Raw genomic sequence first — 72,089 nt, forward strand, 5'->3', positions numbered from 1 at the left:
CTTTTATGTCGAAAGCCAAAAACATAATCACAAACTGATCAACCATGATCCAATCAGTTTACAGTCATTTGTGAAAGGATAAGACAGAAAGTAAAGTAAAGCAGATAACAAGCAGGAATCAAAGGTAAAAAGTTTGCAGGAATTCATATAAAGTGTTAGTTTAAAAAGACAAACTGTATGGAAAGACAAGAGCACATAAGTAAATAATAAACACAAACGACCAGACAAAGTTTCAACCTATTCGGGCAAACTTTGATGCTTGTCTGGCAAGTCATTTGCAGTTACAATGTATATACTTACGAAAGGAAATTGAAAGCAAGAAAATCGATACTACAAACGAAAAGTAGCAGAGCTAAAGCTATAAAGGAAGTGTTTGAACTACAAAAAGAATGTATGAAAAGTGGTAGAGCTTTTAGAAGTCTTTTTGGTTATTTCAGTTAAGTGTTATTTCCTCTAATTATCCTGTTGCCTTTATAGAGGCTTTCTGCCATGTGAATTAAGCTTCTCTGGCTTGTTACATTCTCTTTCATCCAAGTGGTTGATGTGATTGTTGGTAGAGGATGAGTCTCTACTTAGAGCAGTTCCACCGTGGGCTATTGCCAGATGAACTGGCTCTCAAATAGGGTCAGAGAGCTCGAGTGGGGAGGTCTAGCGTGTGCTGGCAATGGAGCTCGAGCGGGCCCGAGGAAGAGGCCGGCAAGGCCATGTGACGCAAGGTTGACGTCTGGACGACGTTAGCCATCATCTCCTCTGCATTTCTGGGCCTCAACCTTACAGCTACTTGAACTCTTCCGGGTACTATTCGATTCAAAAAAAGTTAAGCAACAGGCATACGAGCAACATTTCATTTACTCATTTGAATTTGCCATGCTTATTCTATTACCTCAAATTTTCCAAATTCTAAACATTTATTTAAATGATTAATTGAAATAATGCTTCCATTTTTCTCCAAAATTCAATCGAATCCCATTTGGGGAAACAAAAACTGACCTCTGTCGTCCTTGGAAGCTGCGGAGCCAAACAGTGTGGGGCTGCTCAGCCGCAAGGCGGATCTGGGAGATTGAGAAGGAGGGAGCCAGGACTTGAACGATGACGTTTTGAAATTAATCGGGCAATCTAGCTTCATGGCACCCCTTTGCACCACACCATTTCGCGAAGTCATGGACTGCAGAATTGCAGCAAAAATTAAGAAAGGCATTCAGGTGTGCTGCTCTGCTGTGTGTCGGAAGTTCGGGCTGATGTGTTGGTGGCGGTTTGATGGTTTCAAAATCTTATCGAAATTTATCACCAATAATTGTTTTTTTGAATAATGACACGTAATGCAACGAGAACGATTAAAAATCTTATCCGAAATTACAAATTAAATTATTTTGTATTATTTTATAAATAAATAAATACTAATATTTTATTGCATATTGTCAGGGCTATTCAATGTAAGAGTGGAGATGTAAAAGACAGTTACTGTTCACTGGGTGGATTAAATAGTGAATAGCCTCGGGGAGGGGGGGACTTTGCAACGGTGGAGTTGGTCTTAGATATCCGAGCTTTGATCCTCTTGAATTTACAAGTTTTGCCACTGGAAAGTGTTTTTCCCCTCTAAATATGCTTGCAAAACATCATTTCTAGTGTGAACAAGGGTAGTCTTGCCACTCAAACCTGCCACATCAAAAAGTGTTTTTCAAATTCTAAGCCAATTACTGTTTATTTATGTTGAAATTAAATACCCATAGGAAGTGAGGCTATTTTGGTCCAAACATTAAGCCATAGTTTGGCGTCAAAGATTGGATTGAAATTAATAACTTAGTGGATTCATGCATGTTGAAGGAGAAGGTGGACGTTAAACTCGCAACCTTTATCTGGGTTGAAGGCAGATGAATTAATCATGAATAAACTAGATGAGAAGGTTTTTTCATAACTAATTCATCGTTTACTTTCAACTTAGACAAAGTCTGGGATGACATCTATTTTTTTCTTTAATGCACATTGAGCTTGGTGAATTATTTGACACCAAATTATTGAATAAGTAATGCTGAAAAGATTAAATTTGTAAACTAAATTTTGTTATCTAAATTACATAGAAGACGACGACACATCCTTTACTTTACAACATAAAGTACTTATTTTTTATTGGTGACACATCATTTATTTTGCAAGTTAGTCTACCTAGCATTGCTCTTGTTCAATCTGCATGCACTTGGTTAAACACATTTAAAATGTTGTGAAATTTATTTCAAAAATGAAATTTTAGAAACTACTTTTCTGCACATTTATACACTCACAGCTGCATGATAAAAATTTCATGATGCTGATTTTTACAATGTACTTGAGTGGAAAACTGAATGTTAAAATTGACTTAAGATACAATCGTTGTATCCGCAAATATAAATATGGCGTACTACGTTGTTCACTGGGCCACAAATTTGCCCTCCCTCGAACAGAACCCGGACCAACTAGGACTGCAAGAAACTTGGCTTAGGATCTGTTCAGAACTTCATCCTCTCCAGTGCTTATGTAAGAGCTAGGCCAGAAAGTTAGACGCCAACCTTAACTACTAAAGACTTCTCAAATTGCTTGCTCCAGCAAATCACCGGAAAGATCGAACTTTGGTCTTTATACCATGCTGATTACCATGAAAGATTTTCCTACAAACATCTAAAGCTCCTACTAAGGAGAAAATTTGTCAGATTTCGGTACAAAACATTAGGCCTTCCCGCCATCCGAGCTGCTGCAAGCTTGATTTGGAAGCACAGCGTTGCCACCAAAATCTCCATCCAAACTCATCTGCTGGACTTCTTGCGGGGAAAGGATCTTGATGCAGCGAACGCAGTTCACAAATTCCCTGGAATAGGCGAAACAACCAATTTAGAAACAAGTAAAATGACAAATCAAGATCCTATTCTTTTGGCCCACAATGTTAATGGATCTTTAATGCAAAACACCTTCAACTTTCGAGGGACAAAAAGAGGCCATGCTAATTGGTACAATTAAATGTTGAACTTTACAGTATGATGTTTTGATGTGTGTATGCGCATGATGTATTTCAAATTTCAAGCTGAAATGAGACTTAAAAGACTTACTCCCAAGGGTCATCTCCAACTAGCAGAACATCTTTCTCATGATCTACATACACAAGTTTCCAGCCTACCCTCCCCCGGTCCTCTAACTGTCCCTCTATACCAAACCGTCGAGCCAGATCTTGTTTAAGCCCATCATAATTTGAATAACGTGTCACATCTATGGACCTCCCAACAGCTCCGCGTTTGTACACCTATACATAAACACCAACCAACTTAGAGCTAAAGACATAATCCGAAATACTTCAAATAGATAGTACTACAATTCCATTGTAGTTTTCAATTTAAAATATCAAACCTTGGTGTATGTCCTCATCCGCTGAAGTGGCGGAGCCGGAGCCCATGGGCCACTGTCCAGGAAGCCGCTATCGTTTATTGCTGAGTCAATCGAATTGAATGTAATATCTGGAACTCCAAAGGACTGGGAAACCATTGAAGATGAAAGCTCCGGCTGAGCATGTTTTGAATTTTCGTAGTTGCCAAGTATGCCACCCGAAGAGAGATTATTTGAAAAATCCCTTGCTAACCCCACCACACCTTTTGCCAACATAGGGTCAGGATTCAAGGGTATCCCCAATTGGCCATCAATGTTGGAACCACACAGAACATTGTTTCTCTGATCTGCCAGAACTTCCACTTCTTGACTGGCATCCCTGAATAACATTGATTGTGGATGGAAAGGCAATGGTGCGTTATTCTGCTGTAAATGGACATTGTTCTGCGAGAGGCCAACTGAAGTTGTTGAAGATGATGTGTCCAGGTAATCTGTGTGGGCAGCTGCACCGCTCATGTATGCTTGCGGTGTAAGGATTCCTTGACTTTGATTCTGAGCAATGTTCACTGAAGGCGTAACTTCAGACTTATGTTGGAAATCTTTCATTAAGTTACCATGAGATGGCATTGTGTTTATGGCACCAGAACTCAATATTGTGGTGGCAGACAGAGCCATGTCCTCCCCTATTGATGAGTTCCGATGGGCTCTGTTGTTCATCAATGGTTGAATTACGCTAGGACCGTTGTTTGTGGATGGTGAAGTTGAACAAGATGGAACCTCGTCTGTAATCCCTGACTGCCCTGCTCCGGCAACTCCAGTCATCATATTGCTGGCAGCTGTAGAGAACTGATTGGTTGTTGGTTTTGGAAGATGTCCCATATGCCCGGACATTTCAGGCAGCACACCAGGTTGCTGCTGTTGAAGCTTTGGCTGCTGAGGTGAATGAGAAAACTGACTATTAGCTTGGCTGTTATTATTCTTTGTCATCTGCTGTGGCATTGTTCTTGACTGAGGATGCGAGGTTTTTGCCATTTGAGGCATATCTGGCATTTGGGTGGGAGAAGGCCTCGTGAAGCTCTGGGACACATCAAACGTTTGCCTCTGCTGGTCCTGGAGTTGGACAATTTGACCGGGCTGTTGCAGTGCCTGCTGCGCTAAAAGTGACTGCTGTTGCTGTTGAAGCTTTTGAAACAGTTGAAACTGAAGCTGATTATCGGAAAGATTTTGCAACTGTTGGTTCATTTGATCAGGTGGTTGATACTGAATAAAACTCTGCTGTTGATTTTGAGCCGCAAATTGTTGTTGATGCTGCTTTAAGTTCTGAGGGAGGTTTCTTTGAAGATGGTTTTGACTATTATGGACAAGTGTTGGAGGTTGCAAAAGCTGGGACTGAACTTGGCTCGAGGGCAGAGTTTGATTAACCGAATTTTGTCGGGGTTGTTGAGAATTATCACCCAACTGTTGTTGACGTTGCATCATGGATGCTAACGGGCTCGTTGAGGATGACAGCTTTGGGAGTTGATCAAGCTGTTGCACTTGCTCAGGTAGCCTCTGGCCATTAAATTGTAAATTGTTCATCTGAGGTATTTGAGGAACCAACAAGCCCAACTGCTGAGAAAGATCTGCTCCAGCAAGGTTTTGCATAGCCGAACCAGAATAAGAATGCATATAATTTGGCTGCATGGTGTTGCCCGGGAACGAATTTTGCTGCATGTTCATCCACTGGACTAAGCTAAGGCCAGGTAGAACCTGGGGGTCCTTCATGGACATTTCATCACCAAGCCAAGGCATTGTTCTCTTGAAAAGACTCTCCATATCAGAGTCCTCATCTGTGAAAGAAAAATCAAAGTTGTTGATGTCTTTTCTCCAAAATTTCAAATCCAAAATGTGGTGATGTTTCTAATGGTTTGTTGACCGACTCTAAAATGGAGCATAAAACATGCAAGTAAAAGAACAATGAAGCCTCCAAAGGATTCAAATCATCAGTTAGCATATTTGCATTAACATACAAAAGATCACAGCAATGATACATTTGAAATCCAAAGGTCAAACGTTGATCATTTTACGACAAAGAACTAGTATAATTTATCGTTTGCTATATTATATCTTTTACCTGGGATTCCTGGTTGCCTGGGATGCTTCGATCTGAAGAAGGGTGGGGGACAAATGAAAAATGGAGCAGTAACAGGCTCAATTTCCCAAACTGAGACCCGATTACGCCTTTCCCCAGCAGTTGACTCATCCCAACCAACCTATTCAAAGAAATGTGAGGCATTAGGGGTTATTTTACATGATCGACAAGATGACCGGAAGTAACAAGGGAAGAGATGCAATGAGAAGTTGCCATAACATTTACCTGCAAATTACGCCATTGCGAGTTCTTCCATCTAACAGGATCAAGATCACTAATTCCTGTAATAGTACCCATGTACCTGCACAACAAAACTTCTTATGTTCAATTCCTAAACTACCATAAGGTTTTTATCTGTCAAAATCCAGCAAACTTGACGACTCCATTACTTTAAATAATGTGCTATACGGAATTGCATTCCCTAGACCAAATCATCAGCATTTCTAATTTGTAACATCTAATTGTTCATTATTTTCTAGATCACTGATGCTGGGATTCCTGGATTTCGCCACGGTAGATATACTGAAATACAAGTATACAACTACCTTCTTGTCCCTGACTCTTCAGTTTCTAACATCATACGAAAGCGCATGCCTAGTGATAGTTGGTTGCCACATGCTGCCTTGTAGTACTTGGCTAAAGGGATAACAAACTCCGATGGACTAGCCCTGCATATAGAAAAGTAAAATTCAGTACAATTTCAGATAAATATATTGAATTCATTTAAAGAGTAATAGCAGGGCGATTCACTCCCACAATTACGATTCTATAGTTGAACTAAGACATCTTAGAATAAATAAATAAATGAAAGATAAACCTAGGATTGTAGAACACCGTGAAGGGGCTATTATTAGCGGCAGCATGAGCTGCAGCTGCTAGAATTCCAATATGCATACTGTCACTTGATAATACCGAAGATGATAGGTTGGTGGGTTGCCTGTTAGCTCGTCTAATTCCCAAAAGAAGCTGCTGCTTTTCATCCCTGATCATGAAAATTGTGGATCATCATATGAAGTTGTTTGTGCACTATATATTTTCGTGTCCAAAAGAGGGAAGAAAAAAAAAAACTCTAAACCAGAAACTCCTCAAATTTTCAATTCATAGTAATCACCTAATGAATAAAACAGAATCACCAGCAAAAAGCCTCTTCCCGCTAATAAATAGGCTCCATCCTGTTGTAAGTAAGTGACGTTTTGGTTGCCCTGAATCAAACAAGAAATCACATAAGATGTTTAGAAATAGATGGCACCTTATTGATCCATACATGTGACATTCAAATGACTAGAAAGATGTCATACCTCTATAGATATGGCGGAAGGTCCAAACAGCATCATGCAAATCCCTGGCAACAAGCTCTTGAGCAGGTGGTTGCATGGAGAAATCCTATGTAGAAGCAGAAACACTATTAAACGTTGCATGTGGTCCAATATCCTAGCGGACAGGTTTTGCGTTTCTGCTGATGCGTCCTGGGTTTGAAACTCAGCCCTCACCTAAATTATTGTAATAGTTTCGAAGCCGCCCCCTTCCCCTCCCCCTAATAATAAAAATAAAAGTGTGGCAAACCTTGGAAATGATGTAAGACTGCTTACGAGAGGAGGGAAAATCTTTTCCGCTGCACGGCGGGGCACTGAAAAACCTCCATGAGTGCTTGTATCACTTGCTGTCAATGTTTTGCAGAAAAACTCTGGTTGGGGCTTATTTGTCTTGAGCGTGAGATCTGATCTCAATAAGGCATCCTTGTCAAACTGCACGAGAAGAAGTCGATGAGTTAAGGTTTCAGAAATTTTTACCTTTTAAAGGACAATGGAATATCACTTAAAAGTGACACAAGGGGATGTCCATAGTGCTATCACAACGTAATGATCTTCCAGTCATTTTGAAGATAGTACTTACTGACGACACAGGCTGAAGTGTCATCTGAGCATAAACTTCGTCTGTTTCGGGGTCCGCCTAGTGAATCAAACATAAGTGAGAAAATCAATTAGAAATGATCAAGACTATAAATCTGTTTACAAAGTAATACTTAGAGCAGATGAAATCAGCCATACATGCAAGGTGACATTGTGAAGGAGACATAGTAGCTTGGATGGAAGGTTCGGGTAGTTTGGTATTTGACCATCCACATCCTTTTTTATAGATGCCGCAACCTGAAATCGGAAATTTCGTACACAAATCAGCACAGACCACCTCCAAATCGAACAAGTAACAGAAAAGACCGAGGAAATTCTCCAAAAAGAAACAAAAATAATAAATGTAACTCTTAAATATAAATAAATTCTTGAGCTATGAGTGTAATTGTTTACAGACACCCAAAATTTCTTTCTGTAAATCCTAAATTCTTGAAAACCATCAACACCAATTGCTTTATTCGGAAAACAAATTAGTAGTAGGCACAATATCTCTATGCTTTTCAAATATATATACATATATATATATGTATGTATGTATGTATGTCTGTATGTATATTGCTATTAACAGAAAGAGGTGCTTAATAAATGAACTCAAAAACCATGATGAGCATTCATAAAAAAGGCAAAGCAGAATGTGAAGGATAAATGCTGATGCGGCGCATGATAGCAACATCCGCAACCAAAAACACCCACCTGTTCGCTGTGGCCTTGAGGGAAGTACACCACGTGCGTCCCGGCCGGCGGCAAGTTCACCAGCGGCCCGGCGCACGCTTGCCATAGCTCCGGGTTTATGCTCTTTACATTCTCTCCCCCTGCACACGTGCCAGCCACCCATTCGTCAGAAACCCCACACAGCACAAAACCCCCGTTTTTTTTCCGTTTGTTTCCCGACAAAAAGCAAACGAGGGGAAAGAAAATTAAAGACCAACTGAACGAGAAAGAATCCGGATTCCTGAGAATCTCAGAACTAACCGCCGAGCAGCGGCAGTTAGTTACCGAGTCCGTACAAAAAAAAAAAAAAAAACTTGTAACGAACAAAACGATGTCGGAAACAGACAAAAAAAAAACCGAACAATTGTATGGATCGACCGATCCATCGACTGCTTTTGAACATCATCTTTAGAGGGAGAGAGTAAATTGATTTGAGTGTTTCTAGAGAGAAAAAGTACCGACCTTGGCATGAATTGGATGCGCAACTGGCGGCAGAAGCTCCGGCGCTGTTCGCCGGCGGCTTCATTGTTTGGTCCGGGGACTTGAGTTCTTACGAAATTGTATAAATCGCAGAAAATATCACTTGCTCATCTCCCCGGCGAGAAATTGGAGCTGCTTTCTGAACTCGCCTCAGCCCCCGGAGGACGCACTCGGATCATCAGCGGAGCTCAGATCAGCTCGGCAGAATCTGCAGGTCCCAAACAAATTGAAAAAATGGAAAAATAAAAACTTTCCCGGAAAAAGTCTTTCCCGGGAAAGGTTAGGGGCTTTTCCGGCGAAGTAAAAGGAGGGAACAGAGAGGCAGAGAAAAAGGAGGGTTTGCTGAGATTAAGAGGGACCAAATGCTGAAGCTTTGCCCCCTATCTTCCCCTACACCACCCAGACCAGACACTTCCTCTCTTCTCTCTCTTCCCCCTCTCTCTCTCTCTCTCTCTTCTTCCCAATGCTCCTCTCTCTCTCTCTCTCTCTCCTCCTTGAAAATGGCACTGACTAAAAGGTAACATGGGGCTTTGTCATTTAGTTGACCTTATGGATTTGGGGTTAATTCTGGTTTTCTCTTGTTAACCATGATTAGTTTTGGAAAAGGATTCTCTCATATCCATTCCTCCTGATCCACCACGTACGTAGATTCGGACTATTGAAATTTGATCCAACAGCTAAATTTATTATAACTTTTAAAATATGCCCCTATTTGTAACTGTTTGATCAAATTTTAACGGTCTTGATCCCCAAACTTAATGGATTAGGAGGAAAAGATTCGAAGATGATCCATTTCCGTTAGTTTTTAGCTTAGTCTTACAATTTACAACAATTATCACTTCTTAAATCTTAACTCAAGTTTTATACTGAACAAATTTAAACACAAGGGATAATGCTAGAGAGATCAAATTTCTAAATCAAATTTTATTGATTAATGTCGGCCAGTAGATTAATTCGACTTAAGTAAATTCAAACTAAATTAAAAAAAAAAAAAAAAAAAAAAAAAAAAAAAAAAAAAAGCCAATGACATAAAAGGCTATTTGGCTTTTTTTACTTTAGCGAGACATTCATTCACATTTTGGCAACATACATCAACAAGAAGAAGAACGACTTGGAGTCTTTACTGAATGTAGTCCTTCTTTTAGCCTTTTTTTGGGACCCCAGCTCCTCACTTGTAATATATGATTAAAATTTAACCGTTAATTTGAAAATATCAAACGGTAGTTTAATTAAGTTAACAAATAAATTTAAAATATAAACTTAAAAACTAGTATTATTGAGGAGGTTGTGTTTAGTCCCTTCGATTTGATATGGTACTATATTAAAACCTTTCGGCTAAAAATTGCCAACTGAAGTCATACTTGTCTAAACCAGTTCATAAAAGCTTTTGGTTTGTCAAGGGTTTTGTTCTGTTTTCATGCTTCTAGAATCACTTCACATCTTAAATTGTTCTTACAATTATTTTTTTGTTCCCAAATTGACCCTTTTGACCCTTTCGCAATATCAACTAGCCCACTACAAGGAAACAAACCAATTAAAGCTTGACTATTTGTTATTGGCTACAAAAACCAAACATGATTAAGTAATTGACTATTTTGTTGACCGTCCCCGTCACTTTCTTGTGCACCACATGATGAAAGTTATTGTATATTGCTTCTTTGTGTTTCCCTTGTTCTTGTCATTAACAACATCATGTTTACTGGTTGGCTGTGTTAAATTTCTGGTTTTAATTATAAATTTTTTGTTTATTGTCTTAAAAACCTAGAAAAATAAATTAAACTTATTTACACAACCAAAACAAAATAAAATTTGTAACACACACAAGTGAAAAGTGGACGATTTCACCATATATTGATGTAAGATCCATCATATAAATAGGGTTATAAATCAGTTCGATTTCGAGGCTTGGATTTGGCTCGTCCTATCAAGTTATGATAGAAACAAGTCAGGCTTGAGATATACTATATTCAACTCGTAAAGTTTTCCAGCAACTCATTCATAAAGGGTGTTTTTGGGCTCATTGTCTTTCACTGGAATGGACTAGACTAATTATTATTGTAGTATTGTGTTTGTTCTGTGCTAGGACTACGTTTAATGAGATTAGATGAGACTAGCTTGGACTAACTCCTTCACTAGTGAGTGTGATCGATGGAAACTAAAGACACCATTCGAGTGAAGGTCCCTGATCTCTGCTCTCTCCACCATCTCAAACAACCGTCTCCCAACTAATCTCCTCCGCCCCTTCCCTTTGTCCGCCTTTACTTCAACCGTCACAACGAGCTCCACGTGCCATCCCCTTACGACTCCCTCAGCATCACCTTTGGCAACCTTATCTTATACACCCTCAACCCTCCCTCCTAACCCCTAGCTTCGCCTCTCCATCCACTTTTCTATTCGTCCGCAGATTTGCAAATCGAATTGAGCCCCAATGTTCGAATTTCCTGAGCTCCAAAACCCTAATTGACGAAGGGGTAGTTATGGGCGACTCAATTTTTGAAGAACAGAGGTCTAGAGGTTCGAATTCAGAGACCCAAGTCATTTCTGATGTGGAAAGTATGGATATTAATGACCTGTTTGATGAGTATCTTAGTTATGTGGGTATTAGACCATTTGCAAACCTTGGGTTAAAACCTATAATTTTTAACCTAGAAAATTTAGGTTTTAACTCAGGAACAACTTTTCTACTCCAACCTTTCTGGGTTAAATTTTTAGCCTCATATTATTAAAGAATGAATTCTTAGGCTAATTTTTTTAAAGTAACTTTTTATTAAAAAAAAAAAAAAAAAAAAAAGTGTGTAGACTACACTAATTTAATTTTAGGAACATTTTAACCTGAAAATATTTAAATTCCGATAAATATTGAAAAATCACTAAACTAACACCATGAAACACTATGAAAGAATATAAAACGCATGATAGAGATTTATAAAACACAAAACACATGAATCATATTAGATTTTAGCCGTTAGATTGAATAAACTTAAAACAAAACATTAAAACACTTAAATGTGGACCGTTGGATCCAACGACCCATTTGAATGTTTGCCCTTGGATTGAACAAAAGAGCCATTAGGCTCATTAATTGAATGGACAAGTGGGCGACAAGCCTACATGGGTGGGGTTTCCACTTGCAGTGCATGTGCGCTAGTGAAAATTTGACATTTGGCCTTCAACTCCCATCCTTTATTTGCAGAAGTGGGTCACACCACTAACCCAAACTCAAAAGCTGGTCGGAATTTGCCCTAACTTTGAGTTTTAACTTTTAACCCAAAACCAAATTTTGGGCCAAATGTTTAAGAGAAATAGGGTGGGTTTCGAAGCCAAATTTTGAGACTTACTCCAAGGGTTGGAGTGAGTCTTAGAGTTTTGAAGTTTGGTTCTGATTTGGTTTCTAGGTTGCTAACTGCAAATCTTGGAAGTTTTGAATTTGCAAGAAAGGAAAGGAAATAAGCGATAGAAATGAGAGAGAATCAGACAAAAATATGTAAGATTTTATAATTAAAAATAAGTAATAAAAATTTAATCCAAGCTAGTCCAACATAGCACCAAATAGTTCACAATTCTAGTTTTGCTTAGTCCATGCCAAGTCAATCCAACTTAATCCCTGAAGCTAGTCTAGTCCGAGATAGTTTGGTGCAACAAACGCACCCTAAAAGTCTTAAACGGAAAGATTTTTGTGTTTTAAATTTGAAGTTTAAAATATTTTTTAAATGTTGAATACCAAATTTTTTGGGCAGTGATGCCCACACACCCATTTTTATCTTTGACATACTCTTCTCAATTTCTTGTTGTCGGATCAAATGAAATGAAAAAGATCAATGAACAAAAATTATTAAGGGTTTGTGAGAAGTAAAAATGGGTATGTAGATATCATTACTTTTTTTCTTCTTTTTTTTTTTCCTATTAATTTTTTAGTTATTGATTTTTACACTTATATAGCCTGAATTTAATGTAAGTTTTGAATACCAACTTTAAACTGGTTAATACAGCTAAAGCTTGGCTAGTATAAGAAACGAGACAACAGCAATTGGTAAATTGCCTTGTTGATTAGGATATTTCTCTCGACCTACTACATTATGGATTCAAATTTGCTCCTCGCCTCAGTATAAATTAAAGTAGTAATGTTGTTGGAACCAAATTCGCGCACTGTCGTTGGTGGTGGTCACAAATTTGAGTAACCTATAAAAAAAAATGTAATGAGCCTATCCTCTCTTCTATATTCATATTAAAAAAATATATAAATTGACTGAAACGATGCAAAAAATCCTGACCCTGAAAGGAGAAAGGCCAGTGATGGGCATTTAGGGGAGTAAACAATCATGAGCAAGCCTTAGATTGGGGGGGCGGGTGGGGAGGTGTGCCAACCAAAAGCACTCCGATGATCAAGTTAGTAAGTAAGTTTAAGACTTAAGTAGTGGGCAAGAGAATTATAGTGCAGAGATTACATTACCAGAGACGAACTATGGACGGATGTTTTACATTACCAGAGACGAACTATGAACGGATGTATTTATACCTGTCGGGAGAGATACTCTTTTAGGATAGAATCTTGTTCTAAATCGGAAGAATCTTAGAGGATATATAGAAGTAGATATTGCATTCTCTTAGGAGTTGTGATTACTTACGGCGCACGCCAATTCCTAGATTGTAGGAACTCCAAGACATATTGAGATCTGGCTGATTCCATACCGGATTAGATCCCTTGTCTTACGGAACAAGCATGGTCATTCTAGCAAAGTTGTTTGGATTTCACCCATTGCCCTGGAACAAGATGATTGTAGCACCGCTGCTTTGTTTGATCCAACTCCACTCAGAGCTAGTGAGTCCATGATTAGACTTCTGAGGTAGCGATATTCCTATCACCTTAATTGGAAAATCATGATCCCACAAATATCATTTTGTATTTGAAAATTAAAAAAATAGAATGGAAAGAAACAAGGCAAGCCAAACCAAAGGTTCAAACAAACAAAAAATTACACAAAAAAATCGATAAAATTGTAACCCAAACGAAAATGGTATATATTCGGCTTGGTTCAACTCACTTACACCTCTACATACAACCCAACACTATACACAACTACAAACGTACAAACGCCACCAATACAAATTTGAAAAAAGCAAAAAAAAAAAAACATATTTTATTAAATTTGCAAACCTTTTACTCTACTTGTCCTAACAACTACTTGAAGTAACAAGTATTTTACTTGTCCTGATGACTACTTAATGAAGTCGCAAAGCTAGTCTAAATTATTTTCTCATCCCACTTTTTTCAGTCAGGTAAGATTTTTTTATTAGAGCATCAATTGTAAAATTAAATTTCCTCTCATTCGACTGCTCAAGAAATTAGCATGCAGTGCATTGCCCTCATGCTTTTCCTCTAACAAAAAGAAATTTAGCCTATTTTCAGATATTAATTTCGGTTCAAACAGTACACACAATATTTCTTAATTGATATATTTTATTCGATTGATTTTCTTCATGAAAAGTAAAAACGAATTGCATAATTGGGGAGAAGATTGAATGAGATCTGCCACGTGAAGATGGATAAAGCCGTGTCCGTTCTAAACTGGGAGGGGATGGGAAAAAACCTTGCTCTAATCAACTATACTAAGTAACTAGACGTCTGACCACTTAGTAGTACGATCTAGTGGTATTCTTCTTCGTTTGTAAGTGAGAGATCTTAGATTCGATTTTGGCCAATAGTGAATTTGAACCACATTATTGCTAATCCATTGTGAGGCTAAGCATACTCTCTCATTCTTAGTGTAGATAATATCATTTGTTAATAAAAAAAAAAAGGTAACAGTACGTATGGAGCATCTTGTTGTGATTTGCTTCCTATTTTGCAAATAAAAATTTGTAGCACCTCACCTTTATGGTTTTCTTTTTCTCCACTACATAAATTAGAAAGGTCGCTTGCATTGAAACTTTTTTGGTGATGCTATAGTGTTTTGGAAATTGAATTTGATGGTGGCCGTTTTAGTGTGTTCTGGAAGTCACTGTAATCGTCTGTTTTTTTTTTTTTTGGTCTCAATTAAATGCATTAATAGTTTTTAATTTATCTAATTTTTGAAAGGATGATCTACGAAAGAAAACTTAAACAATAGCTGGTTTGACTTGTTGAAACAAATGTAAATGTGTCTTATAAGGACGAGAGAAAGCCCTTATGGAAGATAGATTTACTAGTCGTAGCCTATTCAAGCCAATTTTACAATAAAAAAAAAATACCGAAAAATGTTGTCTAAGTGTCTTTATCCTTCGCGATGGAAATACCCTCTTCTCCCAACCCAAAGTCAACAAAGGGCAAGCATCTACTCCTAGCAAAAGACGTGTCGAAGTGAAGGACCTTGAAATTATTGAACGTAAATATGTGCATGAGCCTATGCAAACAGGGTCAAAAACTGTAGATAGCTAGGTTTTTGTAAGCCGTGATCAACGAAAACTCCAAGATTGTCATATATGACAACTGATGTTGCTCGTGACTGTCTACGCAGATCAGAGGTCCAGCTAGCGCGTGAAACACTCTTTCAAATAAAGTTATTCGAGAGATCCCTTCATAGAAGAGAACTCAATATATATAACAGATACAAACATATACATATAAGTGACATGTCGTCGATGCTCCTACAGATATAATGGAGACGTGAAATTAAAGTCTTAATCAGAGAATTTAAAAAAACCTTAAATAAGCTTATATAAAGAGTGGAGACACTACACTACAAATTTAAATGTTCACTTGACGAATTTAACCTACTCAACTATATAGCTATAATATCGCTCAAAGAAATAGTTATATTGCAATCACTTTTTTTTATTTTCCCCAAAGAAATATTACAATAAATGAATTCAAGTAATAGTTATTTGTTGCCACTCAATATTACGATCTAGTAGTATTTCTCTTCACTTAGAAGTGAGATGTCTTAAGTTCGAATCTTATGGACGGAAAATTGAATACCAAATTAGGCTATTAATTGTATGACTTAGCCGAATTTCTCCTCTCTAGTATAAAAATACTAATGTACTAAAAAAAAAAGTAATAGTTATTTGTTAATTTGTTAATTTTTATTTATTTTCTTAATTCCAACGGGCAAATGCGATTTGGGTCATGGTGTGGGTCCACATACCATGCATGCATGTTTCCTGGAGAGATGGGTGGTAGGGTCTGCTGGTTTGGCTTTAGCCTAATCCATATAAGCTTCATCAGAAAACCTTGGCCGGAGTCGGAGTGGCATCTTGACGACCTATAATTTCCTACAAGTGATTGTGGTGGTGATTAGTTGTGATGATTTTTATCTCGTTATTTAAGAGACGAAAAAAACTTTAAAATTAAAGATTCTATATAATATAATTCCTTATAAATGTAATGGTGGTTCCATGATCATCCTAAGACTGTAGATGTGTTGTCATCATATCAATCATGGCCACAGAATGAATAGGGTTATATGGAATGACAAACAAGTGACCAACGCAACACCATTGCACAAATGATTGATGGATGTTAGTCTATTTTCGCTTATATATATATATTCCCTTCTCACCCAAAAGAAACTTTTAAATGTTCAAGTTTGTTTAATCAACATTGAAGAAATTCACCCTAAAAAAACTAAAAAAATAAAAAAAACAAAAGCAAATTTAACGATGAAAAAAATCATCTTTAGAAGGATCATCAAACTATACTAGTGCCAAATGTATAAGTACAAAAAAAAAAAAAAAAAAAAAAAAAAAATTCAGCATCATACAACTAGTTTGAACTAAGAGGAAGACCCTATCCATTAGGACAATTCATCACTTACACTTACAATTTCATTACAACCATTTGAATGTGATTGTTTGTATTAAACTGATATTAAAATGAAGCCATTTGATGCATGCAGAGTGATTTTCCATCATATCCACCGAAGTTAATGTAAGAGGGAAGTTACAATTAAAGAAAGTTTTTTTCTTTCAATATATATATTTTTTTTAACAAACGATATTATTTACACTAAAGTGGTGGGGGAGTCGGCTAAACACAAGGTTCTAAAAGATGCTAGGCGCTAGTCGGGTTAGGCGGATTTAAGTAAATATATTGTATTTCGTGTAAATAAGTGTCTGTTTATACTTAAAATATATATAATTTCATCATAAATTAGAAAATAGAAAGACATATATATTATGAAGTATTGGAACATAATGAAAACATGGGGAGCAAACATATAATGTGTGTTTATTTAAGTGTTCAATAAGTCTCTTACAATTGATTGGAAACAATTAAAATGCAAAAGGAAACTTATCTATTTTCTATCCAAGTGAGTTGCAACTTAGGCAGGTATCTAGGCAGGTCTAGGAGGGCTAGGCGGTCTAGGTGGGCGCCTCAACAGGTCTAGGCGTTCTTTCTTAATTTTCAAACACCTAAGCATTAATTGGGGCGGTGACCAGCCGCCTAACCCCTAGATGGGGCTTAGGCGACGCTAGGCGGAGATTTTTAGAACAATAGCTAAACATCATAATGGATTAGTTATTATGTGGTTCAAATAAATCTGCTAAAGTTTCACTATGAGAGATTGAATCTTTCAAAGGTGGTATGACTAATTTATTAGAATTACAACACATGTATTATCATAAATATTAAACTCTAAAGTTCAAATCTAAAACCCAGCACACTATAAATTGAGCGAGTTAACTTGTAAAGTGAGTTGGTTGGGTTGCACCTCAATTCGTTGGCCAATCCAATAGATTCGGATTGATATTGTTGAAACTCATTTCACCCAAGAAAATGAGCAAACCAACTCACCCAAACCATTTTTAGGCAGGTTGGGTTGAGCGGGTTCCATGGGTTGGAATTCATTTTCATTTTTTTATTCCTAATGTGAGTATGAGTGACAAATACAATCCAAACCCAACCCAAGTTAACCAATTTCAGATGAATTAGTCGGTAAACCACTAATATGCCCACCCTACCACACATCGACAACCACATCGTATATACATCAAATTAGTGATAGTTTTTCTATCCTAAACTTTTCTATCCTAAACCCTAGTATAGGAATATGATTAGCATAATGTGCTTAGTTCCCTTGCTAGTTTCTGAAAACCATTGCAAAAAGTTTAGAATACGTGACATACGTAATATTGTTCTCTTGTCAAATATTTTGGACGTGTAATTTATTTAGAATATTAATATGAATTATACGTTGAATTAAGTATTGTGTTTATTAATGCACAGCTACTCACAATTCGACGTGCCAAGATCCAGATTGTTTGCATTTTACGTTTTGCATCATACACTAAAACAAATTGTTGAATACTAAATATCAATGAATCTAATTGGATTTCTCTTCTTATAAATATTAGAAGAGGTGTAACTAGAACATTTGATATCTGTGAGTTTTGCTTGTTTTACACACCTCATGCTTAAATTTGCAAACCCTACTGGGAAATGAGAACATTATTTTTGAGGAATATAATGTCCTTATCCCGTTATCTTTTATTGACAGTGATTACTGAGCCGCGAGCGTGCATGCAGTAGCCAAAAACCCGGCAGGTTTAAGGGACTCACAATGTCCGACGTAATGGCGCGCATGTGTCACAGCCATAGAGAGAATGATACGTGGCTTATAGAAAATTATATAAGTCAGAAATTAGGGTTAACGTAGAAGGAGAGAAAAAGGAATTTGAGGGCACTGGGCAATTGATTTCGGAATAAGATTCTTTTCTCTTTTTTTTTTCTTTTTTATTTCTTCTCATTCCATTTGAATGGTTACGGTTAAATCACGTTAATATTTTATATTAATTTTTTATAATAAGAAAAAGACAAAATAAAAAAAATGTAAGAAGAGGAGATGGAAATTGATAGAAATAGAAGAGAGAGAACCGTCTATTGATTTCTCCTCCCAATGGCCAGTAGGGCCCACACTAACATCACATAGTATGGGATTGGGGAAAAGTAGAGCACGCCGGCCTGCGTTTTGGTGTTTCAGATTTGCTTTGGGAGCCTCTTGGGTTTGGCGTCCCTAAACTTTCTATCGTATTCTCATTTTTCACTCAATTTTGAACAGTGTTCTAAAAAACGGCATAAGCGTTGGTGACCTGAGTCATTTTCTTGTAAATCAGTTGGAAAAATTGCCTGGGCTCTAGGCGGCCGCCTAGGCAAGCTAGGCAGTTTTTTTTTTTGAATGAAATTAAAAAAAAAAAAAAAAAATTCCTATCTAAGTCTAAATGGTTTAAAATTGTGAACTTGTTGTACATGTGTCATCCTACAATACTCCTCATTATGGTTATATGACATATATGCTTAATGTGTTTTAAAATTTTGGATTTGTTGGATACTCTTTTTGCATTTTATCATTATTTTATTATTTCATTTATAGATTTCATACAAGTATAATTTTTTGTAAGTGTCAATATGCACCTATTTACAAGATATACAAGAAATTTATCTAAATCCGTCTAGACCGCCTAGCCACCTAGGCGTTAGGTGCCAGCCCACCGCTCGACTAGCGCCTAGCGTTTTTTAGAATCTTGCTTTTGAAATATGCCAAAGGTCAAAACCCTTGCTGGGTTTGGGTGAAGGATTAGGTTTGGGTGTATGATTTACAAGTCCTAAAATATTAAATGTTAAGATTGTAAGGGATTGATCACACACAATTAGGTAGAACGGATTAAAAGTGTTCTTAACGCGCATTGCGATGACATTAGGGGCTGATTCACTATTGGACGCGAGTGGTCTTGGAACCACTTGGACATCCAAAGAAGCACATTTGAAAACTTTTGAAGACCACCCAACAGTCTGGACATGTGGTGGAAGAGAGAATATCACTATGACTTTATTCTTGAACCTTGGTTATAACGGACAAGAAAAACTTTATCTCTCCAATTCCCACGTGACCAAGTCTCATTTTTTTTAATTGTTGTCCAATTAGGTTGTGTTACCTTAGCATTTTAGTTAGCAAAGAGATGGTGTATTACTCAACCAATATTTTAAAACCATATGTTTGACACCGTTATTTTTTACAAAATTCCTTCTAAATTCATACAATCCCAAAAAAGTATTTCGTAGAATACTATGAACTCATAGCTACTTGCACTTGGATCTCATACCATCAAATTCACTAATATACTCAAGCAAAAATTCTGATATTTTTGTATGTTTTATGTTGAATAATAAGCCTCAAATTTTAGTACAAGTATAGTTTGTAAGTGTAAATAAACATTTACTTGAGTAAATTTACTTAAATTTGCATAGTCCACCTAATCTTTGTCTAGACACCATCTAGGCGCATAAGCATCCGAGCCTGCCGATGGATTGGCTCATAACTCCCTTGATTAAGACTACCTAAAATTAAAATATTGAATCCACCACTAAATTAACATATATGAAAAATATGTAAATAACTCATTCTAATTAGAAATTTGCACCCCTCCTCCTACACGCCTTCATCATTCTCTTGCAAAACATTTATAATTTCTCTTCTTATTATTATTAATCTCTTCGAATTTTGAAATTCATCATTTCAAACTTAACCTGAAATGCCAAAATCCTCAATCCATATCTCCCTGTGACACGTGTTTCTCCTAGTTCACCAGGAATAAAAAGAAACAGGCATATTTCACCTACTTTTTGGCGTTGGAAACATGGAATCTCATTCTCATCGTACTTACCATCATATGACATGTTTTTTGTTTTTTTTGGGATAAATTAAATTACTACATTAAGTTTGGAGTTGATTACAATTCCTTATAACATCTTTAAAATATTTCAGTTTCATACCTTAACTACTATTTTATTTCAATATAATACATATGTTACATTTTCCATCAATTAATCAATTAAGTGATGACGTGGCGGTCAAATTTATACCACGTGGCGGCCAAATTTGTGCCACGTGGCAAACAAATAATTTTTTATTCATTTAAAATATTATAATAATTTACCCTAAAAAAAAAAAAAAAACTGAAATCCACCGTCCCGCAACCCCCATCCTCGCAAACAAACCCAAAAACCTCTCACCCCCCGACCCACCTCCCTCTCCTCCACCCTCTTCACCTCCCCTCCCATCTAAAAACCCATCCCATTCCACCACACCCCCACTTCCCCTACTAACATTACATTACAAAAATACAATCCCAAATCAAATGTAAGAAAACCCTAATTCAAAATTTCTAGGCAAATTCTAATGTCTACTACCCAGTTCACAGAACCCTCGAAAGAACAAATTTAACAACCAGAACCCCAAAATTTGAGCACAAATCAGATTAAAAAAAAAACCCACATCTACAAGCTTCAAGCTTTAAAACCCAGCAACCAGAGGATCATGATTTTAGGTGGAGGTCAAGGAGGGTGATGTGGCCTTGGCAGTCGCCGACGAGAAGGAGGAGGTGGGAGCTGGAGGGATCGGTAGAGAGGATATTATGGCAGAGAAGGAGGGCTCGGTAGAGAGGAGATTGTGGCAGAGAGGGACCCACTGCCGCTGCCGTTGATGCATCTTCTCCGAAGAGGTGGGGTGGGTTTTTGGATGGAAGGGGAGGTGAAGAGAGTGGAGGAGAGGGAGGTGGGTCGGGGGGGGGGGGGGGGAAGGTTTCTGGGTTTGTTTGTGAGGAGGTGGGTTTCAGTTTGTGTTTTTTTTATTTTTATTTTTTTAGGGTAAATTCTTATAATATTTTAAATGAATAAAAAAAATATTTTTTTGCCACATGACACAAATGTGGCCGCCACGTCAGCACTTAATGGATCAATGGATGAAAAATGTAACGGATGTATTATATTGAAATAAAATAGTACTTGAGGTATAAAAGTGAAATATTTTAAAAATGCTGTAAGAAATGGAAATTGACTCTAAACCTGAAATGGTAGAGTGTAATTTATCCTTTTTCTTTTCATGTTTTGGTGTCGATATGACATGTTTCATTTCTTTCTTTAATTCCAAGAAAAACTATTATTTGCTGACAAAATTGAACATCTCTTTAACGATAATGGAGCGTGCTCATCAACAAGAGAAAATTAAGAAGAAGAAGAAGACATATTGAAGATAAATATTTCGTCATAATGTTAGTTATCATTTGAACGTAAAGTTACCTCATTGTACGTAGTCACTAAATAACTTGAGGTTTTATCATAAATGGAAGGAAATTGTTATTAGCATTTTACTAATCTTATTCTACACTCTTCACAAGTGTTTTTTTCCTTTCTAATTATAGAAAGTTTAAAGTGCAAAATGAAATTTTTGGAGTGCCAATAACAATTCCTAAATGGAATGATAATATAAAAAGTAAAAGTGGGAATCCTCACAACGTTAGAACTTATGAAGAATTTTGAATAAGACAACGTGATACATTTATGATATGCCTCAATGAGAATGAATATGAGTATTCCAATTACAACATGAACCACACGGCTCAAGAAGATTCCTTACTGAGTCATAGATTTGTAAATTGACCATTCCTCTCTAAATTCAAACTCTGATTAAAATTTTTTAGGACATCTCCAATGGAGAGGGCTAAAGATCCAAAAGCCAAAAAATGACCTGATTTGCCCAAAAACTCATCTCCAACCGAAGGTGGGGCTATAATACTATGGAGCTCATCAGGCTATTATTTGGTCAAAGAGGCATCAGGCTGCCCAATTGTAGCTTTTGAGCGAAATGCGGCTAAAGGAAGAAAAATCTATTGACCAACCCCATCATCTCCACCCCGTCCCATCTTAGCTCCTTTTTAAGGCCCAGCTCTTCAGTTGCAATAATTGATTCAAATTCAACGACTAGTGTGGAGCCAAAAATAATTAAGAAAAATATGGAGGCGGCACGTGAATTTTTGGGTAAAAAAGACAAGATTACTCTTGAGGCACATCGGAACTCCTACGCACAAGCAGCGAACAATCATCGCTCAATCAAGGTCAAAATGATCAAAATAGGTATTTATTCAAAACCTATTTCATCCATCCTCATCAAATCCTCCCCACGAGGCAACCTCCAAATATTCATTCAAAATAAGATTAATTACCTATATTAATTAATTTTCTAATTAATTTCCTAATTGGTTGCAAGATATTATGGTGACATAATATCTTGCAATTATACCCTAAACCCACCAAATGAGGCCCGTTCCCACCTCTCCAAAGGGGGCCGGCCACACCCCTATTAATAATACCTCATTTTCTCCAAAAACCTAAGTTGAATCCTCTTGCAAAATTTTCTAAATTCTTCAAACACTTTTCCCTCAAAATTCTAACTTTGACATCAGAGGTTCTTCGGCTAAAGCCCCTCTCCACATATCGTGGGCGCATGAGGCTCTTGACCTTGACTTAAGGTGTTAATTGTTTTTGCAGGTGCATTTTCATCCAAGAAGAAGAAGGAAGAAATTTACATCCACAAATTGGTGCTCTCGTTGAGATTCTTGATCAAACGCTCGTAGAAGACTCTCGCATTCAAGGTTTTTCGTTTTCTTGTTCCTTTGTAGATTTTTTGTATGTTCTTATTCTTGGATTTTTTTTTTAAATTCTTCGATAAAATGTAAAAGAAAAGTACAATGGTAAGAGATTAGGAAACCTCAACGAACGGAAATTCCAACATTCAAGGATTAGGACTGCGGCAATCTACAAGGCTTAACACAACAATGAGTGGAGCGGCACCACCTCCACAGGGCACCATTGTGGCAACCACCACGGTGGTCACCATGACAGCCACCCTCGACAAGGTCCACGACACCACAACCATGGCCTAAGATGTGCCATTCAAGCCCACACGGACCCAAGCCTAAGCCGAGATGCCTAAATCCAACGTGAGCCCAATGCGTTGCCAAGCCGAGCCCTAGTCTAACACCTCGACCCGAAAATTTTTATTCCGAAAAATAATTTTGGTGATAGGCCAAAATAAACTCTTGTTTATTTACCACCATCAATCACAATTTCTTTAATAACTTCTTAATTCCTCACATATTTTATAGCTAAATTTATTTAACATAAGGTCCATCTTTAAACTAAACACCCAATCTCCTTTCTTCTTTCTAATTTTCGATAAAGATTAATCTTGGTTATTTATGACTGCATCTAACATTCTCGTTAGACTGCCTACGTACCTTACGAAGGAATCAAGCCAATCGTAGTTCACATTTCATTTTCAATCCATTTCTGATTATATTAAAATAACCAACATTAGCTTTAATAAACGAAACACATCAAAGGGACACAAAATCATATTTAGAATATCAAAATTTGCACAAAATGGTAGCATTGGCCCACTAGCCACGCGCCGCCGTGGGTAGCAGTTTCCGATGAACAGAAACCCAGTCTTCCAATGAACTCCAAAAATTACCAAATTTTGTGACAAGTAGAGTTCAATGAGAGGAACAACTTTCATACATGGGCTGAAGTCCAATTCGACTGAGAAACACCTCAAATCGCCATCGAACCGCCGGAAACCCTTGAATTAGGTGTTTTTGATTCGACTCCAAAACAACTCTGACGCCTCAATCAATGCATGGGCTTTGTTCCAGGCCTCAAGGGGAGTCTAAAGATGGTGGTAATTGAAAGGTTTAGCTTTAGGATTTGGAGGAATCGCCACCCCAAACCCGTTATACCCACTGTCGGTTTTCATAATTTGAAACCCAAATTTCATCGAATTTGGGGTGGAATGAGTAGAAGGAAGCTCTTAAAGTGTTTCCCAAGTGTTTGTTTGGCCTGAAAAACTACCTGAAAGGTGTCGAAAAATATGAAACCCCGTTGGGTCGGGTCATGGGTTAGAGAAAGGTCTGGGTTTTTCCCCCTCTTTATCTCTTCCCTCATTTCCCTCATTTCTTCCCTCTCCTATTGGTTTACTCCTCCTCTTTCTTCTCTAATTCGTCCGCCCCCATCCTTTTCTCTCCTTTCCTTTTCATCTCAGCTACACACGTGGCATCACAGATAATTGCTCCAGCATCTGAGGCTTTCTAGATTAACAATTAAATGACCATTTTGTCCCTATCTTTGTTCGTTTATATCTCTTTCGTTATAACTCCGTTTTGCGAACGGTTTTAGTCTACGCGCTCGTAGGGTCGTCCTTTATTCAAATATGTCAAGAAATACGCTAAAATATATGAGGGTAAAATACGTCCTCATATAATTACGTTAAACCAACTATGGCATTTTCATCTTTTCCACTTATCAATAAATTTTATGACGTAGATTATAATAATTTTCGGAAACAAAATGTTAAAATTTCTCAATTAAATTTTCATAACCATAAATAGATGTATTTTTTATTTTCTCCACATATTCGTGTAATTAAATTTTCAGGGTATTACATTTGACCACCATTAAAATAAATCTCGTCCCCAAGATTTCTACCATCGAGTAACGAAAAGGAATTTAAAGCTAATCCCACCATTCCATTTATAGTGAATAAAATCATAACCTCAGTCTACAACTTTATTCAAGGTCCAAAAATAAATACTAGCATAAGAACCACAATCATGGGTAAAACTACTTACCAACATTGGCTATACATAGTGACACACCCCGACCGAGATCGGAGCGTGCTGGCCGTCACACAAAGGTGACGTAGCCATGTGCACGTGCGGAAGCTAATAAAGTAGTAATATAAAAGTACGAATAATTCAAAACTAGCATACAAGGTACTAATATAAGTGCTAGTAAGTGATATACAAAATCAGAGCAGGTCTAAAGCAGTCCAAACAAAAACGATAACAGTAGTACGCCCGAAGGCGACCCTACAAAGTGGAGTGTCTGTCAGAACGCCGAAAAGCTCTCAAGGGAAACCACCGCAACGGCTAAGCAACTAGAACCTGGAGGGGCGCAAAACAAAAGCGTGAGTGGGCAAAAACAAAGCTCTTTGAAAACCATTTAGCAAAATACAATCTAACCCCTCGCCGTAAAATCTGTACACTTCCCAGAAAATAAACATATGTACGTATGTATAAACATGCACAACATGCTCAAGGATATGCCAATCATGCTAAAGATATGCCATGCCAAAGCCTCAATATGAATGTAAGTGCCCAGGTATAAATCATATCAACATCATAACATCTGGCAGCCGGAGTCACCTAACGTGACCTGTACGGCTGCATCTAGAGCTCAAATCTCAACTCTAAAACTGAACCTGCCCACGAGTCGGAACCACTCAAGGTGGTCTGTACGACAGGCCTGGGTGTAACATATATATATACGCTCTAGTGCTACGATCACGTGAAGACTGTGCGACTAATCGCGGTCACCTACGAGTCGGAACCACTTAATGTGGTCTGTACGACAGGCCTATGCACCTAGCTTGGATCCGTGTGGTGCGGGAGGTGAACATCACGTGAAGGACTGTGCCCTACTCTGGGCGGGAGCACTAACACCGGGGGTGCAGGTTATGAGCTCTCTAGGCATCTCAAACCACTACTGAAACATAAACGTGAATGTCACTTACCTGGCACTTACCTGCGCGTCCACAGCACCCAATATGCATATGTATATGTATGCCACTAATAATGCATGCAATGATGCGTAAACGATAATAATAAAGTGCATGGCATAATGTAAATAATCCTTTTTAAACAATTTATGGGAATATAAATGTATATAGGTATATACGGAAAACAAAAGCCCACTCACTGGTATGTAGAAGGGTCGTAGCCCCCCTGTCTCACGTGTGCACGCTCGTCCTCGGGGTACGTGTCACCTAAATGCGAAACAACTATAAAAACGTTAACTTTAAAGCACATAACCCGTTTCTCGTAATAACTTCTCATACATTGCTCAAAATGGACAAATGAATATACCCACGTGCTCTACACAACCTCAGGATCACAACCATATTTTTAGAATAATTTTTGGACCCCACACGCGCCCCCACGCGCCAGCACAGGCACGGACCTACGCGCCCCCCACGCGCGGCCACGTGCCGGCGCCGAAAACTGGGAAAACCTGCAACTTAGGTTTTCTCGCTCATTTTTCATCCGTTTTTCGTGATTCTTGGACCAAATGAAAGCCCTAGACTAGTAGAACATGTCCCAACAAGTTTTAAGGGCTAAAACTAAGAGATTATACCTGTGCAAAAACTCCAAGCTCGGCCAACTTCGAACAGGACGATCCTGACGTCCAATTTTGTCCAACGAAGCACTCCGAGGCTCCTTGGGACCTCACCAACACAACTACAAGCTTCAAAAGCCCAAAAACTCAATGTATAAATTTTGCATGAACAGTACTCTAAACGGACGTCGTCGAATCGACGTGAAAACGAAGTATTCCTCACCTGAAAATGGTATGGCTGAGCTCGCCTCGACCTCACGAGTTGAATGGTGTAATTGGTTCCTTCGATCTGTGATGGTTTGGGTGCTTTTGATGTTTGTCCGTACGTCGAAGGAAGAAGAAGAAGGAGGGAAGAGAGAGAGAGAGACACGGGACAGAGGCAGAGGGAGAGGGAGAGTGTGGCAGTGTGTGTGTGAGTTGTCCAACACCTGCCACCCCACACAAACAACCCACAACGTGCCAAAAACGAACTAGGGGCAACATCGTAAATTCACACGTGCGTTTCGAAAGTTCCGGGACGGGATGTCACACATAGCCGTTACCTTGATTCCTTCTCAAAATTTATGGCCATAATCACTGGCAATACCCAACATCAAAAAAATTTTGCTATATCCATTTTGGCAAAACAATTATCATATATTTCCATCATCTGCCAAATAAATATCATAATTTCGAGCCATAATCAGTAGTGGCTAAGTAAATATTACAATTTTGCCGTTTATATTCAACGAACTCAATTTCTCATTCTATTATTCATGTCCACCAATAATTCAATAAATGAAGAAATCCATGGTTTTTTCACCATTCCAATTATAATGAACAATTCATAACTTCGATTTATGATTTCTTTTCCAATTCGATAAATTTCATCTTGATTTTCGTAAATATTTAAATTTTCTGCCATAAATATCATTGGCAAAACAACGATTTCATCACCTTTTTCTTTTATCCCAATAAGTGACTAGTAATTGGAAATGATCGTAATATACCTGGCTAATACATATCACTCATTTTTTTATCACTTCAATAATCCATTCTTACAACCCACACATGGAGCTTCTCACCGGAAACATTGTGTCTTTGTGCCCACTCATCCATTTCTCATATTCCACAGGTCATTTTACCCATTCCAACATTCATCCACATTCCACGGGCCTTTTTTGCTCAAATCAACATTCACGGGCCTCTTCGTCCAATTCAATATACACGGGCCTCTTCGCCTAATTCAACATTTCTCAATTGCAGAGGTATAATACGACTTTTTCATCTACTTATCACATTTTCACAATGATCTTAACGTTCAAAATTTTCATAATACATAACATAATATCAACCCAATTCAAGATTAATCCTAGACTTTAATCAAGTGCTCGTCTTTGAAGCTATAACATAAAATATGACATTTTAAAAATTTTCTACTCCCACTCAAAATCAATTCACTTTATAGCGATTCACAATATAGGCATTTCACATAAATTCATCATTACTCAAAGAACTTATGAAATAATGCAATATCAATGCAATTCACAATTCAAATCCACAACCATCAATAATGTCTCACATTGTAAGGTAGGATCATTTGCTCTGATACCATTTGGAACACCCCAACCCGAAATTTTTAATTCCGAAAAATAATTTCGGTGATAGGCCAAAATAAACCCTTGTTTATTTACTACCATTAATCACAATTTCTTTAATAACTTCTTAATTCCTCACATATTTTATAGCTAAATTTATTTAACAAAAACATAAGGTCCATCTTTAAACTAAACACCCAATCTCTTTTCTTCTTTCTAATTTTCGATAAAGATTAATCTTGGTTATTTATGGCTGCATCTAACCTTCTCGTTAGACTGCCTACGTACACTATGAAGGGATCAAGCCGATCATGGTTCACATTTCATTTTCAATCCATGTCCGATTATATTCAAAACTGAAATAACCAACATTAGCTTTAATAAACGAAACACATCAAAGGGATACCAAATTCGTATTTAGAATATCAAAATTTGCACAATATGGCAGCATCGGCCTACTGGCCACGCCTCGCCGTGGGTGGCGGTTTTCACTAGTTTTCCGATGAACTCCAAAAATTACCAAATTTTGTGACAAGTAGAGTTCAATTAGAGGAACTACTTTCATACCTGGGCCGAAGTCCAATTCGACCGGGAAACACCTCAAATTGCCCTCTAATCGCCAGAAACCCTTGAATTGGGTGTTCTTGATTCGACTCCAAAACAACTCTGACGCCATAATCAATGCATGGGCTTTGTTCCAGGTCTCATAGGGAGTCCAAAGATGGTGGTTATTGAAGGGTTTAGCTTCAGGATTTGGAGGAGTCGCCACCCCGAACCCGTTACACCCACCGTCGGTTTTCACAATTTTAAGCCCAAATTTCATCTAATTTGGGGTGGAATGAGTAGAGGGAAGATCATGGAGTGTTTCCTAGGTGTTTATTTAGCATGATTCGCTGGAAAAACCGCCTGAAAGGCATCGGAAAGCATGAAACCCGTTGGGTCGGGTCGCGGGTTAGAAAAGGGTCCGGTTTTGCCCCTTTCTTCTCTCTTCCCTCATTTCCCTCCTTTATTCCCTTTCTTATTGGTTCACTCATCCTTCTTCTTCTCTGATTTGTTCGCCCCTATCCTTTTCTCTCATTTCCTTTTCATCTTAGCCACACACGTGGCATCACAGATAATTACTCCATCAATTTGGAGCTTTCTAGATTAACAATTAAATGACCATTTTGTCCCTATCTTTGTTCGTTTATATCTCTTTCGTTATAACTCAGCTTCGCGAACGGTTTTCGCCTGCGCGCTTGTATGGTTGTCCTCTATTCAAATATGTCAAGAAATACACTAAAATATATGAGGGTAAAATACATCCTTGTATAATTACGTTAAACCAACTATGGCATTTTCCTCTTTTCCACTTATCAATAAATTTTACGACGTAGATTATAATAATTTTTGGAAACAAAATGTTAAAATTTCTCAATTAAATTTTTGTAACCGTAAATTCATTTATTTTCGATTTTCTCCACATATTCATATATTTAAATTTTCAGGGTATTACACCTTGCATCGCATCCACGTGCTCCACATGCCGAGCAGCACACTCTCGTGGCCCAGCCTACTCCGGTGGCATTCCAAGCAACCCAAATTGGTCCAAGATTAGTTCAACCGTCCCGGCTTTAAATTTCTAGGCTTGCGATTGAACCAGGGACAATTTCTTACACAACTCGTTAACACGACAGGAAAATAACGCGTTTCGGGTCAACATGATAACTAATCGGGTCATTATCGGGTCACACAATAATAACCTGTTAATAATGGATCCTTAACAGGTTTACACGAGAGTGACATGTAAGTAACTTGTTTCGACACGGTAAGAAAAAAGTTATTTTGATGATTTTAATATTTTAAACGACTAAAAAAACTTACTATAAAATTCAATATATATAATGAATATGTATATATTGTTTATTAATTATTATTCTATATAAATTTTAAAATTTAAGTTTTATTTATTTAATTATTTTTATAGTATATTATGGGCAAAGTTTGAGATTAAAAATCATAAAACACATTAAAAATAAAAATATCAAGTAATTTAAAAATACCAAACACATTAAAAAATTATAATAATTAATTTACATGTGCAAAAAATATGAAAAAATATGCAAACTCTCGTAGTCGCATCCTCTACGCTTTGAGGATGGGTATATGATCGTTTGAATTTTTAAAACCATACAAACTCTCATGAATAGTATTTTTAAGGGACTTCAAAATAAACAAAATTCATAATCATTAATGTATTAGTCTAAAAGATGTGAAAGCATAATAAGCGTTCATAATTGCATCCTCAACGCTTAGACGATGGTCACATGGTCATTTAGATTTTAAAACCCTCCAAATCTCATGAACAATGACACACCCCGACCCAGAAAGTCCACTTAGACCCTGAATCGAGCTGTGCTGGCCGACACCTGGAAGGTAACGAAGCCATAAAATGTGATAGTGCATAAAAAGTGAATAAATTTGAATCTAAAAGTGTCTAAGTACCAGAGTGCGCTATGAGTGGGAGCGAACCCATTTCACACGCGATGTCAGAGCATAAGTAAGGTACAGTAGTGTGGGTAAGAATCATACCCTCAGAAATATCCATTAATACTAAGATTCACCACAGATTCTTGTCGATATAAACTCAGCAGCTAAAACCTGGAAGGCACCAAACAGAAGGTGTGAGTAAGCAATAAAACCAAGCTTCCCAAAGTTATTACCTCTCTAAAAGTAATGCCCTAAATGTAAAACCCGTATCGTTTTCCATAAGATAGTACAACATATATACATATATCCAAACCATACTCAGAAATGACCAAAACCACGGTTTGCCATCAAATCCACCATACATTAATAAGTAGGCCAAATGAACTAAATCAATACAAAGTAATATATCAGTCAGAGTCATCTAAAATGACATGTACAACTTATCCATATCTCATCAATCATGACTAGCATATAAGTCGGAGTCACCTATAGTGACATGTACGACTTATCCATATCTCATCAATCCTGGCTAGCATATAAGTCGGAGTCACCTCTAGTGACCTGTACGACTTATCCATATCTCATCAATCATGACTAGCATATAAGTCGGAGTCACTTATAGTGACCTGTACGACTTATCTATATCTCATCAATCCTGGCTAGCATATAACATTTAACTCAATAAGTATACCTGCACACGAGTCGGAACCACCTAAAGTGGTCTGTACGACAGGACTGGGTGTAAATAAATACGCTCGAGTGCTACGATCACGTGAAAACTGGACGAATAATCGCGGGTCACCTACGAGTCGGAACCACCTAAAGTAGTCTGTACGACAGGACTGTGCACCTACCTTGGATCCAAGGTGAACATCACGTGAAGCATAAGGTGCGGGAGGTGAACATCACGTGAAGGACTGTGCCCTGGCCACGGGCGGGAGCACTAACACCGGGGTGCAGGTTTATGAGCTCTCAATGCATCTCAATATAACATGTGCAACTTATGGCAACCAGTACGACAGTATCGAAGTTACCTAACTCATAACTGTAGTCATGCTATAACGTAATCGATTCAACTAGTACCATAAACTCACCTGAACTTACCTGGGTGTCCTGAGTTCACCTTTGCATTTGAAAGCATTCCCAATAATTATATGCAAGTAATATACATATGGATATATCATGATGCAATCTACTACTCAACCATGTCGTAGCATTTTCAATTATAAACAATATGGTGTGAAGTGTATAATCAGTAACGCCCTACTCCCAAACTACTTATTTTCAGGGATAATTATCCATGACAACCCAATTACCTCTAATTTAACTAACTAATTCACAAAACTAAAACTTGTCTTTACCAATTTCCTTCGCATTACTCAATTTCCCAAGCAAGGCTTTTGTCTCAAATATTTTATGGCTGCATCTAACGTTTCGTTAGACTGCCTACGTACCCTAAATAGAGATCAAGCCATTCGTAGTTCATATAGGTACTTCAAGCATTCACAATAATTATATGAAGGTAATATACCTAATCAATTTAAAAGTATCGATAGAACTCTCAATAATATGCACAATAAAAAGGAAAAGATCCACTCACCTGGAGTCCACGCTATACTTCTCTAGCACGCGCATCGAGGCGTCCTGAATGATCGGTCCATGTGGCCAATTATCAAATCACATCTTAGAACCTCAACAACATTCTGAAATAGTTTGATACCCATTGACCACAAGTCAACCGCCGATCAAAGATCGACGGTAGGGTTTACAACCCTGTATAACTTGACCCGGAAGATCCCCATATCAGATTTTCAATCCACAACTCCCAACGATCCACAATATGTTTCTAGAATAACATATTAAAATTTCATTACAATCCAACGGTCAGATCTCTGCCAATTGCCTAAAACAAGTGGCCGTGAACATTTATTTTACTAACTTACAAATCCAATTCAGGAAGATCCGTAAGTCGGATTCCCGATCCGTAAATTCCTATGATCTTTAAATATTACGTATTATAATGTATCCAATTTTGGTGACGATCCAACGGTCGGATCATCGATTCACATTTTTATCAAGTAACGTATCATAACGAATTTAGGTTCCAATGATCAACCTACGTCATTCAAATGACAAAACTGAATTCAAAACATTCGACATAGCCTAAAAATAGCATTGGCGGCTCACTGGCCACGCGCCGCCGCACGCGCCGCCGTGGGTGGTGGTCGGCCGCCCCGACTCGCCGGAAAATCCAACTATTTCCAAAAATTCTCAAACTTCACAGAAATTAAGATCTCAGTGAGTGGAGCAACTTTCATACCTGCCACGAAGTCCAAAAGTGGACGGAATATGGTCAATTTTTCCCACGAAGCCGGCGGGTGCCTAAGACTTCCCGACGTCGATTCGTCGTCTACGGTGGTCCAACGGGGTCAAGGTTGGTTGGGTTTTGCTCCTGGGATGATGGGCTACAAAGCCCAAGTGGTGGCATCGGCCTTTGCTTTGCCGATTTGCCGGAAAATCGAGAAGGGTGGCCGGAGCACCATTGATTTTCGTCAACTTTCGTGGCCTCAAACTTCCACATCCCATGGTTAATCAAGGTGGTTCTTGGGTGGTTTTTGTAGAGGGGAATGAGAGCTTCAAGATGGTGGTGGTGGCATCAAAAAATTCCACCGGAGTTGGCCGGAATCGGCCTTGGAAAATGGGCACCCGCGGTGGGTGCGGGTGGACGAAAACCCATTTCCCTTTTTTTTTTTTTTTTTTTTTTTTTTTTTTTTTTCTTTTTCTTTTCTCCCTCCATTTCTGATTGGCCTTCCCCCACAAAGTGGGGATTTAATTTAAATAAACACTAACCTTGAATAACCAATTTCGAACGTCTGTAACTATACCGTTATAATCCGGACTCGCAAACGGCTTTCGCCTATAAGTTTGTACCAATGAATACTACGAGGATATGCTAAAAGAATAAGTCCCACATCTTTCAAGTCGATGGTCAACGAAAGTCAAAGTCCTTGCCTCTAGGGCAATTTCGTAAATTCACGCTTTTAAAATAAAATAAAAACGTAAAATTTGGAACGGGTTGTCACAAACAATGTTTTTTATTTGAGGGCAAAATTAATAATAATTATTGTAAAAATGTGAAAAATGTAATCACTCGTAATAAAAAGCTTTACAACTTTCATGAAGGGGTCAACTCCGAAATTTAGTGTGTATATACTAATTTAGTATTATGTTTTACATTTTTTTGGGTCAAATTATGTTTTTCATTTTCATTTTTATTGATTTAAAATATATATTCATATTATCCGTTTACTTTAATGGGTATTACACGACATGATCCGTTAAGCTATCGAGTATGACACGAAAACAATATAAACACGAGAAACACGACACGAATGCCAGATCTAATATATATTAATATTAATGTTGCAACTTGAACGGAGAGAGAGAGAGAGAGAGAGAGAGAGAGAGCATGATGTATATGTGTAGGGTTTGCTGATTTATAACTTTAAGGTTAAATTATGATTGTGGTCGGAGTTTCACCTTAATCTTGTTGTTTTAGTTTTCGTGATTTTATTCATGTAAATTGAAAGTGCATTGATCAAAGTAAACTTCACTTGGACCGCAAGCAACTTGGTTCACAAAGTTCGACTCATGTAGTTTTCTCCCTAAAAAAACAAAATCAGTCTTTTACAATTACGGTATAATAATATTTCATTCAGGTTCCACTGTCATAAATGATGAGTCAAATACATAATTATGGCTGGCTCATTGTGCCTGAGTTATTTCAAAGTGGATAATACTTGCATTCTCCTATGGGGAATAAACATATCCCACCCCCTATGAATAACGTATCGTCAGTGTATAAATTTGATAATCAAAACAATTCAGTTTCCTTATCTTCATTTGTGAAGATCATCCATACAAAACATCATTTGAATCGGAAATCGCTTAGTCATCAAAATATATCAAGAAAGCAACGATTTATCATGAATATGTCATATGGTACTCACACCAAAAAATTGTTCCATACATTTGAATGTATGTATACTTCACTGGCGGAGGCGACGGTCGCCAAGGATGGCTTTGGCGACGCAAAACGGACTTCAAAACTTTATTCTAGAAAGCTATTCGTTCCAGATTGTTGCCATGCTTCATGATCCTTCTCCTAAATGTCAAAGATTGGGCATATTATCGAAGACACGAAAGCTTCGTTGGTTTCAGTCACAGGAGTTTCTTCTACCCATGTTCGTCGCCAAGCCAATGGCGTTGCTCATCGCCTAGTGCGCGCTGCCCTACTTTGTGAAATTAATTGTACCTGGGATGGGGCTTCATGGGGCCTCATCTCAAACCTTCAATTTGAAGAAGCTAATATGTAACCGTGATATCGTCCATTGGACTTTTAATGAAATCTATCGATCTTTTCTCAAAAAAATATATACTTCACTGAGATCAAGAAGACATGGAATATAGAAAGAGGACAATAATATAATTGATACTATGTTAGTATGTATAATTCACTGGCAGATCAATATTGTATTAGGTGCAAAGTACAATTATTTAGGATAATCTTCCCACTCAAACCTTTTTAAAAGAAGCTAGTATCTCTCATATATCAGAAAATTTTACCATGACAGAACCACTTTCTTGGTTGTAAAGATTCCTCTGGCTACCTATTTATTTATTTATTTTTTTTATTTTTTATTTTTGTGTCTAAGTTATTGTATGTTACAACTGCATTCTATACATTAAATGTGAATACGATTCACCAACTCTTGGAAACTTAGAGAATATACAAACAAACATAAAGGGGTCTGTCACCACGTGTGACATTATATTACCTTATATTACTATCCGACCAAATTTTTTTTATATGTATCGGTGTATCAAATTATATGTTATACATCGAGTTGGGCTGGATCAACCTGCACCCTCTTGGGTTCAAGTGTATCTTGCCTGAGCCCAATTGTTTCAGGCCTAGTCGATTTAAACCCAAAAGAAAAGCCAGAACTCCAGGCCCAATATTATCCAAATTATGCAGTAAGTTGAGGTAATTTAGGCTCATATCAGAGTGATCCACTACATTCAAAGTGATCCACTACATTCAAACTAGAATGAAAGTGATCCAATCTACAAAAGAAACTAGCGTTCAGAAAATTATGTCCTTTTTTTTTTTTTTTTTTTTTTTTTTTTTAAAATTGATATTACTAATCTAAGTTCTAAGTTAGAATAGGAGGCGGTTGAAGAAGAAGACCTTTTGCAAAAAAAAATAAAAAATAAAGGGAAAAGAAGAAGATCTTATTCTTCAACGCAATTCACCGTTTACAAAAAGATTGTCATTTGTCATGTATAGGTAAGAAAATGATAAACACATACCTTTTTCCAACCTAAATACACAGTTGTTTAATCATGTATGTTGTTCTCTTCGGTGGAAAAAAGAGCATTTTGTGCAAGACTCTGACCTCCCTAATGATTAATGGAAAATGATAAATACATTTTTTTTTACTTCTCACATACATCTATTTAATCTTGTCCTTTGTTTTCGCTTGATATATTTAATGTGGTGGCCAAAATTTTAAAAGAGTGTGAAAATCACTTCCATGAATAATTCATCAATAGAGTCTACTTCAAATAGGCCTGGCAAGCGGGTCGTGGTTTGTCATATTCGTTTTGTTTTCATGTTATACCCATTATTTTAACAAATCGTATTGTGTCAAACCTGTTATTTTAACCAATACTTAAAGAATTGATCCGATAACGGCCTAACTCATTAAGTCTCAACCTAAAACCTACTAATTTTGTATCATTTCATGTCTAGTTAACAAGACATTGTAGCTACTTAGTATTACGATCTAGTGGTATTCCTCTTTACTTGTAAGTAAGAGATCTTATGTTCGATTCTCGCGCAAAGATGAATTTGAACCACATTATTACTAAGTGTAGATAATATAATTTGTTAAAAAAAAAAAATGTAACCTCAAGGGACGGCTGAAAAAATGTTGTGTCTCTGCCCACGGGTACGCGTGAGAAATGAGGAATCTCACAAATCGAATCATTTTCCTTTGATCCCAAAAAATTAAAAAAATTAAAAAAAAAAAAAAAAAGTAGAAAAAGGGATGTTGCGAAAAACATCCTCTCTCAGGGTCTCTCCGCCACCACTGAACCATGTTTTCAACTTGCTCAGCATCGTCCTTAAACTTTGTAAGCTCTCTCTCTCTCTCTCTTTCGATCTGTTGGTTCTCATTGTTATTAATTGACTGAGTTGTTTTTGCAGAGTAGTTTTCATTTGGGTCTTGGAAATAACTGGAATTTCAGGACTTGTGCAAGGCCAACCGCTTGTCTTTCCCAGTCCCAGGTATCTATCTATACGTTCTGCTCTGTCAACGCAACTACCTCGTTCATCTTTCCTTCTTTTGGCAAGAACCCAGTTCGAAATTTCCAACTCTCGTGTACTCTTCGTTGACCTGTTTTTTCTTTTCCTCCTCGTCTGTGGATGATGTTATCCATTTTGTTTCCTAGTTTGCTATGAAAAATGAAAAGTTTTTGTTGTGTTCTGTTTCGTATGTTGAAGATTGTCGATGTTTCTGTAAGGATGATTCAGAATAGTGAATATTAGAGTGGTTAAGAATCCATGTTGTAGATTATTACTTGTATAAAATGATGGTTTTGAAGAGTGTGAAACCATTGTCTAGACTCGAGGGATAATTCTCTGAGTCTGAAAAACACTACTGTGGAGAAAAATTTATTTTAATGTTGCAAATTTAAGAATTTCCATCAAAATGTGTTGTTGCCTGTGTGTGACTTTGTACAGTTGAGCTCTTTTCTTTTGGAGGCTATTAACTTAATGGCAGTTTTCCATCGTTGGCGTCGGGCTTACTTTTATAGTTGGAGATATTAGAAATCGTGAAAGAAGTGAAAGCATTGATTTGATTTGCCATGATAAGGGTTATGGTTGACTAGTTTTTGGATAAGAATCAATAGTTTGATTATGAAAGAAAAACGTTGAAAACAATCTTTGGAAACTTCTGGTGAATTTGTTAGCAGCTCAGTCTGGATTATATGCTTTAGAGCCGGAAATGATATCTCACTATGGTTTGTTTAATGTCGGAAATTGCTCTCTATAAGCTTATGAAACAACTGTGTGCTCCGGTTCACAAGTTTGTTTATCATGAATGGAGTAAACATGAGGACGTCAATGGAGGTCACAGATGGCCTGGAGGAGATTCTAATGGGTAGTAACGTCTGCATCCGTTTATTCTTCGAATTTTCTTGCAGGAAAGTGGGAATCTAGAGCCAATCAAGAAGCAAGATAAAATTAGTGGGATTGGAAAAACCAGGTCTGCCACGAAGGATCAGGTCGTCATTTCCAACACTCAGGTTTCTCAGCAGGAGAGCTCCCCTCCACTGATTACTGCATTGAAGGCTTCAGCTGAACAAAGTGCTGCTACATTTCACTTCCCTGGGCACAACAGAGGTCGAGCCGCACCATCTTCTTTAACTAAGCTTATTGGCTTAAAGCCATTTGTTCATGATTTGCCTGAGCTTCCTCATCTTGATGACCTCTTTTCCCCGAAAGGGCCCATTTTAGAAGCACAGCAACAGGCAGCCAGTCTCTTTGGGTCAACCGAGACATGGTTCCTTGTAGGAGGAACCACTTGTGGAATTCAGGCAGCAATTATGGCTACATGTTCCCCTGGAGAAATTTTAATTCTCCCTCGCAATTCGCATATATCAGCCATATCTGCTATGATATTGTCCGGTGCAGTACCTAAGTACATCATCCCGCATTATAATTTTCACTGGGACATTGCTGGTGGGGTCACTCCATCACAGGTAAGTCTATGTTGTTACCTTTCAAAGCATTTCATCGCTTGTAGAAAGATTTGGTGTTAGTCTGTATATGACCCAATTTGCTCGTTATAACAGGTAGAGGCTGCAATCAAGGAAGTGGAGAAAGAAGGCCGAAAAGCAGCTGCAGTTTTGGTCACTTCCCCCACTTATCATGGTATATGCAGCAACGTGAGGGAGATAACCCAGTTGTGCCATTCTCATGGAATTCCTGTGATTGTTGATGAGGCTCATGGTGCACATCTAGGATTTCATCCCGAGATGCCATATTCGGCCATGCAGCAAGGTGCTGACCTAGCCGTGCAATCCACTCACAAGGTTCTCTGCTCTCTCACACAATCATCGATGTTGCATATGTCTGGGAGTATTGTAGATAGAGAAAGAATTTCAAGATGTCTTCAAACACTTCAAAGTAGTAGTCCTAGTTATCTGCTTCTGGCATCATTAGATGCTGCTAGAGCTCAAATTAGTGAAAATCCAGAAAATATTTTTGATAAAGCATTACAGTTGTCCATTGAAGTGAAGAATACGATAAGAAAGATTTCAGGTATTTCAGTTCTCGACCATCAAGGCTTCCCTAATTTCCCTTCAACCGATCCCCTGCGGCTTACCATAGGATTCCAACAGCTTGGCTTGTCTGGTTATGAAGCCGATGAAATCTTGTACAACGATCATGAAATCATTTGTGAACTTGTTGAAACCCAATCCATTACTTTTGCACTTAACCTTGGAACCTGTAGAGAGCATGTCCAGAGGTTATTGTCGGGAATAAAGCACCTGGTGGCCGCTTCTGCATCAACTCAGGCTGTTAAAAGGAAAGTGGAAGGAGTTGGTGAGTCTGCAATCTTTGCAGAAATTGAAACAAGCTTAGTTCCTAGAGATGCCTTTTTTAGTGGTAAAAGAAGAGTGAGGGTTGAAAACAGCCTTGGGGAAATTTGTGGGGAGCTTATATGTCCATATCCGCCTGGGATTCCGGTAATAATCCCCGGGGAGACTATCACAAAGAAAGCTTTGGATTATCTGCTACATGTAAGAAGCAAAGGTGCTGTAATCAGTGGAGCTTCTGATCCCGAACTCGCTTCCATAGTTGTCTGTAGCAAGTAATGCATTGTTTGGTTTGGGAGGGAGAAGGTGTAGGTACATTCCAAATTTTGTTCTGCTTCAAAAGATAGCAGCATATTACGGGGGGTTTTTTTTTTTTTTTTTTTTTTTTTTTTTTAATATTTATATTAGCAATATTGGGGGAAGAAGAATTTGCATACAGGATCTCGAATGCAAGGGTAGATGTTCTTGAATATTTGTAACTTCAATTAACTGAAAAACTCAAAAGATATCGTAAGATAGGATTCTAGAAGGAATAAGTTAAATTTATTAAGTAAAAAAGTCCAAACTCAATTTGGGTTGATTGCTTCTGAATGAGAACATTCATAAATGTTTTGCTACTTCTTTCATTGGAAACACGGTTAAAATTTTTATTAAAATTCAAGTGTTTCCTACTTGGAATTACTTTTCTTAAAAACACTTGGAAATGCTTCTTAGTATCCAACATTGTTATAAATAGGCAAAAGTTAGAGAGATAACTTTTACTAGTGATAGGAGCGAAGCAGATGTAAAATATAACACTGTAACTATAACATAAGGGGATGACAAATAAAAGAGGGAGGGATAGATAATGTTATTGATCTTTCTTGTTCTATCTGTATTTGGATAGTACATGTAGCGCTCTATTTATAGAGCAACTTTAGCACACAACTTTTGAAAAATACAATCTCCTTCATTTCCAAAATCCACATTACTATGTAGGTATTGAAAAATCTACCAATGTTTTCATTATCACTGTGGGTATTCATTAACCCACCAATATTTTCAACACTCCCCCTTGGATGCGCACGTATCAACATCAGTTGCCTCGTTAAAACCTTGCTCGGAAAAACCCAGTGGGAAAAATCCTAATCGAAGGAAAAAGAGTACAACATGCATGTATCATGGATGCTCTCCTTGATATGTATCTCCTCCTAATTCCGCATTTTTTCAAATTTATCTGATTGGTAAGTCGACGTAATCCGATACTTTGCACTAACTTTTGAAACATGCACTTTGGTAGAGATTTGGTAAACAAGTCTGCCATATTTTCATTGGAATGGATTTTTCTGACTTCAATAACTTTAGCCTTCTGAAGCTCATGTGCACTGAAAAACTTTGGAGATATGTGTTTAGTCTTATCGCCCTTGATGAATTCTTCTTTCATTTGGACAACACAAGCTGCATTGTCTTCATGGATGACAGTTGGAGTGTTTATCTTTGAAGGTAGACCATATGAATTCCAAATATGATGGATCATTGATCTTAACCAAGAACATTCACGACTTGCTTCATGTAAAGCAAGTATTTCTGAATGATTTAAAGATGTAGCAACTAATGTTTGCTTTGTTGAGCGCCATGAGATTGTTGTATCTCCATTCTTGAACACATATCCAGTTTGTAAGCGGGTTTTATGCGGATCAGAGAGAAAACCAGCATCTGTATATCCGACAATGATCTTGTCATTTGTGGATTTCTTTGAGTAGAAGATACCCATGTCTGTTGTCCCACGAAGGTATCGCAATACATCTTTGACTCCCTTCCAATGACAAATTGTTGAAGCAAAGCTATACCTTGCTAACAAGTTGACTAAAAAGGCTATATTTGGTCTAGTACATTGTGCTAAATACAGTAAAGCACCTATTGCACTTAAATATGGAACTTTGGGACTAAGGACTAGTTCATCATCTTCTTTTGGACGGAATGGATCTTTCTTAACATCCAAAGAACGAACGACCATTGGCGTGCTTAGTGGATAAGCCTTGTCCATGCCAATTTGCTTTAGGATTTTTTCAATGTAAGATGATTGGTGGACCAAAATTCCACTAGCACAATGCTCGATATGTAGGTCGAGACAAAATTTTGTTTTTCCAAGGTCTTTCATTTCAAATTTGTTTTTCAGATATTCAGCAGTTTTATTGAACTCTTCAGGGGTTCCAACTAGGTTCATATCATCGACATATATTGCCACTATAGCAAATCCAGAGTTGGATTTCTTAATGAACACACAAGGGCAAATGACATTGTTGATATACCCTTCTTTGATCAAATACTCACTGAGACGATTATACCATATTCGTCCAAATTGTTTCAACCCATACAATGATCGCCTTAATTTGATTAAGAGCATACCTCGTGGTTTGTTAATTGTTTCAAGCAACTTAAGTTCTTCTGGGACTTTCATTTATATATCAGTATCTAATTCTCCATATAGATAGCGGTGATGACATCCATAAGTTGCATGTTAAGTTTTTTTGAAACCACTAAACTTATTAAGTAACGGAACGTAATTGCGTCCATTATAGGAGAGTATGTCTCCTTATAATCAATTACAGGTCTTTGAGAAGAACCTTGTGTAACGAGTCGTGTTTTATATCTTGCAATCTCATTGTTCTCATTGCGTTTTCTTGTGCATACCCATTTGTAACCCACGGGGTTTACACCAAGCGGGGTTTGACTACTGGTCCAAAAACATTTACCTTTCCAAGGAATTTAATTCTGCCTGGATTGCATCTTTCCAATCTTGTCTCTGTTTGCATTCATCAACAAAGTGGGGCTCAAGATCATCACTTAATATGATTTCATTGGCTACTACGAATGCGAACATGTCGTCGATGATTATTTCATTCCGATCCCACAATTCATTAGTACAAGTATAATTTATGGAGATTTCTTTGCTTTCATGTACCTCTGTGTCTTCAGGTACATGTGTCTCATCAAGGACATTTTCTTTTTTTGAAAGTACAGAATCATGAATTGTGGATTTGTCATTCGTTTTCTCTTCTTGAATGATTTCATTTCGATTCAGTTGTGCCCTCGTCTTTCTCTTTTAGGGGCTGAATCTTTTGAACCTGAAGGTCTACCACGCTTTAGGCGTGCACCAGATGAATCATTCACTGCCACTTTATTTTGTCTAACAGGGACATCAATTCTTGCAGGTGCATTTTCAGCTGGTATATGTGATTTTGTCACTTTCATAACATCATTAAATGCATCTGGCATTTGATTGGCAATACTTTGAAGATGAACAATCATTTTTACTTCATTTTCACATTGAATGCTTCAAGGATCAAAATGAGATAAGGTGGGAACAACCCATATCAGCTTTTGCCGTTCTTCTGGAACGATCTTTTCTCCCCCTAATGATGGGAAGACTGTCTCATCAAAGTGACAATCAGCAAAATAAGCTGTAAACATATCATCTGTCAAGGGTTCCAAATATCTAATGATAGATGGTGAATCAAAACCCACATAAATTCTCAGTCGACGCTGAGGTCTCATTTTAGTGCATTGTGGTGGTGCAATAGGTACATAAACATCATAACCAAAAACTCGTAAACGTGAAATGTTTGGCTGATGTCCAAACACGAGTTGTACCGAGGAGTATTGGTGGTTTGTTATAGGTCTTAATCGAACTAATGATGCAGCATGTAAGATGGCATGTCCCCATGCAGAGACTGGCAATTTTGTTTTCATGAGCAGAGTGCGGACTATTAACTGAAGCCGCTTGATCAATACTTCTGCTAAACATTTTAAGTATGGACATAAGGAACAAGGTGTTCAACATCAATGCCCAATGTCATGCAATAATCATCAAAGGTTTGAGACGTAAATTCACCAGCGTTATCAAGTCGGATTGACTTAATAGGGTAATCTGGGAACTGTGCTCGCAACTTAATTATCTGAGCAAGAAGTCTCGCAAAAGCTACATTCCGAGTAGACAAGAGACAAACATGTGACCATCAGGTAGATGCATCAACCAAAACCATAAAATATCGGAATGGTCCACATGATGGTTGAATAGGACTACAAATACCCCCTTGAATTCTTTGCAGGAATGATGGGGATTCAACATCAACCTTTAGTTGTGATGGTCTAATTACCAGCTTCCTATGAGAACAAGCCTTGCAAGGGTTATAATTTGAGATAACAATGTGTCTACTCAATAATGGATGTCCATTAGAGTTGGTAATGATCATACGCATCATGGTAGATCCTGGGTGACCCAGACAGTCATGCCAAAGCATGTAAACTTTTGAATCAATGAACTTATGGTTCATGACAGTATGTGATTCAACTGTCTTCATGTATGTATAATACAATCCACTCGTCAAACCATGCAACTTCTCCAATATACGCTTCTGGGTATCATTGGAGGTAATGCATAGATACTCCACATTTTCTGCATTTTTTGTTTCAATGTGGTATCCATTTAAACGTATGTCTTTAAAACTCAACAAATTTCAAGTAGATAGAGTAGCTTACAACGCATTCTGTATTGACAATATTGTTCCATTTGGTAACATAATATGGGGTTTCCCATCTTTCAATTACATATGAAGGGCCTGATATTGTTGTTACCCTTACTTTTGTAAGCATCAATCTTAAGAAATACTTTCGATCTCGAAGTATTGTATGCGTGGTTGCATAGTCTACAAGATAAATATCTCCGCCATTTCTCATGTTTTGAGAATGACCATAGTTTTTATCCATGCTCTCTGAGTAAGGGAATCATAGTTAAAAGCAAGTTCTAACAGGAAATTTAAACACCACTTTTATTGAATTTGAAATGCTAGTTTTGAACTACAAGTTTAGTACATCAAACATAAACAATTTAGTCGGACCGGTATACTTCATTCCCCATTTCCACAATAAACTGAGACATCTAGGTGGGTTGTGTTCAACTGCCCTGATAAGTCACAAACTGGTTTAGGTATTTCCATGGGTTTAGCCTGGTCGAGAAAATTGGTCTCGACACCCTTTTCCTTAATAAAGGCTTGATATAGATCCACCAGATGTTTCGGGGTACGACAAGTCTACGCCCAGTGTCCATTGCCACCACACTTATGGTAGGCTCCTTCAGAGTTTCTGGGAGCATTGTTCATATGAGCTTTGCCTTTGTGACGATTCACATTTTTAAAGTTCGGGCCTGAATTATGCTTTGGAACCTGGTTGTGAAACTGGACACCATGATTCTTGCCTTTCTTGTTCCACCGTCCTCATCTGTAGCCACGTCGTCATTTATGATTATTGCCACCAGAGGATGTGGCGTTCACTTCGAGGGAAGCAGCATTCATTTCTAGGAATGGTGCAGATCCAGTAGGTCGGGGCTGATGATTTTTCATCAAGAGCTCATTGTTTTATTCAACTACCAGGAGCACAAATATCAGCTAGTTGTATTCAATGAAACCCCGCTCTCTATAATGTTGCTGCAAAAGCATGTTTAAGGCATGAAAGGTGTTGAAAGTCTTTTCCAGCATATCATCCTCAGTTATGGTTTCCCCATAGAGTTTCATATGGGAGCTAATTCTGAACATCGCAGAATTGTACTCAGCCACTAACTTGAAATCCTCAATCCTTAGATGAGTTCACTCATAACAAGCTCTTGGAATAATTACCATTTTCTGGTGATTGTATCTGTTTCACAATGCCTTCCAGAGTGCTAACGAATCTTCAACCGTTAGGTACTCGCTTTTTAATACTTCATCAAGGTGGCGACGGATAAAGATCATGGTCTTCGCTTGATCTTGAGAAGATGCATTGTTCCCCTCCTTGATTGTTTCTCCAAGATTCCCTACCTCCAAATGAATCTTGGTATCCACTACCCAGGTAAGGTAGTTCTTCCCAGTAATGTCCAGGGCAACAAAATCAAGTTTTGCCAAGTTCGCCATTTTCTTTTCTGAAAGAAAACTGAAATGTGTAAGAACTTGGAATAATATGTACTATGGAGGTATGTAGTGTTAGAACTTCTGATTCTTACAAATTTTTCATTTTGATCTTCAGGCCAAAATGATAAGCACTCAAAACTTCAGGCTCAAGATTTTCAAGATGAATGAGGAGTGCGATTGTACCGCACCATTCTCATTGAAATAACATAACATAGGATGGACGATTATTCTGCACCACTCAAGTAATAGGAAAATTTAAATATGCAAAGCAGGGTGGGCGATTATACCGCACCACCTAAAATTGCAATGAAATTAAACAGCAGGCAAATTTAAATATGCAGGGTAGTGTGAGCTATTATACCGTTCCACTAAAATTTGCAGTAAAATTAGATCTGCAATCCAAGATAGGTGATGACACCGCACCATCTTGGATTGCAATAAGATTAAATTTGCAGTTCAAGATGGGCGATTATACCACATCATCTTGGATTGCAGTAAAATTAACATAAATAAACACTAGGTTAGTAATCAAGATCTACACCAAACAAGAAATCAAAAATATATGTAACTGTTAGGTTGAGAACTAAAAGCAGGCATGGTGCAAATAGTTCTTCGCGATAATATATGCAGCGGTTGAGACCGAGGAAGAAGATGAACAGTAAAATCCTTACAGGAAATTTTTTTTTTTCTCTTTCGTTCGGCAAAGAGAAATGAGAAAATGGTTAGATTTTAGAGAGTCGTGCTGATAACGTGTTATAAATAGGTAAAAGTTAGAGAGATAACTTTTACTAGTGACATTAGTGAAGCAGGTGTAAAATATCACTGTAACTATAACACAAGGGGATGACAAATAAAAGAGGGAGGGATAGATACTATTATTGATTTTTCTTGTTCTATCTATATTTTGATAGTACACGGAGCGATCTATTTATAGAGCAACTCCAGCACATAACTTTTGAAAAATATGATCTCCTTCATTTCCAAAGTCCACATTACTAAGTGGGTATTGAAAAATCTACCAATATTTTCAATATCATTGTGGGCATTCATTAACCCACCAGTATTTTCAACAAACATTTGTTTTTCTAGAACGTGCTTTTGCGACCCAAACGCAATCATAAGCACACTTTTAACCATTTCAAAAGCAAATATGAAACAAGCTCTTAGCCTGGCTTACTAAGAGCATGTCCAATGAAATATACAAATTAAATAGACAAAAATGTATTATGCAAACTTAGTGCGATCCAATATAGCTATCCAGTTTGAAATATTGGGTCCAATGAAATATACAAATTAAATAGACAAAAATGTATTATGCAAACTTAGTGCGATCCAATATAGCTATCCAGTTTGAAATATTGCCTACTTGGGGAGGGTAGGAATAAGTGACTCATCAAAATCTTGTACAGAAAAATACATTCCCTCCCAAAGGACTGATTGACTGCTCACACAAGAGACGCTACTTTGCACTGGAAATATCTCTTCCTCAAAAGTTCAAAACTCACAAGCCACTTTTGGAGTGCATCAATAAATACTGCCATATCCATATACATGTAAAATTGTTCTTTGGATCTGACATGGCTTAATACAAAGTGGATTTCCTTTCTATGATGTCCCTTTTTTTTTTACATATCAAAGGAAATCAACCCTACAAAACTCCTACACACCAAAATGTTCTCATTCCTTTTTCTTCCTCATACGAGTTCAAAACCTTCCCTTTTCTTCTCCTGATATACTGTATACAACTGTGTACTAACAGGCGTACCAGGGCCGAAAACACAAAATGAACATTCATTCACCAAATAATGACGATTTGGTCACAGCTCTGTAGATGAGTACTGTTTCAAGATTGATCAGGTCTTTCTGGACTTGACTCCATGCTAATGTTCGGATCTGCCTTGTAAGTCTTTGATGATGGAGTTCTTGTTGCTCGCTTCTTTGTCGGTCGAACAGAGGGATCAAACAGAGGTTCCCTTGCTTCTGGAGGAGGGAGTGCTAGCCGACGAGGTTGCAATTCTGGACTGTCAGCTGGACCAACCCATGCTACTGGATTTACTGCAGTAGAGAGACAAAACTATTACTTTTGTGTTATTAATTCTTTTTCTGCAAGCAATGAAAGATACCATCCCTGAAGAAATAGGACGTCTAAAATCGAAGGGTCTCTATGTCAACGTCTTCATTCCCTCCCTGAATTTCATATATTACCTTATACTAATTGTCATTATATCGTTCACGTCCAAGAAGCAAGAAAGTTCTGTTAAACCAAATAGGCGTGAAGGAACAGGATGAACAGTAATGGAAATGGCATCACACTTTGCGGCATTACTATCGAGTGTAAATTTCCAAACGCATAAACTGACCAACCTTTCTATCAAGGTGCCTTAGAGACCATAGCTATTAAGTAAAATACCAGAAAGCAAAACCCAAATATTTTACAAAGTACACGGCATTCCAACAAACACTTCCCCTAATTTTCTTGACAGATACTTTAGACTTCAGCAAGCAGGAATCAGTGAAAGCGTTTTCACTCATTAGAACAATAATTTGGTTTTAGACATCAGGAATGAATGCCATTATATATAGAATCATCGGGATAGAATGCCATTATATACAGACTCATCAGGAAAGAATACCATTCTATATCTACTCAGGGGAAAAATATCTGAGGGAAAACAAAAGCCACAACTTAGAAAAAAGCATTTAAAAGCACAGAAGTACACATTGCATAAGAAATCATAAGGTCATACTTTCTTCACCAGGTGCAAGAAGTCTAGGTGTATCAGCAGAGTCTGTCAAATGAGCAGTATGCTTCTTCGAGTAATTGTCAGAACGCTTTCTCACATAATTTTCCTGCAAAGGCTTCGGAGTTACAAATGAGAACTGTGACATGTTCACTCCTGCATCCATATACTCGGGATGTTGAAGCAAATACCTGAAAATTCAAAACCAGCATAATTAACTATCAACCAAATGAGTGAAGAAATTCAAGCTGAACTAAACAAGAATCACAGAAACACACTTCTGGATCTCCACCGACGAACGAAGCTTCTTGCCTGTCGGCGATTCATAGTACCTGAACACACAAAATAGTGAAATGCGAGTGTCACAAAACTAAGTTGCATGTTGGCAATGTTGATGATAATGTTGCACGACAGATTACATACACGTCTGCGAATCGGGTGCCTCCTTCACCTCTGATCCTGAGCAATCGCTGCCATCCACGCGGGGGCTGAGCAATGTTGGGCTTATCAATGGCCCAGAGCCTGCTCCCATCCTGAGTAATGTCTTCCGGGTCATCACAAGACACCAAATCCCGCCATTCGCGTGCAGTTTCGCAGTAAAAGGGCTCTTCCAGAATATGCTCACGAATTTCCTCATACTTCTCCTTCGACGGAATGAGCCTCCATTTGAAGCAATTGGCACACTGCACAGTGAAGGCCCCAACCGACGGCAAAACCCTAGGTGGGTGATTAAACGGATATGTCCATGGAAACGACATTGGGTTGTTCGGGTGATCAAACGGAGACGAAATGAGGGTTTTGGCATTGTCATGCACTGTGTCTGCGGCATTGGCATTGGCATTGGCTGCTGCAGTTGCAGGGTCATACAGCACCAGCTCGTTCGATTGCAGATGGGTTCGAAGGGTTTCATCGTCCGAACCCGAATCCGAATCCGACGAAGTGGAAGAAGAAGATGGAGGGACGTCGATGGCGTCTTGGGGAGGCGTATTTTGTTCTTCTTCCCTCCTGAGCTTCTTGAATGTTATCTTACAGGGATTTCGAGAATCCATGGAAACGGCACAGAAATTTCTTGAATCCATGAATAACGAAACAGCAGATCTCAAACACCTCCTGCAAACAAAATACCCATGAGAAAAAATGGAAGATTTCGAAAGACCCAGATCTAGTTTAACGCTTACAAGGATGATGAGAGATCTGCGAGGATGATGATGAAGGTGGAGGGGTAGAATCGATCAGGGACGTTGGTTACAAGGAAATGCGCAGATCAGAGGTGAGAGCAGGTACTCTGCATCATCATCCAGTGACTGGAGCCTGGAGGTTCAACCCTGTTCCTGGGTGAGATGATGGAATAATGAAGAGGGAGTCCAGAAGGAAGGACATTATGGCTGGTGGGTGGATCATTTGTCACAAATATGATTTGTGCACAATTTTCTACTTTCCTTTGTTTTTCTTTTGTTTTTTTATTTTTTTTATTTTTGGTTTTGGGTTACTTTAATTACCGCAGTTTTTAGTTTATTAAACTTTGTTTCATTCATGGTAATTTGGATTTATTTGGAAGGTGAATTTTTATGGAGAAACACATTTATGTGCTTGTATATAAAGTCTTAAAGTGATTTTATCGAGCCGTTTAGTGTTACAGTTTAGTGGTATTTCTCTTCACTTGTAAATGAAATGTTCGATTCTCGCCAAAGACAAATTTGAACCACATCATAGCTAGCTCATTATGAGATTTAGCCCACTCTTACGCCCCTTTAATGTCAATAATATCGTTTGTTAAAGAAATGATTTTACGAAAACATCATGTCCTTCTTTTCATAATCTAAACTCAAATAATATTTGAATTGAAAATGAGTCCAAATTTCTCTAATGCATCGGAAAAATAAAACTCATACTTAAGCCTTAGGTCTAAGTGCATTCAAATTATGAGATTTGAGTTCTAGATGATGCTCAAGTTAGCAAAGAAATTCAAGCAACAAAAATAAGATTTGCATTTTGACTCGTATCGTCTTCAATGCATATATACCTGAATTGTCAAAACTCAAAATTCAATGTTTTTTTCCTCCAATGCAAAGACTCAAATTATTAAAAATTTAAAAAAAAATTAAAATAAAAAAAATAATAAAAAAAAACCTCAAACTCATCACCTTTTTGTGACGAATACTGGTCCTCTCAAAATCACTTCCAAACAATGGGGATCATAAATTTTTTTTGAAGTGGCGAAGATTAATAGCTAAGAACTAATTCACCATCCAAAACCTTAAAAACTAATAAGTAATATCAAAATGAAAACATTCAGATTAAACAAGTTATAAAAAGTAGAATTTTTCTATCGAAACTTTGATATTTGGGATTTAGGTTAAATGGTTCATACTTAGTGTGGTGTTCTTGACTAAGTTACTTTGTTGGTGGTAAAGGGCCTTAGCGATGGTTGCACCAGAAAGATTGAGAACAAAAGTTGGGTTTGAGAAATTTGAGTCTAATGAGCGAATATGGATAAAATAACTTTGAGCTGTAGGAAAGAAGCCAAAAATTGTTATCGCTTTTAGGGGAAAAAGGAGATGTGCAATCCCAAAAAAGGTTTAATGTAAACATATCAAGTTTAATGGAGAGTGCGCTACTACAAAAAAAAAAATAGACGAGGGTGAAAAACCATCATGGGATTGTTCAAAAACGTTGTGTTTAAGCATGTAGTCTTTTAAAGCTAGTCACGATGGTTTTCAACCATCGTATGATCTACTATGTTCTAATTAGCGATGCAGTAACCAATTTGAACTCTTCCAATTGATTAATAGCTTAAGAAAAAGTCTTGATCTCCCTATATGTGAGAATTGATTATCAACTTGAACTCTTTCACAAATCATGAGTGACTTCAGTTAGAATTACAATGCAACAAGATCACATCAGTTTAGGCTATTTTATGTCAAGCTCTTAAGTGATCTAATAACTCAAGTCGCTAAGCTTGGAACTTCTTTCTCAAATCATGAAGCTTTGCCCGAAGACTTTTGAATCATGTTGAGGAGCAATCTTGGGATCCCTAACTTTGAGCGATTAGTTTCATTAATGTTGGATTTTGAGAATGTAATTGAATTAGTTGGTTAAATTCTTTGATTTTGAGAAAAAGTGAAGTTAGGTGTATTTTGGTCATTTTAAATTTAGTTCAACCTTTATTGTCGTCCCTTATGGCGATTGGATATACCTAGATCTAGCGAGCACGTAGGCACAAATTGCGCTCAATTTCGACTTATAAGGAAGAAGTTAGGAGTGCTAGGGTGCGTTTATTGTACCAGACTATCTTGAACTAGACTAGCTTCAGGAACTAAGCTGGACAAACTTAAAATAGACTAAGCTGGACTAATTTAGTGAAGTGTTTGGTGCAGTGTCGGACTAAGAAGCGGGACTACAATATTATATTATTTTATATTAATCTAATATATATCAATCTTTCCTTTTTTTTTTCTTCTAGAATCATCCTCTTCTAACTTCTCCAATCTTTGTTACTTTCATTTTTTACTCCACCACTCCATCCCCATCTCCCTTTTTCCTCATTTTTGTCCCTCCGCCTGTCCCTCCTATTTCCCTTTTCTCCCCATTTTTGCCCGACCTTTTTTTTTTTACCAATGTCTCCCTCCCCTCACTTTTTTTCTCTCGTTTCACCTCTGTATACTGTCCCCTTTCCCATCGCTCTCTTTGTATTTATTTTTTTCTTTTTTCTTCAGATTTGGTACCTGTATTTTCTGGGAAAATCACAGTTGATCAACAAAAATCACTCAAAGTCACTGCACCCATGCTAAAGTTTTCAATCTTGCTGTTAGTAGAAGAATTTAGGTCACCATGAGACCCGTTTTTGCCATCATTCAGGTCAACCCCGATGCCAAAAGGGCACTTGGTTTACGGGACGATGGAGATCGGCAACAACCGTTTTTGGTTTGGTCATTGGAGAAGGGAGGGTTGATGCTACTCATGCGGGTTCACGCGACGCAACTTGCAGAAAAGGGAGATGGGACTAGCAATCCCATAGTTTTGGAGGGCCTCACTAAGACCTCTTAGGCCATCTCCAACCGAAAGGGTCCAGAGGGTTAGAGGGTTGAAAATAGCTCGAAAACCGTCTCCAACCGAGGGTTAGGTTAGAGGGCTAGTGGGCCCAATGGAATCTAAAAGGGCCAAAGGGCTTGCCCATTCCAGCCAGCCCTGGGTTGGCCAAAATTTTTGCTTAAAACTGTTAGATATAACCGACAGGAATAAGAGCAATAGTGTCGGTTATAACCAACACGAATAGTTGGGAAAATTTTGAATACAACGGCTACCTGACTGCAGCTAGTTGTTGTATTCAATTTTTTTTTTAAATGAATTTAAACCTTTTTTTTTTCCTATAAATACCTAAGTCATTCCTACACCATTTCTCACATAATTTTCACCATTCCATACTATTTTACAAAATTTGTTTCATATATTTTTTAAAATTCCATTTTTTCCTACAACTTCTATTTTACAAAATTTGTTTCATATTTTTTTTTAAATTCCATTTTTTTCCTTATAACTTCTATTTTACAAAATTTGTTTCATATATATATTTTTTAATTCTATTTTTTCCCTACAACTTCCTAAGCCATTACACAATATTAAATTAAATTAAGTAACATGAAACAACATTAAATAACATTAACCTACATAAAAATAATACAACATAAAAAAAAACATTTAACAACATGAAACTTCAACAACATTTTTAAAAACATTTAACAACATAAAACTTAAACGCCTACTCCATGCTTCTTTTGGCCCAAAGATATGCAACAAGATCATGTTGTAGGTACTTGTTTGTGACATGGGAACGTATCATTCTATAGCATCACATGTACTCATTTATAGAGATACTACCAGTTCTTGGATTGAAAGCCAAATTGGGCCCATCGTATATTTTTGCACGAGCCCTTCTTGACCTATTTGGATCTTCTTGGTCGTCATCAGACTCTCCATCAATATACCCATCGCGCTCATCCTCCACTATCATATTGTGTAATATGATGCAAGACATCATGATGGAGTCCAAATTTTCTTGACTCCACCTTTTTGCCGGTTCATTGATGATCTTCCACTGTGCTTGTAGAACATCGAAAACTCTCTCGACATCTTTCCGGTATGCCTCTTGGTGTAAGGTAAACAACTTTTCCGCGTCATTCCTAGGGTTTGGAATTGCTTAGACAAATGTCGCCCACTTTGGGTAAATGCCATCTGCCAAGTAATACCCCATATTGTATTGACGGCCATTGATGTAGTACTCAAGTTGAGGTGATTTACCTTCCGTTAGGTGATTGAAGAGGGGTGAACGCCCAAGAACTGTAATGTCATTTTGGGATCCAAAGACTCCAAAAAAAGCATGCCAGATCCATGTGTCATATGAGGCAACCGCCTCTAACACAACAATTGACTTTCTCGACCTTCCGCTAAAGCCTCCTTGCCATTCGGTGGGGCAGTTCTTCCGATCCCAATGCATGCAGTCTAATGACCCTATCATGCCCGGAAACCCACAGTCTTTAGCTTTGCGAAGGAGTCGATTCAGATCTTCTTGATTTGGCTCGCGAAGGTACTCGTCTTTGTAAACCTGAACAATTGTGTCACAAAATTGTTCAAAAGTATCAAGGCATGTAAACTCAAACATACCATGGGTTTCATCCATCGAATCAGCTGGGGAGCCATAGGCCATCATTCGAAGTGCAACAGTAACCTTCTGATGAGGTAAGAAACCAAGGCGGCCTGCTCTGTCCCGTTTCTGTCAAAAGTATGAATTGACCTACTGGACATCACGAAATAAACGCTCGAAGACATAACGCCTCATCTGAAGGTGACGTCTAAAATCCTCTTCTATGTACACCGAGTTGGGGTTGAAATAGTTGTTCATCAGATTGGCATGCGTCATTGCTCTATTTCGTGGTTTGTAAGAATAACCAACAACAGAGCCACCCCATTGAGGTTGTTCCTCAGTTGCTTAACACACCATGATCGCAACCATGGCTGCTGCTCTGTTTTGTTTGTTACGCCTTACTTGAACTTTTTCATCAGACTTCTCATCTTCTCGTCTCATTTGAGGCCATTTTTCTTCCAATTTGGAATTGGATGAGGACCCCCAGTTGGAATTCGAAAAGGATCCAAAGTTGGAGTTCGTTGCAAACTTGATTGAAAGAGATTGCATCGAAATAGATTGAATTCAAAGTTGTGTGAATTATAGCCCAATATCCATCCTATTTATAGCAAAAAAGAAATTCAAATCCAACTGCTAGCTGATGTCACTTAGCCGTTGGATTTGAATTTAAGTTGTAGTTTTTAGATAATAAATTATGTTTGGCCCTATGGCCTTGTACTGTTCATTAAAATATTAATATCTTGGCAGGCCAGAGGGCTAAAACGAGCCATTTGGCCAGCCATGTTGGAGATGGCCTTAGTGAAGCTTTTAGTGTAGGCGAGTCCGAGCTAGTCTCATTAAGACTAGTCCCGCATGATAACAAACATTGGACTGGACTAATAGTTAGTCCAATCTAGTCGAGTGATAGTTAGTGAGGGCAAACAAACGCTCCCTTATGGTATTATGGCCATTGTCTAATGCCCACAAAATTGGAAGTCGCTCAACCTGTGACTTAGACTTTCGAACCGTCTCAGTATAGCGAACCAACCATTTGCGATGTCATTTTCTCGTGAGCAACACAATACAACCACCACTAGCTTGAAACCTACACCCCGCCACTGAAACCAATTCATCAATTCGACATCTGACCATCATCGCCGACGAATTGTGGCCTGAATGGTTCGACTTTTTTTTTTTTTTTGGCCATTTTCTGGCCATTTCCAAAGGTTAATCCAGCTATAAAGTTATCTTGGCATTTGATTCAACTCATGCAGTTAGAAATCGTTGTTTCCCTTCATCTTCCTCTTGGAAATCGAAGACGGAGAAGAACTCTTGGGTCTCACACACTGGGAATTAATTAACACCTCTAACGCCAACTCAAGAAAAACTACCAGCGCCGCTCCGACTCCGAACAAAAGGATAAAGACAGGCCTCGCCAACCATCATCATCGGTGGTAGCAAGAGGAAGACTATGTGGAATGAGTTGGTTTGGAGAGGATCCTCACCCCTAATTAATGTTGAAAATTCCGCAATAATGATTGGAAAAATAGGGAGAAAAACAAACTCTCCATTCCTCATGGGTTTTGTTTTCCATGTCCAAAAGATGAAGTGGTTTCCCATTTCGAACCCTCATTTTCAGCATAACAAACGTAGCCTAAAAGATCAAATCAAATTCCAACAAAGAAATCGTAAATTCTTCCAAATCCTTGGTTGTCTTGCCTTTCTCCAAATGTTCCGTTGCACTAGTATTTTAATTCTTCCAACCCTTTTTCTATCTACAATCCTATTAATCCGTGTAAACGACAAGGGTAAAAACAACAAAACTTCATGAAAAGTCAATCCTGGTACTATTCACTTTACACTTTATTTTGTCCTTATTATTAAAACTTAAAGTTTTCAAGTTATTTTCATTAGTTTTCCTTATAAACAAAGCACAACATTTGACCTTTACGATCGAATTCCATTTCATTTTCTACGTGGTCTAAAAACACAATAGACATAATTCTTCTCAGACAGCAACTAAAGAATGCATCCTAAGTATATGTCTAATGAGAGACTGAAAGTTAAAAACTCTTGGACTATAACTAGACTCTTCACAGGGAGATCAGTCAATCCTTGGTTTTACATTGTCATGGCACGCATACACAGAAATGCATAAACATATGTGCATGCATGTGGTGTGTTAATGTATGTGTATGTATAGACCATAGCACTACAAGAATGAGGAACCTAAATATGGCAAGGTAATAAGTGTTAGAATCTAGAGACTATGATCTCTATTGTAATGAATGAATCGAAAATGAAGAAGGTTTCTGGAGAAATCTTAGAGAGTTGCAAAGAAAATATTCACAGAATGATCATTTTCATTCATTCACACTCAGCACACAAGACATGTGCGAGAGTAATATCGTTGGGAAAAGAGAGGGATTCTTTCTCACAAAGTTCAATCTCCACCATTCATGTAAAAGTGGCAATACACATTACTAACACTAAGATTAAATCTCAGCTGTCCAATTGGAATTTAATCCAATGGCTCACATTTAAACCTGAAATTCTAAGACTTAAACTAATATTTCTCTAGCACAAACACTTACATTCCAACACTCCCTTCTAAGTGTTGTGCTGAGATTACTCCAAACTTCTTTCTCAGGTATTCGAACCGATCTCTAGCCAATGCTTTGGTAAGAATGTCTGCAACTTGCTCCTCGGTCTTACAGTACAATAGATCAATTTCCCCAACTTGTAATGCACTCGGTTATGGCTATTACAGATGTCTCATCACATAGAATTGTTGTAGGTTCAACCTGTTCTTCACCAAAATCTGAGAGAACAAATCTCAACCAGATTGCTTATGCAGTAGCTTCCGCTGCACTGACACATTCAGCCTCTGCAATGGATAGTGCAACACTGCTTTACTTGATTGATGCCCATGAAAATACACCTGAACCAAGGTTAACTACATATCCAGATGTGTTTTTCATGTCATTCTCACTCCCTGACCAATCACTATCACAGTAGCCAATAAGCATTGCTTCATTCCCTTTCTCATATGTTATACCATAATCAAGTGTGCCTTGAATGTATCTAAGTACTCTCTTGGTAGTTCCCATGTGTTTTCTGGTAGGACCATGCATACATCTAGCTAACAGACTTGCTGCAAACATGATGTCTAGCCTTGTTGCAGTCAAATATAGCAAACTCCCAACTATGTATCTATATAGACTTTCATCAGCTTGTTCACTTCCATCTATCTTAGATAGTTTTTCATTCACTGCAATAGGGGTAGCAACTGATTTACAATCTTTGAAACCAAACTTATCCAGCAATGTCTTTGTATACTTCTTCTAGTGCAAGAAGATGTAAGAAACAATTTGTATCACACCTAAGCCCAAGAAATGATGTAAAAACCCAAGATCAATCATTTCATAATGTCTCATCATCTTAGTTTTGAACTCCATCATGAATTCTTGTGAACTCCCAGTGTAGATGATATCATTCACATATAGAGAAACAATGAGTACTTCACTTTCAACAGTCTTCACATATAATGTTGCTTCACTTAGAGTTCTTTGAAAACCAGCCTTAGTGAAATAAGAGTTGATTTCCTCATACCAAGCTCTTGGAGCTTGCTTAAGACCATATAATGCCTTCTTGAGTCTGTAAACTCCATCCTCCTTGTTCTTAATCACAAATTTATGGGGTTGATCAACATATACCTCTTCATGAAACACTCCATTTAAAAATGATGACTTCACATCTAATTCAATGTTCTAACTGTGTCAAGCCTAGCAATTGGTGCAAAGGTTTCATTGAAGTCTATCCCAGGCTTTTGAGAGTAACCCTTTGCAACCAGTCTTGCTTTGTTTTTTTGCACTGAGCCATCGAGATTCAACTTGGTTTTGTAAACCCATTTGACACCAATTACTAGCTTATCATATGGTCTACTAACCAACTCCCAAGTATTGTTCTTCTCTATCATTGCAATTTCATTCTCCATTGCTTTCTGCCATGATTCATCCTTGGCAACTTCTTAAAATGTTTCAGGCTCAATGATACACAAATTGCATCTTTCATACACTTCTGCAATGCTTTTATATTTGAGTGGAGTGTGATCGAAATCCTGTGGACCTGAACTTTCACTATGTCCTGCAGCACCAATTCCATCATGTGCTTCTTCAATATTTTCTAGTGTCTCACTATCACCTTCTGTAATCTCAGCTTGAGTCAAACTTGATTCACTAATCTCATTTTCTTTCTCAGTAAGTATATCAGTAAATGGAACTGAAACACTACATTCTTTTTGTGCACTCCAATCCCAACTTGCTTCCTCATTGAACACTACATCTCTAGAAATGACAACTTTTCCAGATTCAATGTTATCCAGTTTGTAGCCTTTCTCACAACTTCCATACCCCAAAAATACACATCTTATGCTAGACAAATCAAGCTTCTGTCTCTGTTGTTCTGGAATATATGCATAGTACAGAGAACCAAACACTCTCAAATGCTTAATTCCTGGCTTTCTTCCATTATAGGCTTCAAATGGAGTTTTCTTGTCCAAGGCTTTAGTTGGACACCTGTTTAAGACATATACTGCAATGTTCACTGCTTCAGCCCAAAACTCCAGTGGTATCTTCTTCTTAAACATCATACACTTAGCCATCTCCACAATGATCCTGTTTTTCCTTTCAGCCACTTCATTCTGCTGTGGTGAGTATGCCACAGTAAGTTGTCTTTCCATTCCCATTTCTTCACAAAACTTGTTGAACTCCATGGATGTATACTCTCATTCTCTGTCACTTCTTAGTTTCTTCAACTTATACCCACTTTGCAATTCAACAGTAGCCTTAAACTTCTTAAAGACATTGAACACCTCAAATTTGTATCTTAGGAAGTAAACCCAACACATCCGAGTACAATCATCTATAAAGGTGAGGAAGTACATATTTCCAGCCTTTGTAACAGTTTGCATTGGTCCACAAACATCACGTGTGGACCAATTCCAGCGGAATAATGGCCCTGCTTGTTGTTTCTCTTGGAAAAGAATCTTTGCAACGTTTCCCAAGAATGCACCCCTCACACACTTCATTGGTGTTCTTTCTTCTGTAGCAAGTTCAAACTATTGACATTTAGATGTCTCATTCTCCTATGCCAGATCAAGGTTCACTTATTCACACTTGCCCTTAATGCAAAATGTAAATATGTTTGAAGTTTCAAAGGAAAACTTATGTTTCCTTTCTTTGGCACCTTGGCAATAAGATTAGAGAGAGAGAGAGCAGTCATCATAAATTTCAGCCTTATTATCTCCAAAAATCAGAAAGTATCCATGTTCCATCATCTACCCTACACTTAGTAGATTCTCCTTAAGACCAGAGACAAGTATTATTTCTTTAATATACCTCTTTCCCATCTTAGTGTCCACCACCAGACTTCATTTTCCAATAACAGCAACCAATTGCCATATCTTTATTTCTACTTTTGCAATTATGCTTCTGTCAATATCAACTAGTACATCTTCTCTACCAGTCATGTGGTTACTACAACCATTGTCCACATACCATACATCTTCAATAGACTTCTTGTCAATCGCATTATTGCATAGAACATGGTTGGGGTAGGAAGGACTTGAGTTGCAAAATTTAGCTACTGAACATTTTTCTTCTTGTTACAGTCCCTTACAATATGCCCTATTTTCCCACAATTGTGACACTTAGGTTTGCCTTTAAGAAAACATTATCCATAATGGTATTTATCACAGTACCTGCAAGGGTTTCTTCCACCTTCTACAACTGCAATTTGCTTCCTAGATTGGTAAGTAGGCTTTTGATCCCACTTTTTAAATTTTGGTTTCCAATTCTTCTGGTATCGATTGCCTTGATTTCCAGAAGAATTGGCAGATTTGAAATTCACACTTAGACTTGCAAATGCTCTCTTAGTCTTTTTCTCATTATGTCTCTCCAATCTCTGTGCAAAACTTTTCATTATGGCAACCACCTCTTGAACCTCAATCACATCTATATCCCTTGAGTGTTCGTTCAATTACAGAGCATATAGGACCATACGCAAAGGGTAAACTAATCAACATTTTCGGCACAATTCTTTCTCTAGACAATTCCTCTCCATAACTTCTCATTTGATTTATCAGATCAAACAATTTTGTAAGATAAACAGGCAAAGACTCATCATCTCTAATTCTAGTATATTTGAATTCTCTACGAAGACCTTGTAATTTGATACTTCTAACCTGTTTGTCGCCATGGAATTCTTGCATCAAAATATCCCAAGCTCCCTTAGAAGTTTCTTCATAAGAGATTCAAGGGGAAATCTCATCAGAAACTGCTCACTGAATCAGCCCCAACGCCTTGGCATCTTTCATGAGCTTCTTTGTGAGAGTTGCAAAATCACTCGATTCCTCTTCCTACTTCTTTGCATCAGATTCATTAGCTCTTTTCGAATCTGAGCACTCTACTCCTTTTTCAACAAACTCCCATAATCCATGAGACTTGAAAATAGTCTTCATCCTTGTGCTCCAAAACTCATAATTCTCACCGTTGAAGATTGACACTCTCAGCTCACCACCTCCAGACCCTACCATGTTAGAAACAGATCTCGCAAGCAATTTCTTTAAATTCCTTCACAGATTCAATCACCCATTGTTAAGCAACCAAACGAGGCTCTGAGGCCATGTTAGAATCTAGAGACTATGATCTCTATTGTTAGGAATGAATCGAAAATGAAGATGAAGGTTTCTAGAGAAATCTCAGAGAGTTGCAGAGAGAATATTCACAGAAGGAACCTTTTCATTCATTCACACTCAGCACACAAGACATGTGCGAGTGCAATACCGTTGGGAAGGGAGGGATTCTCTCTCACAAAGTTCAATCTCCACCATTCATATAATCTACCCTATAAGATAGCTACACGTGGCAAACACATTACTAACACTAAGATTACATCGCAGCTGTCCAATTGGAATATAATCCAATGGCTCACATTTAAACCTAAAATACTAAGACTTAAAACTAATATTTCTCTAGCACAAACACTTTTATTCCAACAATAAGTAGGATAATCATACAGCTTTCCAAAAACTAGTGAAAAAAGAAGAGCTATTGATGTGTAAACAGATACAAGTCATACAACAATACCACTCACGAGGCTAATAACGTTCAATCAACAAGGTGATGAAATTATAGGGATGTGAGCAGACGAGATTATATCATTCGCCAGATGGAAGTTCACAAGGAGCAAGAGATTATATCACTCATGATGCTATTTTGTTGTTTACAGACATAAGGGGAGCAATCAAGTTTGGGAAAATTGATGCTGTAAAACATGTACTATTTGACAATGTATACCTAGACAAAACAAAATTTAATACAAATGATCCACCATTACAGAGCAGAATACGATCTAATGACAGACATATTATAACCTACTATTTGCAGGAATAGTAATATATTTCCTGTCTGAAATGAACCAATCTCCTACTCAATAGTGTAATCAAGGTCAGCTCTTAAAAAGACAAGCGCAAAACCTTCTTTGTTTTCTGAAAGGAGAGAAAATCTAACCAAATTCCCTTCAGTTTGACATGAAAGGATTCCGTTGACAACATGGTTGTCCGCTTCGGTTTAGCCTGACTGCAGCACTAGGGAAGGTTAACGCAATCAATGCAAAATACGGGTCTTTGTCTTGGTCCACAAATATGTAACAAATCAAAGACTTCAAATGATTTTTGTACTACGATAAAATTCTCGACGCCTCATAATCATAGAGCAAATAGGAAAATTAAAATTGATACAAAACACTACTGTTTTCAATCCGAAGCAGGGTATGAAAACTAGTGACTATTGCTATACATCCCTAAATAAGCATTGGAAAAATACTCGGTCAAGGTACATATGATTTCTCAGAAAATAGCTTGGAAGAATCACACGCCAATGCTAGTCCCAAATCGTTTACTTCATGAACCTGAACACAAATTACTCAAACAACTACCAAACAGAAAAGGCAGACAACCAAGTTGCACACAAGATTCGCAAAAGCAAGAAATAACATTACACAAAACTAAGAAACCCCAAACTTATAATTGCAATCATAGACTTAAACTTGCAATCAAATAGGATTATTAGGAAGCAGAAACCCCAAGTTTTATATACTCCATAAATCCAACAACAAAAGGCAACGTCCTCAGTGAAAAGTGCCCATTGGTCAGTTTAAGTAAAGCATACATAAAATTCCTCAAATCCAATTACTAAACCCTACTACCTCCCTAAAATATAGAACAAAACCCTAAACAGTACCCAGAACCATAAGATGTAGATTCGACGAAAAAGGCACCGACCCACTAACCCATTAGAGACAATACCCAAATCCCATCACGGAAATTGGATGATCCAACCTGGATCGCATCAGACGGGGCTGAGAAGTTGGGAAAGTTGCGGCTTGGGTTCCGAGTTCATGCCGATGATGATGACCAGGGGAATGAAGCCGTAGTGGGTGACGACCTTGGCCTTCTTCAGGGCCCACGTGCTCCACTCCTTGAAGGATTGAGCCACCGACCGCTCCTCCGAGCCCTTGGAGGGCTTCGCCGGAGTCTTGCCCTTGCTCTTCAGAGATATTCTCGACGCCATTGAAATTTGCTTCTGGAGTTTGTGCGAGTCTGCGCGCCTCTCTCTAAAAAAACCCTAATTATATTGCTTGGGGGTCGTGGCTCCATAACAAGTGTCGTTAGCGTGACGCGACTTGTGTTTAGCGTGTAGCGCGCATCACAACCGTCGTTTTTTTATTTTTCGTTTCTTCCACAAAATTCTAACTTTTATCTCTCACAAGTCACAGGAGGAAAGAAAAAAAATGTCTAATTCATGCAATAGTAGGAGAAATTTTTCTTTTTTACCGAAACACGTGTGGTACATTATGTATTTTTATATAAGTGGTGAGAAATTATATTTTTTAAGTTATTAACTTTTTAACACACATATCTCATAATTTGTATAGTTAGATATGGTGTACCACCTCATACCTCATATTCCGATTACACTAAAAATCTCTCTTATAGTAGGTTGGTGGAAGAAAAGAAGAAAAAGAACAATTAGAATTTTCTTTATCTTTTTTTAGAATCAAATCATATTTGTTAATAAAAACTTGGGGGTTTTTTTCTTTTCAAAAAGATGTTTTATTCGAACACCAAAAGAGTACAAACGATAGCGTAAAAATCAAACGTGACTATGAAAATAAAAGTTGCGTCTTAAAAAGACACGTTGCTTGAATAAGCTATCATGGCGCAAAAAAAAAAAATTCAATAGCCTAAGACCATCTCCAATGGTTGGGCTAAAAGTCAAATTTTTTAGACCGAAAAATTTAGTTTTTAGCCCAAAAACAGTTTTTCTATTCCAACCGTTCTACCCTAAAATTTTAACCAGAGATTATTAAAGAATGAACTTAGGCTTCTTTTTTTTTTTTTGTTAAATTAAATTTTAAAAAAAAATAAATATGTAGACTATCGTAAATTAATTTTATGAACATTTTAATCTAAAAAAATTTAAATTTCGATAAATATTGGGTAGAGTCTACCCCGATTTATGGGCTAAATTTCGGGGGGAATTTGGCATTGGTTTAGCATTTAGTTCAAAATTTCCCCTTGGGTTGGAGTGGGTTTGGGGGGAAATTTTGGGGGGTAATTTGGCTTTTAGCCCACCATTGGAGTTAGTCTAACGACATATACAATGCAATCTAAAACAATAAGCCAAATAGACTAACATTGTAAAAACCTTCAGGATAGAAAAAAAGAGTCAAAAGATAGACACGAAACTTCTAAAAACTCCAGCAAAAAAATTATCAATCTCTAAGGGCCTGTTTTGTATTTGATTTGGATCCAAAGTTTTTAACTCAAAAACAAGTTTTGAATCACAAATTTAAAATCTTTGTTTGGTTGTGGGTTTGAATACAATTCTCAAAACCTTAACGCAAAAACATCTTAAAACAAGGGCTATTGGTTGAAAACACAAAAAGTGTGTTTTTAGACTTTTTATTTTATGGATTATCACTTCGGACTCTCTCCCCCTCTCTCTCCTCTTTCCCATTCAATGTACTCCCTTCCCTTTGTTGGAAATTTTGAGTAGAAACTTCATTGTCCCACATTGACCATTCTCAAAAGGATTCCTCATTTTATAAGGTTTTGTTCCTTATAGAAAGTGATTTGAGTAATAGGCCTTGGAGACTAAAATTGGGCTCACCCTTGGGATTGGGCTTTGGGGTGTAATAATTAATATATAATTAATTATCAATTAATTATCAAAAGATGGGCCTTGGGCCTTGGGGCTCGGGCTCTAATAATTAAATTTTTTAATTAATTTTGAATTTAATTAATTAATTATTTTTCTATTATTACCAACAGACTTATCTTTCAGATGAAGTATGAAGAGTTCAAAAAAAAACGCAAAGCAAAGCACCCCTCTGAAGAGATGTCTCCCAACAATCACACCACATTCTCATACCTGTCGCGAACATGCATAATCCCATTATATATACATCTATCTGCATGACATTTAGAACACAAAAAATCAACATTATTCTTCTACAATCATAAACATCCTTTCTGAGAGAGAACCACACAAAAATTGGCCAGAAGTCAATTTTTCCGGTGCTGGAATTCCTAACTTAGATCGTTGAATCTTGGTGAAGCAGACGTCCGAAGAACTACAAGCACTGAGTAGGGACGAAATTTCTATTTCAAGGACATTGCGGTACGCAAGCCTCAATCTTCAATTTTTCTATTTAATATTATTTCATTGTTCATACTTTGTTCAATATTTATTAGTATTTATTATTCATTAGCATATATAATTTATCACAGATTGTTGACATATATCCAACAATCTTGAAACAACAAAAATGGATCAACAATCTGTGAACGTGAATGGCGCTGTGCCAAAATACTCTGAAAAGCCTGAGAAGTTCAAAGGGTTGGACTTCAAGAGATGGCAACAGAAGATGTTGTTTTTCCTGACAACCATGAATCTCGCTCATGTTGTCAAGGAAGAAGCTCCGAAGTCTAATGAGAATCCAATGACGAAAGATATTGTCATGGCAATTGAAGCTTGGAATCATTCTGAGTTTTGTTGCAGAAATTATATTATGAATAGTTTGGATGACAATCTCTACGACATTTATTCTCTGCGCAAGACAGCGAAGGAGTTGTGGGAATCCCTGGAGAAAAAGTATAAGATTGATGATGCCGGTTCAAAGAAATTTGTTATCAGTAAGTTTCTCAAATATACAATGGTGGATTCAAAATCTGTTGTCTCTCAGGTTGAAGAAATCCAGAAATTGATCTATGAACTGCACTCCGAGGAATGCAAGATCAATGAGCATTTCCAAGTTGGGGCGATAATTGAAAAGTTGCCAACTTTCTGGAATGACTTCAAAATTTATCTCAAGCATAAGCGTCGTGAGATGAATATGGAGGATTTGATTCTGAGGCTACGAGTGGAAGCAGACCACAGAAAGGCAGACCGTTCTAGAAGGTTTACTGCCATTGAAGCCAATGCAAATTATGTTGAGGGATGAAACTCTAAGGCCAAGCTGAAGAAGATTAATGCTTCGAAAACCAAGCAGTTTGTACAATATGCCCTTGCTCCAAAAGGCAAGAATTTGAAGAAGATAAAGGGCGCATGCTATGTGTGTGGCAAATCTGGTCACAAGGCACAAGATTGTTATCATCACAAAGATGGAAATCATGCCAACGGAAACAACAACAACCATGCTAACATGGCAACCACCAATGAAGAATTGGCTGCTGTTGTGTCCGAGGTCAACATTGTCTCAAATGGGAGTGAATGGTTGATGGATACTGGTGCTACCAAACACATCTATGCTGACAAAAATCTGTTCACTGAATACCATCCTACTGCCCATGGAGAAAAGCTATATATGGGCAATTCTGCCTCATCTGCGGTGGAGGGCAAAGGCAACGTGGTACTCAAATTCACATTTAGAAAGAATCTCACCTTGCTGAATGTGCTGCATGTTCCTGAAATGAGGAGGAACTTGGTTTCTGGACCTATTCTGATTGCTAAGGGCTTTAAAATTATGATGGAATCTAACAAATTTGTACTTACCAAGGGTGTGATGTTTGTTGGAAAGGGTTATGTGGCTGATGGCCTCGTGAAACTCAATGTAATTGCCATTGATGATGCTAATAAAATAAATGTTTCTACTTATATTGTTGAGTCTTCTAATATTTGGCATGCTAGATTAGGACATTAATTTTCGTTCCATGCAAAGAATGGTTAAATTAGAATTGTTACCTAAATTTGAAATTGATTTTACTCATAAGTGTGAAACATGTACTGAATCAAAATTTGCTAGGCAAACGAGAAAGTCAATTCTGGAAAGATCAAATGAATTACTTGGATTAATTCATAGTAATCTTTGTGACTCTAAATCCACACCAACTCATGGAGGAAAGAATTATTATGTCACTTTTATTGATGATTGCAGTAAGTATTGCTATGTTTATTTGATTCATAGCAAGGACGAAGCTTTGAATATGTTTAAGACATATAAAGCCGAAGTTGAAAATCAACTTGAGAGAAAAATCAAAGCACTTAGATCCGATAGAGGATGAGAGTATGAGTTTACTGCCTTCTCAAATATTTGTGCACAACATGGAGTTATACATCAAACAACGGCTCCATACACACCACAACAAAATGGTGTTGTCAAAAGAAAAAATAGAACATTCAAAGATATGATTAATTTCATGTTAAATAGTTCAGGGCTTCCACATAGTTTGTGGAGTGAAGCTTTACTTACTGCAAATACCATATTGAATAAGGTTCCTCTAAAGAAGATTGACGAGTCACCTTATGAATTATGGAAAAGACATAAACCCACTTATAAAGCCCTCAAAGTGTGGGGTCGCTTAGCAAAGGTGCAAGTTCCATTACCAAAAAGAACGAAATTATGACCTAAAACTATTGATTGCGTATTCATTGGATATGCAAATAATAGTGCTGCTTATAGGTTCCTTGTTATAAAATCATCGATTTCTGACATACATGTTAACACTATATTAGAATCAGCGGATGCAAAATTCTTTGAGGATATATTTCCTTACAAAGAAAAGGAATCTGGTGCTAATACAAAGAGGGTTCATGATCATAGTCATGATGAAGCCTCTTCTTCTGGTGTTCAAGATGTGGAACCAAGAAGAGGAAAAAGAATGAAATTTTCTAAAAACTTTGGACCAGATTTCATTGCTTTCTTGTCCAAGAATGAACCTAGAACTTTTAAAGAAGCAATGACCTCTTTCGAGGCTCCTTTATGGAAGGAAGCAATTAAAAGTGAAATGGAATCCATTATGGAAAATAACACATGGGAATTGATTGATTTACCTCTGGGTAGTAAACCAATTGGTCATAAATGGATTATCAAGAAGAAACTTAAGGCGGATGGAACCATTGATAAATTCAAGGCACATTTAGTAGCCATAGGTTATCGCCAAAATGAAGGGTTGGATTATTTCAACACCTATTCTCCAGTTTCTTGCATAACGTCAATTAGGACGTTAATAGCGATTGTGGCTGTATACAACTTTGATATACATCAAATGGATGTAAAAACAGTTTTTTTTTTTAAATAGAGAACTAGATGAAGAAATATACATGGAACAACCTGAAGGGTTCGTGCTTAAAGGACAAGCAAGCAAAGTGTGCAAATTAGTTAAGTCATTGTATGGACTTAAACAAGCACCAAAACAATGGCACGAGAAATTTGATCATACTTTGTTGACACATGGGTCCAAAATAAATGAATCTGATAAATGTGTCTACAATAAGAGTAATGATAAAACTTGCGTTATTGTCTGCTAGTATGTGGATGATATGCTCATAATGGGAAGTGATAAAGATGTAATAAACAAAATAAAGAAAATGTTGAATTCAAACTTTGACATGAAAGACTTAGGTCAAGCCGATGTCATTTTAGGAATTCAAATTAAGAGAAATAGTGATGGGTATGTCCTTACACAATCCCATTATGCAGAAAAAATATTACAAAGGTTTGGTCAATTTGATTGCAAACTTGCTGCAACTCCTTTTGATGCTGGATGCAAGTTGAAGAAAAATAAAGGCAATGCCATATCTCAACTTGAATATTCTCAAGTAATTGGAAGTCTAATGTACTTGATGAATTCAACTAGGCCAGACTTAGCTTATGCAGTAAGTAAGCTTAGTAGATATACAAGTAATCCGACACAAGAGCATTGAGATGCTTTAGTAAGAGTGTTAAGGTATTTGAAAAATACACTTAACTATGGATTACACTACACAAAGTATCCACCTGTTGTAGAAGGTTTTAGTGATGCCAATTGGATTTTTGACACTACAGAATCCAAGTTGATAAGTGGATATGTTTTTACCTTGGGCGATGCAGCAATATCTTGGAAATCCTCTAAACAGAAATGTATAGCTCGGTCCATCATGGAGTCAAAGTTTATAGCTTTAGACTTGGCTGGAGATGAAGTCGAGTGGCTCAAACATTTTCTGGAGAATATTCCAATGTGGCCAAAGCCTGTGACTGCTATATGTATACATTGTGATAGTATGGTTGCGCAATCAAGGGCCAAAAGTCATGTATACAATGGCAAGTCGCGACACATTAGGCATCGGCATAATACTCTTAAGAAGTTGCTCTCCAATGGAATAATATCCATTGATTATGTAAAATCAAAGGAAAATATAGCTGATCCTTTGACAAAAGGCCTACCAAGAGAGCAAATATTATTTACATCGAGGGGAATGGGTCTCAAGCCAATTCAATGAATCGAACTGGGCAGAAACCTAACCTAGCTGATTAGAGATCCCATGGTCTAGGTTCAATAGGCAAACTGATTGAGTTTGATTCAAAAGTTGAGCAGACAACTTACCCATTCTTATGATAAAATGTGTGTTGTCTGTTGAGTTTGAGGGGTTATGTCTTATACATTTAATGACATTAATATTTTGTTATCAAGAGGAATATGGCAGACTATTCTTAATTAATGTCACCTATATCGGAGTAAATGGGGCCGCATTTATGAGAATTGAAATGGCTCAATTCTCTAAAGCTCCTGCAAAATCCAGGATCTGTTCAGGGCTGAAATGAACATAACCGTATGAATTGACGTGTGGCAGACATGATATGTGTGTAACATATTGTCTCGGTTTACTACTGCGGTGAATAGTTCAAGATCTTCCACATCCACTGCGTCACCAAGTAATCCCAATATGTTTTCACTAAGGTAAGTTTAAGTCCAAAAGACACTTCACCCAATGCATATCATGTCTATTCTCTCTCAGTTTTAGGCAGCCTAGTCATACATTTGCATTCAAATGTGCGGTAGTTGTTGGAGTTTGAATGAAATTTCAACTCAAATGTGGGGTATTGTTGGAAATTTTGAGTATAAATTTCATTGTCCCACATTGGCCATTCTCAAAAGGATTCCTCACTTTATAAGGCTTTGTCCCTTATAAAAAGTGATTGGAGTAATAGGCATTGGAGACTAAAATTGGGCTTACCCTTGGGGTTGGGCTTTGGGGTGTAATAAATAATTGATAATTAATATATAATTAATTATCAAAAAATGGGCATAAGGCCTTGGGGCTCGGGCTCTAATAATTAAAATTAATTATTTTCGGATTTAATTAATTTGGAATTTAATTAATTTTTTTTTAATTATTATTACCAACATACTTATCCTTTCAGGTGAAGTCTGAAAAGTTCAGAAAAAATGCAGAGCAAAGCACCCCTCTAAAGAGATGTCTCCCAACAGTCACACCCCATTTTCATACTTGTTGCAAACATGCATAATCTCATTATATATACATCCATCTGCATGGCATTTAGAACACAGAAAATCAACATTCTTCTTCTACAATCATAAACATCATTTCTGAGAGAACCACACAAAAATTTAACCAGAAGTCAATTTTTCCAATGCTAGAATTCCTGACTTAGATCGTTGAATACTGGTGAAGCAGACATCCGAAGAACTACAAGCACTGAGTAGGGACGAAATTTCTGTTTCAAGGACATTGCAATACGCAAGCCTCGATCTTCAATTTCTCTGTTTAATATTATTTCATTGTTCATACTCTGTTCAATATTTATTAGTATTTATTATTTATTAGCATATATAATTTATCACAAATTGTTGACATATATCCAACACCCTCTTGCCTCTTCAATCCTCTTTTCTCTATTGCATTTCCAATAGCCACCATCTCTATCCTTCTTCCTCCGACCAAGACAAATCGATCTCTACCGCCTCTTCAATCATCTCTTGTCTATTGCCTCTTCAATCTTATCTCTTCTCACTTGCATCCACCATAGCCACCACATCTTCCCTATGGTCATTGGATCTCAGGTTTGAGACCACCAATGTCAGTGCGAGTTTGGAGTAAGGAGTTGGTAAATAGCTAAAGGAGTCGCCAATAGGGAAGTGAGGGATGTGTTGGTCGGGAAATTGGTCTTTCACCGCTGGGGATGGGAGGGATGCAGTGGTCGGATAATTGCTTAGGCTGGTCGTTTGACTTTTTCTGTTTGGATTAGTTTTGAGAAAATGCATACCAAACAAGGTTTTGAATTTAAAATTTTTAAATCAAAACAAGTGTTTTTAAAAAAAATTAAAATTTCGTTCTCAAGTTAGATACCAAACAAGCCCTAATAAATCCACAATAATTGATTAAGAGATGGGTAACTGTAATAGAATTGTGTATTTTTCTTTCCAACAGCTGACCACGAATAGATAGCAACATCTTCCATATGAACTTCCAGACCGGGCATATTATTAAGGAACCGGATCCTCAACGGATCCCAATAATTCAAGCCCAATGATCATTTGATCTGGGCTATTGAAATTTGATCCAACGGCTACAATTATTATAACTTTAGAGAGGCCCCTGTTTGTAGCCATTTGATCAAATTTCAACGGTCCCGATCATTTGATCTTTAGATTCAGATTATTGGGATCCAAAGGAGATCCGGTTCCATTATTAAGACCTAGATCAAAGAAAACAAAATAATAAGAAACATGCAAGATAAATAGAAGATTTAGTCTTAAAAAACTGAAGCAAGAGACTTCAACTAACCAAATCAAAATTATACAACAAAACAAGGAAAGGAAAGTCAACAAAATTAACTAAATCAAATACAAAAAAATATGCAACATGCACTATAGTTTTATGAAGTAAAGACCAAATAGACTAAAAGTAAGAAAAATTGTTTAAAATCACTAAACCAACAAACAAAATGAAAAGGGATTGACCCCAAACTCCAGCCAGCATAATTAAAGAAAAAAGGCTAAATCCCCAAAATGGTCCCTGAAATTTGCATTATTAGAATAAGATTATACCGTTTGGAAGCCCAATGGTTGCCAGAAATGGCCGGAAAATAGCCTCAAAGTTGACTGGTCGAGGGAAAACTAGAAAACTCACCGAAAACTGGGTAAATTTTAAACGTTCATAACTTCTTCAATACTCAACGAAATCAAGTGATTCAAACACAAAAATCATACTTCTCGACGAGACGAAGAGAATGGCACCTTTTTCGATAGCTAACTAGGCGTGGTTTGGCCGAAAAACGGCTCGAAAGTGGCTATCTTGGTCTCAAGTTAGCCACTTTTGAGCCGTTTTACAGCCAAACCAAGGCGAGTTAGCTATCAAAAAAGGTAAATTTTGAGCCGTTTTACAGCCAAACCAAGGCGAGTTAGCTATCAAAAAAGGTACCATTCTCTTCGTCTCATCGAGAAGTATGATATTTGTTTTAGAATCACTTGATTTCGTTGAGTATTGAAGAAGTTATGAACATTTAAAATTTACCCAGTTTCCGGCGAGTTTTCCAGTTTTCCCTCGAACCAGTCAACTTTGAGGCTATTTTCCGGCTATCTTCGGCAACCATTGGGTTTCTAAATAGGTATAATCTTATTCTACACTTTCCTATCTTCATTTTGATATATTATGGGTCGAATTTGGTTAAGAAACGATTGAGTTACAAACTTAGAAAATTGCCCAAACTTCTAGCCAAGAGCTCCAGGACACTTAGCGGAGTTTTTAACGAAATGACCAAAATGATGGATGGTGGACAATCTCAGGGACCCCTTCTATTGATTTGAAATCTCAGGGACCAAAGTGATGTGTTATGTAAATCTCAGGGACCATTTTGGCGATTTAGCCAAGAAAAAAAAAGTAAACTACGACAACCAACCCCTGATCCTATTAAACCCACCCCCAACCCCCAAAGAGTCCAAGTCAGCTTCCCAAGTCCCTTTTGAACCCCTTTGAAAACTAAAATAATTACAAAAGAAAATTATATTCCAATAATTATGGAGAAGATTTCAGATTAACCACATTAATTCTAACACCCCTAAAACTTGACGAGCTTGATCAAATGAGTTTGGAGCAAAGAACACCATGACAGGGCTAATGGAGAACTTTGGTAAGCAGGTCAACATGTTGGCTAATAAAAGAAATATAAAAAAAC

General features: G+C 37.5%; 5 protein-coding genes and 1 long non-coding RNA gene across 7 annotated transcripts; 2 read left to right on the forward strand and 4 right to left on the reverse strand.

Annotated features, from left to right (window-relative positions):
* Positions 1–2,242: 2,242 nt before the first annotated feature.
* Positions 2,243–9,102, reverse strand: LOC137730970 (auxin response factor 19). Of its 2 annotated transcripts, none has more exons than XM_068469994.2 (14): positions 8,563–9,102; positions 8,083–8,201; positions 7,528–7,626; positions 7,373–7,429; positions 7,069–7,224; positions 6,778–6,862; positions 6,591–6,681; positions 6,297–6,461; positions 6,025–6,147; positions 5,705–5,780; positions 5,462–5,600; positions 3,373–5,177; positions 3,078–3,268; positions 2,243–2,839 (listed from the first exon to the last, which is right to left on the reverse strand). In XM_068469994.2, exons 1-14 carry the CDS (start codon positions 8,624–8,626, stop codon positions 2,701–2,703), a joined length of 3,309 nt encoding a protein of 1,102 aa, XP_068326095.2. In that variant the 5' UTR covers positions 8,627–9,102; the 3' UTR covers positions 2,243–2,700. The 2 variants fall into 2 exon arrangements, with proteins under 2 accessions (XP_068326095.2, XP_068326096.2); XM_068469995.2 differs by having other exon boundaries at positions 7,043–7,224; positions 8,563–9,070.
* Positions 9,103–30,587: 21,485 nt separating this feature from the next.
* Positions 30,588–32,274, reverse strand: LOC148690071 (uncharacterized). Its single transcript, XR_015957587.1, has 2 exons — positions 32,213–32,274; positions 30,588–30,783 (listed from the first exon to the last, which is right to left on the reverse strand). It is a non-coding gene; the product is annotated as an uncharacterized LOC148690071 (long non-coding RNA).
* Positions 32,275–36,679: 4,405 nt separating this feature from the next.
* Positions 36,680–39,879, forward strand: LOC137732063 (uncharacterized). The gene is made up of 4 exons (XM_068471359.2): positions 36,680–36,810; positions 36,884–36,964; positions 37,885–38,442; positions 38,536–39,879. Exons 1-4 carry the CDS (start codon positions 36,775–36,777, stop codon positions 39,559–39,561), a joined length of 1,701 nt encoding a protein of 566 aa, XP_068327460.2. The 5' UTR covers positions 36,680–36,774; the 3' UTR covers positions 39,562–39,879.
* Positions 39,880–46,669: 6,790 nt separating this feature from the next.
* LOC137731848 (methyl-CpG-binding domain-containing protein 2) lies at positions 46,670–49,435 on the reverse strand. The gene is made up of 5 exons (XM_068471091.2): positions 49,126–49,435; positions 48,371–49,057; positions 48,226–48,279; positions 47,954–48,138; positions 46,670–47,261 (listed from the first exon to the last, which is right to left on the reverse strand). The coding sequence occupies exons 2-5, from the start codon at positions 49,024–49,026 to the stop codon at positions 47,050–47,052; spliced, it is 1,107 nt and encodes a 368-aa protein (XP_068327192.1). The 5' UTR covers positions 49,027–49,057; positions 49,126–49,435; the 3' UTR covers positions 46,670–47,049.
* A 12,257-nt stretch (positions 49,436–61,692) lies between these two features.
* On the reverse strand, positions 61,693–62,257 carry LOC137731359 (mitochondrial import receptor subunit TOM7-2). Its single transcript, XM_068470459.2, has one exon. It carries the CDS (start codon positions 62,198–62,200, stop codon positions 61,979–61,981), a length of 222 nt encoding a protein of 73 aa, XP_068326560.1. The 5' UTR covers positions 62,201–62,257; the 3' UTR covers positions 61,693–61,978.
* A 2,203-nt stretch (positions 62,258–64,460) lies between these two features.
* Positions 64,461–65,135, forward strand: LOC148690072 (uncharacterized). The gene has a single exon (XM_088687172.1). It carries the CDS (start codon positions 64,461–64,463, stop codon positions 65,133–65,135), a length of 675 nt encoding a protein of 224 aa, XP_088543298.1.
* Positions 65,136–72,089: the final 6,954 nt, after the last annotated feature.

This window comes from Pyrus communis, chromosome 16, assembly GCF_041283825.1.
Source record: "Pyrus communis isolate YQ-2024b chromosome 16, ASM4128382v1, whole genome shotgun sequence".
In the NCBI taxonomy this organism is placed as follows: Eukaryota; Viridiplantae; Streptophyta; class Magnoliopsida; order Rosales; family Rosaceae; genus Pyrus; species Pyrus communis.

What these genes read in the sequence shown, in the direction of transcription:
- LOC137730970 (XM_068469994.2), bottom strand. Translation starts at nt 8,626, where the DNA reads ATGAAGCCGCCGGCGAACAGCGCCGGAGCTTCTGCCGCCAGTTGCGCA. An exon ending in ACGGTGTTCTACAATCCTAG is followed by an intron (nt 6,148 to 6,296) that starts GTTTATCTTTCA and finishes TTCTATATGCAG; the next exon opens with GGCTAGTCCATCGGAGTTTG. An exon ending in GTTGGAGATGACCCTTGGGA is followed by an intron (nt 2,840 to 3,077) that starts GTAAGTCTTTTA and finishes CGCCTATTCCAG; the next exon opens with GGAATTTGTGAACTGCGTTC.
- LOC137732063 (XM_068471359.2), top strand. Translation starts at nt 36,775, where the DNA reads ATGTTTTCAACTTGCTCAGCATCGTCCTTAAACTTT. An exon ending in CAGCATCGTCCTTAAACTTT is followed by an intron (nt 36,811 to 36,883) that starts GTAAGCTCTCTC and finishes TTGTTTTTGCAG; the next exon opens with AGTAGTTTTCATTTGGGTCT. An exon ending in GTGGGGTCACTCCATCACAG is followed by an intron (nt 38,443 to 38,535) that starts GTAAGTCTATGT and finishes TCGTTATAACAG; the next exon opens with GTAGAGGCTGCAATCAAGGA.
- LOC137731848 (XM_068471091.2), bottom strand. Translation starts at nt 49,026, where the DNA reads ATGGATTCAAGAAATTTCTGTGCCGTTTCCATGGATTCTCGAAATCCC. An exon ending in GGCACCCGATTCGCAGACGT is followed by an intron (nt 48,280 to 48,370) that starts GTATGTAATCTG and finishes TTGTGTGTTCAG; the next exon opens with GTACTATGAATCGCCGACAG. An exon ending in TCTTGCACCTGGTGAAGAAA is followed by an intron (nt 47,262 to 47,953) that starts GTATGACCTTAT and finishes TCTCTACTGCAG; the next exon opens with TAAATCCAGTAGCATGGGTT.
- LOC137731359 (XM_068470459.2), bottom strand. Translation starts at nt 62,200, where the DNA reads ATGGCGTCGAGAATATCTCTGAAGAGCAAGGGCAAGACTCCGGCGAAG.
- LOC148690072 (XM_088687172.1), top strand. Translation starts at nt 64,461, where the DNA reads ATGGATCAACAATCTGTGAACGTGAATGGCGCTGTGCCAAAATACTCT.